The 59,092-nt window shown below is 49.1% G+C and overlaps 1 protein-coding gene and 1 long non-coding RNA gene across 11 annotated transcripts; one reads left to right on the forward strand and one right to left on the reverse strand.

The window, feature by feature from the left end:
- Nucleotides 1-522: 522 nt before the first annotated feature.
- LOC104142302 (uncharacterized) lies at nucleotides 523-18,346 on the reverse strand. 8 transcript variants are annotated; one of them, XR_011136118.1, is made up of 6 exons: nucleotides 17,574-18,107; nucleotides 16,510-16,699; nucleotides 13,570-15,835; nucleotides 10,744-10,845; nucleotides 6,682-6,819; nucleotides 523-1,999 (listed from the first exon to the last, which is right to left on the reverse strand). It is a non-coding gene; the product is annotated as an uncharacterized lncRNA (long non-coding RNA). The 8 variants fall into 8 exon arrangements; XR_011136121.1 differs by lacking the exon at nucleotides 10,744-10,845 and having other exon boundaries at nucleotides 13,570-13,899; nucleotides 15,702-15,835; nucleotides 17,574-18,104; XR_011136120.1 differs by lacking the exon at nucleotides 10,744-10,845 and adding an exon at nucleotides 18,274-18,346 and having other exon boundaries at nucleotides 524-1,999; nucleotides 17,574-17,711.
- Nucleotides 18,347-18,604: 258 nt separating this feature from the next.
- On the forward strand, nucleotides 18,605-40,073 carry CTTNBP2NL (CTTNBP2 N-terminal like). 3 transcript variants are annotated; one of them, XM_068918232.1, is made up of 5 exons: nucleotides 18,605-18,671; nucleotides 23,414-23,521; nucleotides 33,700-33,930; nucleotides 35,050-35,157; nucleotides 35,978-40,073. In XM_068918232.1, the coding sequence occupies exons 2-5, from the start codon at nucleotides 23,423-23,425 to the stop codon at nucleotides 37,457-37,459; spliced, it is 1,920 nt and encodes a 639-aa protein (XP_068774333.1). In that variant the 5' UTR covers nucleotides 18,605-18,671; nucleotides 23,414-23,422; the 3' UTR covers nucleotides 37,460-40,073. The 3 variants fall into 3 exon arrangements, with proteins under 3 accessions (XP_068774333.1, XP_009670454.1, XP_009670452.2); XM_009672159.2 differs by lacking the exon at nucleotides 18,605-18,671 and adding an exon at nucleotides 19,157-19,250; XM_009672157.2 differs by lacking the exon at nucleotides 18,605-18,671 and adding an exon at nucleotides 20,566-21,378.
- Nucleotides 40,074-59,092: the final 19,019 nt, after the last annotated feature.

Below are 59,092 nucleotides of genomic sequence, written 5' to 3' on the forward strand. Positions count from 1 at the left end.
TGCTAGAGAAAGGGTTTCCTGGGTAATAAAAGCTCAGCTGTATTTTCTCAGCAGATGCAATAAAATGAAAACCTGACTAAGTTCTGGAGCAGCCTCCAAGATGCAATCCATCTCCCGCAAAGAGACTCAAATTTTCTGTTGCACAATAGAATTTGATACTGTAGTTTGCTTCCATATGAACCAGTGTTTTCATGAGCTATAGGATAGTTTTCAAGTCTGACTCTTTTCTCATTGATTTAATGCTATTGTGACTTCACTGAAGTGTAGGATAATTTATGCTTTTGGGGAGAAGAACATTCACTGAATGAGAGTTTTAAACTGTATATCCACCAGATTGAAACAGTCACCCCATGTATGTCTCACGAGTTTCTCCTCCGTACCTGTAATGCATTAGCTTGTTCCCTTGTGTTGTTCATATTTAAACAAGGACTTGCCCTCGCCTTCCATCTCCTCCTCAGCTGACATCTTGCTGGAGCTGTCTCTGCCTCTCTGTAAAATGAAAATAATGTTCACTAGTCACCATATTAGTTTTTTTTAAGATCTAAAATTGAAGAGTGAGAAATGTTCTTGAATGCCCAGCCCTGTTGCTTCCTTCTGCCTTTGGATTATTAAATATGTTGGGGAGAAAATATCAGCCTTGAGTTTTACCATTACCCAGATCTTGTTTGGTTTTGTTTGTTTTCAGAAATATTCTTTTTTTTCCCCTCACTACCATGGTGAAAATAGCAAGTGCCTGAGAGAGGAAAACTAAATATGCTCTGGGTGTTTGACTCTGTTGTTTATTTTGCTATTTACTTTCTTTGCAGAGTATGCATGTGGAAGGACTCTTGATTTCCCTCCTGTTCATGTCTGACAGTTCTTTGCAATGATTGTACCCGTCCTTGTCACGCTCGCAGGGTCTCATTTCCGAGCTGGAAATGGTTGAACGCAAACAGCCTGTCCTGCTGATGTAGCCCCATGATTGAGGAGCAGCTCCTGCAAGGAACAGCCGTGGGCACGACCAGCAATTTGCTAACATCTGCAATGCGTACTCTGTCAACACCAGAGTGGAGCCCTGGCATAATGCCGATGTGCAAATGCAAAATGGGCGACTTTTCCTGCCCCACGCAGCCCGCCCTCAATGTTATTGGCGTCGTTCATTGATGCTGTTGAGGGCTGAGGTTCGGCCGGCAGGTGGGAGCTTGCAGGCTGGCATGGTTCACTGATGTCCTCTTTGCAAAGCGGGAGCAATCACAGGGTGATGCTGCAAGAAAGGGCTGGTGGCTTGGTCCTCCCCAGAATGTCAGAGGTTTCTGCAAGTCGATAATCGGAGGCACGTTTGCATCTTGGCCTGGCTGGAAAACAGGGGGTGGAGGGGGAGAAATGTCAGACAAGCAGCTCTGATCTCACCTGCCTGCGTTGGTGTCTCACTAATCCCTAATTGTCTCTTGGCCACGCCGCCAGCCCACGCTAGTGGGTCCAGCGCTGTCAGAGCAGGACACTCAGAGCTGGCAGAAGTCTCAGTGATAAAGGGTGGGGGAGAAAACCCTCCTGTGCAAATCTGCCTCTGGTTTTCTGTCTTGGTGAAGTGCTGAGCTGCTTTCTGCATGTTATCAATAAGCAGTTCAGGCTGTGGTTCTTGTTACTCCCTCTGACCTGCCTCATTGCCCTAGGCCTTTGACATGTTCCTTTCACATCTTCCTCCTCTTCTTCCATTCTCCTTTCACCAGCTCAGATGCATCAAAGCCTTCGGTGGCAGGGCTGTGCTCCTCTTTGCTGAGGCTGTATTAGTCCTGGCTGATGTCTGTCATGTTCCCCGAAAAGATGGGCGTCTCTTTTGAAGCTCTGGGGAGAGGAGGGACCTGGGCCTGTTAAGTGGCTCATAGCTGCCATACATTTGTTTTAACGTCTCAGGCCCAGTCTTAGCAAATTCGTTAGTTGGTCTTGTGGTGCCAATAGCGATTCTCCACGCATTCCCCTCGTTTTAAGGATGACGCGGTGAAACATCAAAAAAATTCTCCTAGGGAAAAGTTTGGAAATACCAAAGAAGCTTTAGTATCTATCTTTTATATACAAATGTTTATATTTTAATAGCGCCCTTCAGTCAGGATGCAAATTGGATTAGCAGCAATCTGTCGTTTGCCCTGATGGCAGTGGCCTGCTGTGAGCAGCCCTGGCGTTGGCCATGGTGCTCAGAGGCCAGGAGCTTGCACTGGGGAGTCTCTGCATGCCCCGCAAGGTGCAGGCAGACACGGGGCATCGTGCAGAAGGGACAAGACTGTAAAAACACTTTAAAACACTTCAAAACACTTCAAAAAAATTAAACGAAGCAATGTCTGCTTCACTGCCAACAGACTAGCTTTTTCTGCACTGCCTGGCAATTCTGCATCTCAACAGCAGTTAATAGATGAAAAGAAATGACCTTGTGACATACTCATCCTTGATCTAAGGAGACACTAGTGAATTAACCTAGAATTTCTGGTCATAGCATTATTTTCCCCATTTCTTGGGGGGGAAGAAGTTTACCTGAATGTCAAGGTTGGCCACCAGAGTCTCTTGGAGGAGTGCGTGCTGCTGAGCGCTGGCGCCGTGTCATCTTTCTGCCCCATTGATCCCCATTAGGAAAGCCCTCAGAGCAGCGCTGCCCGCTGAGAGAAACCCTTCTAAGCACATTAACATAACAGCAGAGCTGGCACACAAATAACTGACAAAAGCCAAGAAATTCAGAGTCAGAGCGAGCTGCTTGAGGATTTTGCTGTTGCTGGCAGACTTAAAGCACGGAGAGCTCAGAAGCACAGACCCTAGGTATAAGGCAATGGCCAAGTGGCTCCTATCAGCAGAGGCCACTCTGTGTACACCAGTGATCTGGATAATGTGACACTGGGCTCTGTGAGTCAGCGTGGTGGAACGGCTCTGGAAAGCTTGGATTCCCAGCTTCTCCGTGGTTCATGGCAGGAGTTTCTTGCTCTGAAGTACTGAAAAACTTGTTAACTCTTAAAGTGGGCACTGACATCCAATATTGCTAGCATAGTATTCACTAATGGGCCAAACATCCTTTCCTAGCTCACTTCCAAAGTTAGAGGTGAGGAAGATCCTCTCACCTTGAGAGCTTTGCAGCTTGCCGTTCACAGTACCCAGCCAGTCTAGAAGAGGATGAGAAAACCCCTGGGCTTAGGAGAATGGGCAGAGCTGGATTTTGCCTGTTCCCAGTGCTAATCCCCGGCAGTTTCCTAAGGACTGTTGCGGGGGTAGGAGGCATTTTGCAACATGGCTGCAGAAGCATTTGCTATTGCATAGATGAACCAAGATGAAGTGCAGAGAGAGTCCATTCTGCTCTCCCACAGTGAGTTTGGCAGGCGGCAAGGAGCCTGGGATCGTTTCCTCCTCGTTTGGAGAGGCTTCCCGGTTCATCGAGAAGTGCAGCTTCTTTTGCAAGATAACGGTTTCCTGGAGCAGCCAGTGCTTCTGACTTTTCTGCGGGTATTATCTGAAAATAAAGTGGCTTTCTACTGACTTGCTTGGTACCATGTGACACAGCGTAATGCCTTATTTTTGCATCCTTGATAACTGACTGCATACTCCATGTTATGTTAGCAAGAAGATGTATTGTTTGCAGAGTATGTCCCCAGAGGCAGCGCTTTGTTTTGCTGATCCCACCCCTGCTACATTTCACTAAGTGAGCTGCACGCTTCAGCAGGACAGTTTTCTGCAAACTTTTCTGCTCTGTGATCCCCATTCAGCACTTGCAAAATGGTCAGCAAAGCACTTCACCCGAGGTGGACGTTTGCTCCTGAGAGCTCCTTCCGCTTGGATCTCGTCAGAGCCGGCCACTGCAGCACGCAGGAGGCCAGAGACGTAGGAAGCATAACGGGGAGGAGGCAGGCGTCCAGGATCGCAATGAGCCAGCAGCATCCTTGCTGAGCGTGGAAAAGTTACAGTACAGAGCTGCATTTCTCTTAGACTAGTCTTAAGATTCAGAAATCTGTAAATCCAGATTCCAGTTCCAAACATGGACTGTGAATTTTGCTTCTCTATAGCGAGGTTCAAAACAGAAAAATCTTGCAGAAAACTTGCAAATGTTGTTTCTTTTGCAGGAGCTAGGATAGCAGCTCTCTTTCCATAGCTGGTTTAACACCTGGCTGAGTTTTGGAGTTAATTACTTCCTTTTGAATGTTTGTATATTTATTTTAGTGCTGTTAGGTGTACTATGCTGTAGTACAATTAATCAAGTGTCAGTATGGTTACAGTCCTGGTATAGGCATCTTTTATTAGCTGGTATTTAAACAGAGATAGCTTTGCTCATTATAATGGGTTCAGCCAAGCCTCCCAATCCTCTGAGCCATGCAGTGAGGCTGGGAGAGCTAAACCTGCATCTGAATTTTGCAGAGGGAGGGGTGGGTTTCTTTCCCTATTTTAAATGCAGGAAGAGACACTCCATGGCTTGAGAGAGTAATGTAAAATAATAAATTAGTTTCCATGCAGGAGAAATAAAACCAACTGGCTTGCAGGAGCAGCGCTGCAGGAGCTTTTCACGTGCAGGAAGCCCCAGCTTCGTCTGCACTGGCGCTGCTGCCATGGCTCGCCCTGGCTGGGAACAAAACCAAAATCAGGCCAGACGCTCTGCAGATGACAAGCAAAGCGGGGTCCTGCACCCCAGGGAACGCTCATCTGCAAAGCATGATTGGTGAGACGCCCTGAAAGGTTATCTTGGCCATTAATTGTGGAAAAACACCTTTTGAGTAGAATATTTATAAGGAGAAACATTAATGACTGTGCATGCTGGCTAGACGGTACCCTCTGTGCACAGCGATGCCCAGGCCCCTGGGAGATCTCCTGGGCCCTTGGCACATGCTGTGGGTGTTTTCTCATCATAGCCTCTCAATTAAAGAGGAGGAAAAATCATTGTAATTGCAATGTCCAGTTGTCAGATATGGTCAGCCTGGAAATCAATCCAATAAAAATGGAAAACAGAGAGTTAGGGGGAAGGAGGCTGGCAGAAAGAGCAAAAAGATTTTTGCTTGGAGACTTTAATTAAAATGCCACAAGAGGTTTTTCAGGACATACAGCAGCTCTTCCTAGTTTGGTGAAGAGATAAAAGCATTTCAGTAAATGCTGACACACTCGGGAAACGTTTCACTGTTCCCAGGACAGCTGGAAGATGCTGTTTACAGAATCATCCGTAGGGGATGCGGAGGGGGCTGATGGCTGAGATTTGCATTCAATATTTTAATACAGCTTTCTGAGAGCAGCAAAACCGCAGCACCTCTGTGACCCGGAGCCTCTGGCCCCGTGGAAGGAAAATGTGACGGTTGCAGGACACAGCCTGGTGAGGTCGGTGTACTTCACAGTGGGGAAAAATGAGGGGAAGCAGGGAAAAAAAATTGTTGGCAGCATGGCCTTTCTGTCACGTCTGGAGCCCCTGATAGTGTCTCGGGGGAAGACAGACACCTGATACCTGTCCAGACAGCAGGCGCTCGGTGACGGGGCCAAGTCCCAGCATGCACCCATGGCACAGTCAGGGCTGAACCTGGGTCTGCTGGGTCTCAGATGGAGCCCATTAGGCTAAAAGAGCTAACAGTAAAGATAAAAATAAGTCCCAATAAGCCCCTACAGCCTGATAAGGCTGATACTAAAGATAAAAATAAACCCTCCGGAGGGAGTGGTGTTTTACAAGCACTGGCCTCAGGGCTAAGCTGGCTGGGAGAGTCCGGGGGCGAAGTGGGAAGGGGGCTGTCGCGGGCAGCCGGAGGCACCTGAGCCACGAGCACCCAAGCAGCGTGCACCGGAGCCGGATGCACCCGCGTGCCCATCCTCCAAACCCCTCCAGGGATGCAGTTTACCCTGCTTCAGCCGTAGCAGCCCCACGCTGGCAAGGAGATACCACAAGTGGAGATGGGCAGTAATGTTTTATTGCTATATTTTGAAAGGTTGGCTATAAGGTTTTAAGGTTTTTTTCTGGATTTAGTTTGCAAACAGCATATATTGCTTCACCTGCAGCTTCTGTCTCTGCAAATGACACTTTCTGAGGGTGATTTCATCTAGAAGCTGGTTTCCTAAGTGCATTATGTTCAAAACATATTATTCACAAAATCAGTACAGAGTTGCCTTTTGTGGACAGGATTCCAGATACTCTCATTTAAGGTTAGCTGGAGCCTGTTTTGGATTATTGTATTCTTAAGTGGGCAAGATCTTAGCTGGTTGAAAAAACCAAAGAGATTACTTAAGTCCGTTGTTTAAAAGAAGCCAACCAAGGGTGTGCTCTGGAAAAAGCAATTGGTGAACATCAGAAACCTTAATGCTACCAAGTCTGTTTACTCATTAAGTGCAGCTACGTTCCTCTCCAAGATTACACAGTCTGAGAGCTCTGGTGCTCAACTGGAGAAGCTGTTGATATATCAAATTACAATAGCATTTCTGGGTCCCTTTAGAAACATCACTGGAAAACGTGAACACGGTTTCTTGGCAGTGCTTAAGCAAATACACTCATGCCCACTTGAGCTGGAAATCTGCTCCCTCCTGCCCCTGCCCTGCTGTGCATGTTTGGTACGAGCAGGCTAAGGCACGAAATGCTGTGAGGGGAGGGCAGCTGGGGCTTTTTCAGATATAAAAATAAGGTCAAATAGTTCCAAAACCCCCTTAATACAAAGCAGGTTTACAGTGATGTAAAAGTTACAACAAAAGAATTAATGGTCTTGTACCTACTTGAGGTGTTTCATCCCCGACACATGGTGAAGGCAGATAGTTGGGATGTAGTAGAAATACAGCATGTGAGTAACTCCAGGAATAAGTGCCATGGGGAAATATATTGTTTAGAACATGTCTAGGCAAAGGAAAAATAATCTGCAAAAGAGAAGAGACCATGATGACTGTCTGAAGTAACTAATGTTAGTAATATTCCAAGGCTCCAGTAAGCAACGCAAATGATATTTGAACACACTGCAGAAAGGTAAAAGAAACTTTTTTTTTTCCAGATTACTAGGTAAAGTAATGAAATAGAGGTTTGAATAACCTGTAAATATATCATCTGTCCTGCAGGTACTTTCTTGAGCTGAGAAAATGCTCTGTTCTGGGTAACAGCTTGACAACTGCTGTATAAAAGCAAATGGAACCCACTTGGTTTTGCATCATTCAGAGAGAAATAACAAAACAGAAGATATGAAATATATATACTACCTGCCACTCTTCAAACTACATCTCTTAAAAGTATGTTTTTCATCTAGGTGCAGAAATCACCTAACAAAGCATGCCTAATTTTGGAACTGGTTATTTTTCTTATCTCTTATGAACTAGGTTAGCTGTCAGTAGAGCAGCTATTTCACAGTGTCAAGGTAGGAGACTGCTGCTTTTTATCTTCTTTAATGCTAACAGCAGGGATCTTTCCTTCGTTTAAGCCTGGTCCGGATTTAAGGCCTTGCAATGAAGCTCTCCTTCGAAAAAAGCGAGGCACCACCTGATTTTAGTGGTTGGCCGGCCGTCTGTGTGAGGTGCGGTTGTGCTCAGTGAGCCAGCTCTGCGGCTTTCAAAGCAAGTGCTGGAAGATGTGTGCTCAAGTCTAGCATGGAAAAAATGCAGTTTGCCCAATATAAGAATCTTTCTGCATGGTCCAAAGCATTCTCAAAGCACGAAGGACGTGAGCCCTTTAAGCACTATGCGTATGGTTTGTTCTCACTGAAATGCAAGGGAACGTCATTATCAGAGCAGATGGGGGGTCTTCTTCCAGCCGTCTGAGGCAGAAGAAACCTGAATGCTATAAAACTGAGGCAAAAGGAGGGTGACCACCCAGACCGAGCTGTCATCTGTAATGTGATGCCGTTGCCTGCTATGGTCTTAGGCATCCTGCTGTCTTCCTCTTTCCTTCACCTCTCTGGGAGAGGTGCCTCAAGCTGTCCCGCACCACCACACGTGAGGGCTGAGCTAGGTGTGCTTTGGGGGCTGCTGCCCATCTGAGTTCAAACTCTTGAAAAAGTGTGAAAACCAACAACGGCGTTGGATGTCCTCCTTGCAACGGAGGAAAATATGGTATCAGGCAGTGCTCTTGCACGCTGCACGGGCTTTGCTGTCCTTAAACATACGCCTTGTACCATTGGTCTGAAAAGTGTTATTTCTGGAGAAATGGCTCAGAAATTGCTATGTCGGACACAATTGTGCTGTTATCTTTCCACAGAAAGAAGTTTATCTTCTGTGACCAAAACAGATCTATTCAGCAAAATGTGTGGAGTTTAAGCAGTAATAACAGAGTGGTGGAAAAACATGTAATTTGCCTTCATCTAATCAAGAAACCAGGACAGAGTTAAAGCCATATATTTTTTTTTCCAGTGCCAGTTGGAAAAATTGGAGCTTATTCTGTATTGTTTTGCCCTGAAAATAGGATGCAGAACCCTTCTGCAAGTGTTTTACCATTAGCAGTTAGCTTATGCGTCTAACTGTACTCTGTATAAGCTATGGGTTTGTGTGCAAGCTGAGACTTGCGTCCTGAATCCTGTATGCCCCACCAGTCACCCTTTCTCAGGGAAAAAGCTCTGATAGAATTGGAAAAGAGGCAGAGAAGGGCAAAAATACAAATGAGATTTATGGAAAGACTTCTGCATGAAGAGGTCCTAACTAAACTAGGACTCTTCAATTTGCAAAGGAGATGCTGGGCAAGGGAGAAATTTGTAAGAAGCTTCAATCTTTCGGGAATTTTTTTTTTCTTATTGCCACTTCTCACAGAATTGAAACAAGAGAGTTTCAAATGGAAAGATCAGGTAGCTAGTTTTTTAAGTGGTTTTTTTTTTTTTCCCCCAAGATGCTTCCCATATTGTGATCCCTCCAAGGCTTTACATACGATACCCAGAACTACCTGCAGGACCCCAACACGGGAAGCTGTGGGCACGTGCCCAGAGAAGGGTCTGCTCCAAACCTGCCTCCTTTCCTGACGCACCAGCTGCTCGCGTTGGACAGAGATGACCCTGGACTCCTCTGCCTCACTCACCGACACGGTAGGGCAGCTTTCATAGCATAACCTCTCAGGGACTGCTAAGAGCTCTGGGGCCACTCTGATGAACTAGTTGTCATCTGCAAGCCGTGGCCATAAAGGACCACAGACTGTAGGTGCCAATGTGGCGCAGGGTTGTGCCATTTCTTTGTATGGTAAAAGAGGCTTTCTGGTCACTAGGGCTCTGACCTGTTCATCTTGAACAGCCAAAATCTTTGGATTTGTGCCAGATTAGGACCAGAATAGCTTCCACGTAACAGCAAGAGCTTGCGTGGGGGCCACTTGTTCAGCCTGGGGACTTTCATTTACGAGTCCTGTCTGATATCAAACCCATGAAAATTAGAGCTGCTGAGAGACGGATAATGTGAAGTACTCCAGCTTCAAAAGATGAGGTTATATCTTCCTTCCAAGGCCCTGGAAAAAGTAGCCGTAGGACACAGCTCCTGGAGCTGCTTTAATATAGAGGCACTGCTCCCTCTGGCTTCTTTGCGTGTGTCTTAACAAAGGCAGAAGCCATCCCTGAGTGCACTGCTCTCAATAAATGGATCTGTTCTTTTAATAAGTTAAGACCTCTGCCATGGTGTATTAACCTATTCATTCTTTTTAAAATACACAATCTAGAGTTCTCATGAAGAAATCACTTAGCACGCTTACTCTATTCCAAAGCAGAAAAAAACTTGTCCAAGTTCAAAGCAGAAGAAGGTGCTTGCAATAGAAATAAATGAATACTGAAGCAAACGAGCTTTGTGCAGCCTCAGTCAAATAAAACATGAATATTGTCTTTCCCTTTCTTCCTTGTGGTAATACATGAGGAAAGCAATTTAATTGTAGCAGCACTCGAGGTGGGTCAAGGGGGACTGGATGCAGCAAAAAGGTCTGATTAGAATACTTCGTTCAGCATCATAATTACAGTGTAGCTGTGTTTCCAGGCTCCACAACTTCATGGTTCATGTGAACAGAGAGATCAAAATCTGATGCGTTCTGCAAAAACTATGCCTGGTTTCTGTCTGCTAAACTTTAGCTAGTGCAGCATTGCTTATTTGATTTATGGGGCTCCAGAAAATTATGCTCTAGTATGTCGATCTCTGTACCCCTAGCTAATTTAAATATGAAGTATTTTAATTAGAATAGGAAGAAGATTTCTGGAAGTTTGGACCAGCCAAGAAGCTAGTGCTCATAAGCTTGTTTTGCATTTTGGAATGATTTAATAAATGCCTTATGCATCAACTTAGGGTTAATTGGAGAGCCTTTGCAGAATTACTTCTTCCCAATTCAGTCAGTGTGCAGAACAGTTGGATTTCTTTTGCAAGGAAAACCTGCTTTTAGAGTGTATGTCATGTTACCTTCAGCAAAGTTACACACAAGATAAATTACTGTCACTGCTGGCAAACAAAGTTTTGTCTTTAGCCTCTCGTAGAGGGGATCTATAACTAAGTACCATTTCCACCAGCCAGTTCTGGAAAAAAAAAATCTGATTTTTCTAGTGGGGTCCCCTGACAAAATGATCAGTGCTAGTCCTAGGACTTTCAGTAGCATTTTGGTAACTTCTGCAAGAGTCTACGCTGATAGAAGAACTCCACATTTGCATTTGCCTTGCAGATGTCTGTGACAGCAAGGAGGGATTCGCACAGGGGGCTGTGAAAGGACGGGGCTGCTGGTGGCCCGGAACTGCTGGGAGTTTGCAAGCGAGGACTAGTTGACTGCTGCTGCCCGTGAAGCCACATGAGCAATCACATAACTCTTGGTCTTCCTCCTCCTTTGCAGTTAGAGGGATGATTAGAAAACGTTACCCAGCTAGTCCACTGCATGGTCAGTTCAGAGACTGATTTGTCCTTCCCGTTCCTTGTGTGGGTTTTCAGGCTTCTCCTCTTCTCTCTATTCTGCTCTCCCAGCTGCAGAGGCAAAGAAATCAATCAGCGTCCCCCAGCCCTGGCAAGCAATCATCCATCAGCGAGAGCAATTTCCAGATGCACGAAGCACAGGGCAATTCAAAGAAAGTGAGACCATGGACTGCGTTGTTAGGTCAGGGTCATTTCCAAGTATATATCTGCTTTCTACTACCTTTATGACCCGGTCTGGTAAAAACAGTATTACGTGCTTTGTAGAAAGAGCCCAACATGGTAAATGAAGTGGCAAACAAACTCCTGCTTCTTATCAAAGCACTCAATCACCGCCTGAGAATTCCTCCACTAAACTAGCAGCTCGCAGAGTGCTTTTTCCTGGTAAATTGCTAAAGAAGTTCACGAGGACAAAGTGACATTTCTTCTTGCTGCCTGTAATTAATATTATGACGGTCCTTGCCTGGGCCAGTCTGGCTGCCTTTGTCCAGCAAATCCAGACAGCTCTCGACAGAAGCAGCTCAATGCCGTGTGCTTACACGCAAAGACCGCGCGGTCTGGTTCCAGAGACAGGCCCTCCATTTCCCGGCCTGTTCCTTGAGGCTGCCTTTCTGCTCTGCAGCAAATGACATTAAGCCTCCTTGATAGGCCAATGCATCTCCTCCGACAGTGGCTCCCGGTCATGGATGTCAGCCACCGGCCTCATGTTGTTAGCGGAAAAATGTATGTTAATGGCAGGATGCTGGGGGCCAGCGGAGGTTGGGGGTTCTTGTCTGCATCACAGTGCTGCTTATTTAAACATTAATTCCAAGTCAAGGCAGAGACGAATTCTGCAGTCTGTAATTTTTCTTGGAAATTTGAGCACCGATACAGATGCATGCATCTCCTCCTGTCCCTCTCCTGTCTCTCTGCACATGCAGAGCTCGCATGGGTCCCTGCAGCGCACGCAGAGGTGGCACAGTCCCTGCAGCACATGTGGGGGTGGCACAGGTCCCTGCAGGAGATTAAGTGACGTTGGCCCTCATTTAGGCATCAGAAGGACTCACCAATCCCACCTTAAATAGTTAATGCTGTGGACTTGAACAGGAACCTTTTGGCTGTGGTATTTTTTTTTCTTCTCTTTCTGTTTTACATTATGCTCTCTCTAAGCAGAGGTCAATTTTCAGCCTATCTGTGGCTGTATGTAATGGGTGAATAAATGCTTATGGAGAAAAAGAAATAGGTTGTATAGCCTGGGATGGTTCCTGAGCTGGTACAGACTGGCACTGGATCTGTGATAGCGCCGTGCAAGGACTTCATCTGTTATCTTTATGTAAAATAGCATGTGCAGCGCGAAGCGGATGACGCATAAGCCATTGCTGGAGACACAATGACCAGTTTGTTTGGCTGCAGAGTTAAATGAATGCATGCAGTGTTCAGAGGGATAGTTATATATAAAGAATATATTCCATGATATGTATGTATCCAGATCCAGACGGAAACTTTATTTCTTCTCAATTTACTGAATGTATCTTCAGCAGGTACTTCCATTTACCAGAAATATCAACACAATTTCTTTTATTTTTTCATAGAAAAAAATTAGTTATTATATAAAAGTTACATAAAGGATGTATCAAAAGCAGTCATTTGGTAACAACAAAGAATCAGTTTCCCAAATAAGAAATCTCCCTCTTCTGTCATTAAAAAAAGACATTTCTATATTACCTTTGGAAAAATGATGGCTGTGAAATCTTACATAATATAACATAAGCCTTTCTGAAGTGCTGAGAAAGCCAATTCCAACTTAGCTAGAGTGCCAAAGAATAAAAGAGGAATACTTAGCAATAGAAGTTGCAAATTGCCTGATTGGAAAAAAGGGGTTTTCCAAACATCCTTGGACTGCAGCTATTTCTTAGCTGCTCTAATACACTCATTCTAGCCACTTTGTCTTTCATTCAGAGGCCGGACACTCAGGAGATGCAAGCAAGGAGAGCCTGGCTTTGCAGGCAGGGAGACCTTGGTCGTGAGTCACATTGCTGCATGTTGAGTGCTTTGTCCTGCAAGGTCACAGCAGAGCTGGGGAGCAGATGCGGGGCTGAGACGTAGTGCTGCTTCTCGGTGGCCATCTGCATCCCCTGAGACAACTCTGCCGCTGCGCTGCTGTCGGACGTGCCGGCGGCCCAGGGACCGAGAGGCTCCTGTAAATGCCGTGCCGCCTCGAGGCAGCCAAGGCCGTTTTGTGCAAGGCTGGCAATGTGGCTACCGCAATGCTCACAAGAGAGGGTATTTACCAAAGAGATGATGCTGAGAGGATTTTTCCTTATTTGCGTGCTCACTTTAGAAGGCTCTGTTTGCTTATGTACTGTATATTTCCATATGACGCTTCATTCTTATTTCCCTTAGGTGTAATTGGACTTTTCTCAATAAGTAACCGAATGAAAAAGAGGTTTATTGCATCTCTTCAGTATTCACTTGTTTAAGGTTTGGAGTATTGTTTGCTTTTAAAATCAAGGATGCATTTTTAACAGCAAAGCAAGGCCATAACTTCTGCTTTAAAAAGACCTATGAGTTTTATGAAGCTATTTTATACTGCTCCAGAGTTTCAGGAGAAAAGAGAAAAACATGCAGTCACAAAGAGAAATATACGTTTATAGCGGCAAAATTCCTAGAATGAGGCTATAAATCTTCTGCTAATATGGGGAGCCTTCAGAAACACATACCCACATGCCAGCACAAACAACACACAGCCATAGAGATGGATGCCATACAATATTCAAAGAGAAAAAATGTATAACTCACAGGAGGCAGTGCTGGATCTTTTCCCAGATGGATTCTTGTTTCGACAGTGCCACAGACATGACAGATATGCTTCTTTCTAATTGTTTATATTTGAGTTTTATCCCTCTTGTTTGTGAGATTGTCAATAGAAATTGCCTGTCTTCTAGCCATTTTATTCTCTCCTCTTTGGCATTTGAAGTTTTTTTGGTTGCTGACTTTCTCCAGTGTTGCTAACTTTCTCCCTCTGCCCAGGGTGACTGAAGGTTTTGGATGGGCCTCTTTGAACCCTCTTCTCCACTTTCAGGCCCTGTAAAACTTCCTTAACAGACACTTTAGAAGCACTGTGAATACCTAGGAAAAAGAGTAAAGACTTAATTATGAAACCAGCACATTTAAAGGAAAGTTAATGCACAGTTAAATGATCCTCCTGCTAAATGAGCTAAGAGTCAACACAACAAGCAAGTACAGTGCTTGAACTCTCAATTACTGCTGCACAAAAAGGGCCCAACTCACTGGATCTCCTGCAAAAAATGGCCTTGGAAAACAGGAAATAGCAGCCTTGCCAATATATTGGAAATAGCAGCCTTGTCTGCTGGAGCGGTCAGATAGAAGCAGAATTAAGGTTGAAGTGAAACTTGTGCAAATATCAAGGAATGACATGCTTTTAAAAATTTTTTGTTTCTCTCTAGCAGCTTTCAGGGAGCATTCTTGCAGTGCCCAAAAACTGGCACTGATTCACTAGCTGCTCGTTCTTGTCTGTGACTTGTGCCACATACTATAAACAGGTAGAGACGAAACAGGACCACCTCCACTGCTTGTGCCCATCCTGACCGGTCGCGTGCAAGCACCATAGTGATTTGTATCTGCCCTCTCCTTGGCCCTTCTCTGCTGTTATCTTACATCAGAAAAGGACACTGCATGCACATGAGGGCAGGTACCTCATTTTTCTGTCCATCTCTGACACACCTGGCAATCTGCTGCCTGCTAAAAATAATAAACAAGAAGAATGTGGCCAAGCATCCGGGAGAGAGATGTCTTCCAGACCTCGAAGTCTCTCTGCAAAGCGGCCTCCTCTTGTACCACTAATTTACTTCCCCTGAAACGCAGGCCAGAGGGCAACTGAATGTATTTTTTTCTCCTTCCCATGAGAACCCCATTCACGAGGAGCCTCGAGCGGCACTCCCTGCCGCCTGGAAACTATTAACCGCACAACCCTCTGCTTGCCCAGCCCAGCACCTGGGAAGCTGCGCTTGCAGAGGCATCTCGACATCCCAGCCAAATTCCTGACTTCAGATAGTCCGCACTGTCTGAGAATCATCTCCATGCAGGTCAGGCTGGGTGCTTACGCACAGGACCACACGTGCACGGGTGTCTAGAAAGGCTCTGCTAAGAAATGTTTTTCCTCCCATCTGTATTAATTTTCTGGGTTTCAAGGGTGCAGTTGTTCAGTTTTCCCTCCCTAAGACCACCTAGGATGTTTAGGGCTCTCATTCCCTTCAGATGTTTGCTCTTCAGCTGTGCCCGGTTCATCAAATCTCCTCACCACGTCCCTGAACAGAGAAGCTTTTGGTGCCAGATGTGCTCTGATGTAACCCATGCATCTGTGACCTTTACATGCTGAATTCATCGCCAGTCAATCAACAGCCACATGCGGAGCTCTTGCTGCACAAAGATCTCCTTTCTCCAATGTTTCCAAGGCTGGGATTGGACAGCAAGAGGAATGCTTGCAGCAGCAGCAGAAAAGAAATAACTGACTAGTAGACATTATCATACAGATAACCTATGCCAATTTGGAAATGCAAAGCCTTTCTTGCCATTTTCAGGTGCAAAAGTAAAAGGTCTCTCTTCCTTTTTTTTTTTTCCTCGTGTGACAGGATCAGGCCTTGTTCTACAGCACGATACATCCCTGGGGAAGTAGCTATGCACAGTCTTTATTTTGCAGCCAGAGGCAAGGTGACTTGCCAGGAGTTACATACAAAATCCAGAAGAAAGGCATTGATATGAGCACAGGGGCTCCATGTTGTAAATTCCATGAGCCCTAAAACTGTCTCTCACAAAGGAATAATAACTAAATGCGACCCAGTTGTGAATCTTTTTTGAAAGGAAGCATGTTGACATATACTTATCTGCAAAAAGTAACATCATGTCATGACCTGTATGTTGAGTGGGAAGGAGCTCGTGACCGGATCGGGAGCTCGGGTCTCCTGTAGTGCAGGTCCACTTCTGCTTCAGATGGGCGTCAAGGTGGTAAGCAAGCCATTTTCCTTCTCCATATGTGTGTCATTAACTGCATGAATTTCAGTGAGAGTTAGACTTTTGAGTATTTTGGAAGAGGGGAGTCTTTTGTTGAGCTCATGCTCGTAATGATTCTATTAAAAAAAAAAACTGCAGTTCCTCTTTCGACATTTTAGTTTTATTTTGTGGCTGCTAATCGGAAAAATGTTCCAGGCTGGTATTTCTGAAAAATCAAAGCTTCCATTCAGCCACTTGGTGGTATTCAGAGACTTCCGAGTATAGCGTCACCCGCTTTTCTGCACCGTGCCTTTGAGAGGGCTGTTTCTGTGTGCGTGGAGAGCGGTGAGTGAAGCGTAGTAGAAGCTCTCTGACACAGGAGGGAGCTGCAGTCCCACAAACAAGAAAGATGTTCTAAAATTCACTCCTTTTTTAAGTTATCGTAATTCAGACAGCCGGATGCTGTTCGGCCTGGCCACAGGGCAAGCAATCAACTAAAATTAGCTGGAGTGATCTGGGACTGCAAATATCCACCAGATACCCACTGCTGTCCTGATTCACACCTACAGGCATTAGCTTCATTTTTTTAAAGTTTTGGAAACATTGGACTTCAGAAGCTATTGACTTCTTATCCCAACCATCTGCACTTTTGCATTGGCTTTAAGTTCATTTCAAAATACATGTTAATTCCAGTGACTTGCAAGTATGAATCACCAGGCTGACACTAACCATTAGATATAATTCTCATAGTCTTTCCCCTTTTTTTCTGAAGCATGGCTTTTTCCAGTGAGATGACTTGCTGTGCCAGTTCATAGCCCAGACCTCCCTGGCAGGCTGCGCGTCCTCACTCACAGGATGTGGTGAGCTGTCAACTTTTCTGTCCAACTTCCTTCATGTACATGACAGAAGGACATCTGCCCTAAAAAACATATTCTAAGGGTAAAGAGAGAGACAACAGGTGAAAAGCACAGAGCCAGGAGAAGCACAGGGTGAGAGAAAGTGGATTGTGATTAGGGAAAACCTAGAGGTTTTAATGTAATAGCTGCCTGGCAATAGGCACGATGATATGCGCGTCCTAGCAAAGTTAGAGAAGGTAACCCATCGGCTTTCTTTACTCCAGGCTCTGAGACTGCTAGAGCAGGGGCATGGCGAAAATTCCAGTATTTATCAAGGTTGGGAAAAAAATCCATAGTACTCAGACAACTCCGTCTAGACAAAATCATATTGTTCTGAACATACTAGACAGGAGACTGTGACAGTTAGAGGTTTTATTGCTAGCCATGTCACTGTATAAAGTCCTGCTACCACGTGACACCTTTTTTTTTTTTTTTGCACGATTCAGAATTTTCTGTTTTAGAAACTGCTAGTTTCTTAGAAAATGCCAGCGTCACACAGCGCAAGCCCTGTGCTGCAGGCATAGCACCCCCCTGAAGTCAAACTCTAAGCGGCAGGAATGGCCGTTAAATACTGTTGTCAGTTCTGGGGCGCCTGCAGAAAGGGGCACACTACCAATCCCGAGCACTTCTCGTAGGAAGTTCAGGGACCGAGCGATTTGGCGCGTTCTCCACCAGAAGGGCCAGCTCTGATTTCGGCTGCCGCGCCGCTGAGCAGCTTCGGCAGCCAAAACCTGCTTCCCTCAACAGCGTCACGCGGCAGTGACCCCGCTCTGGCCAGGCAACCGCGGGCTGCGGCTGTTCAAGCAACAGTTGCTGATACCTGCTGGCTTCTTTCCTCGTTCGATAGGTAAAGAGGTGAAAATACACTGGGCTGCCCAGCGCGCGTCCGCGGATTACCTGGCTCGGCCGACGGTGTCAGGGCACGCGAGGTCGGCGCTGGCGGAGGAGCTGAGAGAGGCAGGCAACGCGCTCCAGCCCACGGTCGCGCCGGGTGGGTCACAAATATATATGAGCACCTTCAGGCAAACCGCCGGCCTAGAAAGTCAGGGAAACTTCATGTTTTATTGAAACTAAGGCTTTATGTCAGCTTCCTCGTAAGCGGCCGTGCCCTCCTTTCCGGACGCTTCCGTGGCGCTGGGAAGAGGTGCTTCCCTCGGGATTTCAGAGGCAGCGGAGGTGACCGGAGAGGAACAGAGACACCCGCCTCCCTTCCTGCCCCCGCGCTAAGCTCCTCCGTGGCCGGGCGCCCGCTCGGCCCGCGTCGCGCTGAGGGGCGACCGGACTCGTCGGGGCTGCACAGCCGACCTGCGGCGCTTCTCGCCCGCCCACGGGCGCAGGCTGCGGCCAGCAGGGCCCGGCCCCGGGCACAGGCCCGGCAGCCCCCCCGCGCTGGGAGAGCTCCGTTTTCCCCGGGACAGCGGCTATTCACAGGGCGCGGCGCAGGGGGAACGCGGGCGCTGGGGGTCGGGGGGCCGGGGGGACACGGCCCGCGGGGGGACACGGCCCGCGGGGGGACACGGACCGCGGGGGGGGGGGGGGCAGGGCCGCCGAGGGTCCCGCCCGCCGCCCCGCGGAGCCCAAGGCCCGGCTCGCAGACCAGGCCCGGGCCGGCTCCATGGAAACGGGCCGGGGGCGGCACCGGGCCGCACCCGCGGCCCCACCCGGCCCCGCCCGCGCCGGAAGTGACGCGCCAATCACGGCGCCGCGCTCCCTCCGCCGCCGCCGCGAACAAAAGGGATTTGCAGCCCCCGCCCCGCTCCCGCCTCGCCCCGCCCCCGCCGCCTGATTGGCTGCCCAACCCGCCGCCGCCACCGCCCGCCGGCCCACGCCCTGGCCCCGCCCACCCCCGCGGCGGATTGGGCGACGGGCGAGGCCGGCGGCGGCGCTGATTGGCGGCTGCGCCGTCCTTCAAAAGGCGGGCGCCAAGGGGCGGGCCCGGCTGGATGGGCGCGGAGCGGCGCGGAGCGGCGGCGGCGGCGGAGGAGCCAGAGCCAGGTCGGTGGCGGCGGCGGGGCCGCTCGGGGGCGGGGGGGCGGCAGCGGCTTGGCCCGGCGGGGCCGCGTCCGTGTCCGCCTCCTCGGCGCGGCCGGGCCGGGCCGGCGCCGCCCCCTCGGGCGGGCCGCGGCAGGTGCGCGGGGCCCGGCGGGGCCGGGCCAGGCCGGGCCGAGGGTTGCGGAGCCGCCGGCCGGCCGGTTTGGGGTGAAACTCGAGGCTTTCGGCGCTGTCGCGCCGCCTCGGGGTGAGCGTCGGCCGCCGCCGCTTTCGGGGGCGCCCCCGGCCCCTCCCTGCTCCGGGCTCGTTTCTGCCCTGGGCCCGGCGGGCGGGCAGCGTCCCGCCCCCGGGGTTCGGGCTTTGGCAAGGCTTTGGGTGCGGGCTTTAGACACCCGCCCCGTCTAAAGCAGCGCTTGGATAAATACTTGAACGCGGCGGGTTTGGGGGAGTTTCCTTTCTTCGTGCTCGTCGTTGTGAGACGCAGAGATGGGGGGGGGGGGGTTCAAACGCTGCTCGTCTGAACCTAAAACCTCTACGGTTTTGATACGGTGCCAGGCAGTGTTGTGAACGCACGGTTGCAAGGTGTGTTTTAGCTCTTTATTGTATAAATGCGTTGGGTGTAGTTATTTTAGCAGCTTGTTTGAGCATTGCACACAACGCCTGCAGCAGATCTCTGAAGTTCTGCGCTGGGAGGTTTTCAGGTTGGGCTCTCGGAGGAACGCGGTCGCCTGAAGGTATCTGCTGGACGACATCGGCTGCCCTGCAGGGAGACAACGTATGGAGCTGGTTCAGGGTTATAGAGACAGAAGCGTTGTTGAAGCTGCACAGTGGTAGGCAGGGCACGTGAAGGGAAAGGAGATACCCTCCTTCAGAGGCAAAATAGCCAGTTATGCTCTACACAATGAGGCAAGGAAGTGGAAGAGATTTGGGCCAAGCGCCTGCAGATATCTTGAAGCTTCGATGCGACGAGCGCTCCTGTTTGTGCCTCCTGAGCTGAGCGTTTAGGCTCCTCTGTTTAGCGCTCGCCATGTAGTAACCCAAACCTTCGCCGAAGTCCGTGGGTCGAGCGCTCTCGTTGTGCTGGCAGAGCTGGTTAACTTGGTTTGTGTGTTTGCGTGCGTGAGTCCCAGCAGCATGCCATCTCTGATGGTTTCATAATCATCACAGCACGATTCAGGGCACTGAGGAAGCGTCGTAGTCCAGAAGCTTATCACTTTTTTTTTTCCTGTTCTTGAAGTGGCGCATGCCAAAGATAGCTTACCCTGGTGTGTTTGCTTGTATGGTTGTACTATGCTTAAACTACTCTTGATATTTATTAAATACTTGGAAATAACTTTATAAAGTTTCATCCTTTTCATGGGTGAATATGGGTCTGTTGAGGAGAAAAACTCTTTTAACAGTTAGTAGCGCAGATAAAAGGAAGTTTACCTTTAGGCAAGCAGTAAGTAATTATCTTTGTTTATGCTCTAAACGCTTGTTTGTTGTCCAAAAATGGTGGTATATCTCAGACTCAGGGAAAATATTTATACCATCAGACTAAATAATGACGGCCTTGTGGTTTGTGATCTGTGCATGATTGGACCAGTTAGGATATTTCACTGAATGTGAACTGGTAGTATGCCTTGGATGTTTCCAAGTCTTGTTTACAAGCTGTGAAACTGTATCTCTTGTTTAGAGGTTCTTAAATAATGGGCTGTTTTCCCCAGCTGACAAGTGCAGATCTGCTTGGCAGAGTGGGACTGTTTGCAAGGGGAAGAACTGGCTGGATGAACGTGGTTGGAGTGATATTAAAGAGAAATGGGAAGGGAGAAGGAGTAGGGGCACCTGATGGGAAAGAAATCTTGGAACCTGTGATGTTTAAAGGCATGGAAGGGATTTGGGTTTGGGTAGGGAAGGAGGAACTTATAGGTATGTGGTTATTGGCTCTCTGATTTGGAGTTGCTTGTTGTTCTTGCAGAAATTATAATCTAGAATGAACAGAGCTGCCTTTTTCCTACATTTGTCAGTTCTCTAGTATGGAGTGGCTGTAGAAGTGAGTGCTTGATGGTTACAGATCCGCTATAATGGGTACAGCTTTCCTGTAGCAGGAGGTTGCACGCAATGTGACTGAGGCTTTACCACTTACTACTAGTGTTTTAAGGTGGGGCTTATTTGTTATGAAGCTGATTTGGGCTCATACACCTAGAAATGTGTCTGAAATGGCTTATTCCTTTAGCACCAAGGAGGCAGAAGTCACAATGTAGTTTAGAATATAAAATCGAAATGGTTACTGCCTAAACTAATTGCTTTAAAATATTGAACTGCTGTAGGTAGCTGTCCCTGCTTTAAGAGTGTGCCTTTTGGTAGCTAATGGGGTGATGTAGCTGCAGGGTTCCATGTTGTCTTCATTTGAAGAAGTGCAGACTTTGTTCGTCTTCAAAATTTACTTGTACAAGTGTATACTTAGCTTATATACTTTAAGAAGTCAAAGAAAAATTCTCATTTTATTTCTAGCTTATAACACTGCAAAACTAGTAACTTAATGATTATCTGGCAAAAAAAAAAGAATTTTGCTACTTCCCAGAAATACTGATTCAGTCTTAGCTTCTGTGAATGTAGTCTGAGCAAGACCTGAACTAGTGTTTGAAATTAAGCCATGCATCTCCCAGGCAGGTGTTCGGATGGTCCAGATATTTTAAATATGTCCAGGAAAGTAATGCAGCTCTTGACTGTAAGTACCAACTTAAGCATGCTAAATGTTAAAAGCTAAAAATAGGCCTGCTCTTTTCTCACTCTGTATGTTTGTTTATGTGTGTATGTATATATATATATATATATACAAGTGCATATATATATAAACAAATATAAAAACACTTGTTTCTTCTATTATGGTGTCTTCCTTTATCTGTAAGATGGATAAGCTGTAAATCACTCCTGTGCTGTAGAAAATGAGATCTTAGCTAGCAGGCTTTTCGGGGGGTGACAGACCTGTTGACAGAAATATCCACAGACGAGGGAGGCTGTGTTCTGGGTCCTCAGCACCTGTCTGTAAGGCTGTTCCCGTGGATTTAAAACTGTGGCTGTTACTGCTGAACAGTGACCAACGCTGCAGTGTCCCACTGAAAAGCGATTTGAATCGGTACAGTGAGTTTAAGTTAGACTCTTGTGTTAGTTCTTGACCAGGCTTTTTTTTAAATCTTGGCAAATGCTTATGGATTTACCAAGCAGTTTATAGTCACGCATTTTCCTCTCAAACGTAAGTTAATGGCTCTGCAGGAGAGAGCATACACGTGGCGCTGGCACATCTGTGTTGTCCTGTTATACTGGTTTTCAAGCGACTACAGTATCTCAAACAATCATGATTGTTTTCTGTTAAGTTCCATTTAATGGTCCGTGCCAATGATGAGGCTATCCAGAAAAATCAGTAAGAAACACTGCTGCTTCATGGAGCCTCCGGTAAAAACCTGCATGGAGCAGGGGCACGACTGCGCGATGGGGGACTTCTCCAGTTAGCGTGGGGGTGCAAAATGGACTTCAAATTTCTCTTGCTGTGCGAAGGCTACTTATTTTTTTCTGCAAGCAGAACTTTCTGTTCCCAGCAACTGGAAAACTGCTTTGGCATAAACAAGACAGAACATGCATTTGTGCCTAATTCTCCAGAGGCACAGTTATGCAAATCGGTTGTAAAGTGGTAGTGACTTCAGAAAATTTGGAATTCAGTTGAATGTTTTAGCTGGATACGTTTCTTTAGTAAAAGTTAATTTAACCATTTATCTTCTGTTGGTAAAGTGGAGTTTAGTATTACTGAATGGCTTGTTCATCCTGTAGTATTTTAATTGACATTAATAGCAGCAAAAGATGGATGTGAATTGGACTAAGGAAAGGCATATTTGATTATTGTCTTGTGAGGCACAAGACTCTCATAATGGGGTATATTTGCATTGGAGGCTTGGACTTCCTAAAAATCGATGAAATGATTGCCTTTGTTAATAAAATAAAAAAATAATGTAATACAGAGGCTTATCACTAGGTCATATTAAGTGTATCAGTGAAATAAGACAAATTAACAAGCTTTCTGTATGCAAATGTCAAATGAAGGTTCTTCATTCTGAGGTGGACAGTAAAATTATATTTCACAAATGATGGTGATATTGAATCAGATTGAAAGAATAGTAATTAAACGTGTGGGGTTTTGGCATTGATTTTTTTTTTTGTAAAATGGTTTGGGCCTGTTCCATAAGTAATGCATAATGACGTTCCTAAAAAGCATTTTGTAGTGCTGAAATGTTAACTTAACCATTACATTTGTGGAAGATGGCCCAGTTTAGACTGCATTAATCATTGTTCTTCAGTAGTGGTTTTAAAACTTGAACATGTATGCCTGAACTGAGCACGTGAATAAGTTCAGTGTGGTGTTTGCAGCTGCGTGATCCAGATGTGTAATCCAAATTAGTATGGCTTTTAAATATCCATATTTTTTCCTCTCCTGTTAACTTTGGCTACTTCTCGGTGAATATTGTACTGTCATTTTAGCCCTTACTTTCTGGTTGCACCATTCATGACCCCTTGGGAAAAGGTGGAGAATGAATCTTCTGCAGTTTGTCTTGGAGGTTAAAGAGAAAATGTTTGCATGGTGTGTTCTGCCCTTCCCTTCAGGACAAGCTGCAGTGTGAAGCTGAAGTTAAAACAGAGATTATATGTTGTAACTTAGTATATGGATTCCAATACACAGATAAATACTCAGTAAACGATTTTCTATTTTTCAGATTTTCAGGATGAATCTGGAAAAACTCAGCAAACCAGAACTACTGACGCTGTTTAGCATTCTTGAGGGAGAATTAGAAGCAAGAGATCTTGTCATAGAAGCCTTAAAGGTATGTCATACCACGATAGAAACAAAAATGGCAACAGTATTACTACAGGTTCTGCAAAATACTTGCATCCGAGATAAAGTTCAGAAGGAAAGATTCATTACTACGTCAGAATTCCATCTTAATATCAGTAGTGTTACGTAATGAATGCTGTATGTCACTTTACGTCTTTGAATTCTTTATTGAAAGCTGGTTTCAAGAAAGAGCATTTCAGTGTTTAGGTACAGCTTTATGCATGTGCCTTCATCCTTTCTGATAAAGAACTGAGGACTTATGTTACCATGAGAAGTGAAAAGGGTCTATCAGACTGACTTTGGTTGTGTTCTTTAGTAACAAGGCTTTTTTAAAGCAGAACGTTCTCTCACCAGGGGGGATGAGATTAGTCTTTTGCTGAGAACGTCACACTAAAAAAAGCATCCATGGCTTTATATCGTACTAAGCCAATATAAGCTGGCACTGCTGCTGAGGGAAGCAGACCTGTGTGCCCTGCTACTTACAGTAATGCTTGTGCCAAGGAAAGGGAAAAAATAAATAACCTTGCAGTGAACTAGACTTGGAACTGATACCAGCTAAAACTAACCCAGCAAAGAAGTTGGTTTCAACCTATGTCAGGCCCCAGTGCAGCTGACATCATGGCTGTGTGAGTGCTTGTGATGGAACGTGACAGGGGATGGTGTGGGAGCAAGCGGGACCGCTTCTTGCAGGATAGCTCGTGCTCTGTGGCCCGCACGGCGGTGGTGTATGCGAGGCACAACACAGCACTGAATCTGCGCCAGTCAGGTGTGGTTAGTGTTGCTCTGCTGCAGGCTTCCAGGGGGCTCCGTGCTTTGAACTTGGGAGAAACTGGAGTGGTACAAAGGGTGGAAGAGGTGGGTTTTTTGAAGAAACTAGTTGTGACAGTGTTCAATATTGAAGGCTTCTTCAAGAGGACCTGTGACTGCTCGTGATGCTTTCAGGTATTTCAAAAGAAGACTGACAGTTTGCAGGCCTGAGAGCTGTGGTGGCTTAGTCTTGCTTCAGGTGTGTCTGTGGCTTTATCCCAAATGAGAACTGAAGGGGTGGGGAACCTCCTGAATCAGTTGGGACACCTGCATGTTTATTGTGATCTCTTCTTTTTTTCCTTTTCAGAGATCTATTTTATTGCAATATTGTTACCTTGGAAGTGGTGTGCTAAAAGACTTGGCTCCTTCCTCTTTTAGACTAGACTTAGAACAGGCTTGTCAATTTCTCGTCTCTCTTGGGATCGCTCTTGTTCTGACAACACGTTCTGATGACATAGGAATACAAGTTTAGTTTTAATATTGCAATCTGAAATATATAAATTGGAAAAGAATGCAGCTCCATTCCAGAGGCTTTTTAATGTGTACCTTTGAAGAATACAGTGCTATTATCTTTTCAGTTGAAATTTAACCTATAGTTCCCTCTGGCATGAAGAATGTAATACAGCTAAAATGCACTTTGTACATAACTTGTCAATTACACATAACTGAGAAGAAATTAAATGAAACTGTAACCTGTGCTTGGTAATTCTCTGGGATAAAATACAAAGCTAATCAAAGATTGGTGCTTTTTTATACTCCTCTAAAGGATACACTGTCTCATTTTAAGAATACCAGGAAAACTGGAGTTAGTTGGAAAATGGCAGTAAAAGCTTCAAATTAGAATTGGTTCTGGCTGCACACAGCCTTGCTTCCAGATCACTGCTCCATAGGAAAATGAGACTTTCTCCTCCAGTTGGCTTGAATCTGTAGCAAATGGTGAAATACTGTAGATCTTCCAGCTGTGTTCTGTTACTCATGCCTAAAAGCTAGGTTTAGTAATGTTGCAGCCAGCTTTGTGCTGGCAGTGTGCGGTGTTGCCCTTTTGAACATTGCATGTGTTAAAGAAAAACCCCATGTAACTACTTAATCTAGTGGCTGGACAGAGTTTCAGTGAGTTGCAGAAAATTCTTAGCCTTGCTTTGTCTTTTTATTTAGGATCTGCAAGTAGAGAAATTCTGGCCTCATTGTGCTTTTCCTTTTGTTTACTAATAGTAACTGTGGTAACCATTTTTAAATGCTTCACTCACTGAAATATTTTTAGTGTGTGATGTAGTTAAAGGAAAACCCACCTCAAACTGATCCGTTTACTCCTGTTTTGATAAATACAAAAATGCTGCCATGAAAGAAAAGTCCTCCAAGACTGAATTAAAGAGTGAACCTGAGAGGAGTTAGACTTGTATACATTGGCTAAATCAAACTGTAACCTCTGCTGAGCACTGAGGGCTGATAAAAGCAAGTGTGCATTTCGTACACAGCTGAATACCTCACTTGTAGTCTTGCAGCTGTCCTTGTTTTTTCTTGATTGTTCAGAGTAGTTTGTTCTACCTCTGCAATCAGATTTCTTTTGAGGTCTGATATTAAGTGTGTATGTATGCTGGAAAGAGGCAGTGGGCACGTTGGAGTTCTTTAGAATATGGTATAACCTTTAAAATAGTGTCAGTATTTTTCTACAGAAGTTGCATTAGGCAAATATGTCCATGGTTAAAAATCAGAGGTTGAGTTACCTAGCGTCTGGTTATTCAATAAAGTAGGAAAAGTCCATTTCCCCTTGTGGGCTGATTTGGCTTCTAATTAAGATTTAAGCACCTCTGAAACCTCTGGATTTTTGAGGCAAATCCTGTGCTATATTGTTACAGCAAGGAGCAAGCACCAGCACAGGAAAAACTATGCCTTAATTTTAGTAACTTCAGTGCAGTCTGCAATCATTGATATTCCTGCCCGCTTAAACCTGCGTGCATGGGTTCTCTCTGCTGGTTGACAAATCCTAAAATAGTTCCCTTCTCCCTCATGATATCAGGCCACTTGTTTGCTGGCACTGGCCCTGTTTCTCCCTGAGTCGAAAGCAGGGCTGTGACACTGGCTTTTCAGGGACCGCTTGCTTAGTTTGCGCCTTCACTGTCCTCTTCACCTCCCCTGCCCAAATCTTTGTGCTTTCTGATGAGGGTTTTCTCTCTGCGCTCTTTCTCAAGGAAGGATCCCACCGCTCCTGTACAGCGACAAAAGGGGTGATTCACTGCGTTGATTTATGTAGCTCAGTTTCGGATTATAAGGAGTAATGTGCTAGGTCACCTCAGATCGATGCTTCTACCTTATTATGACTTGTCCAGGCTGCCTGCCTGCCTTGGCTGTTCATCCTGTGGCATGTTTTCTCTCTCATACTGTTTTTAATTGAGCAATAGGTGTTTGGCATAGGCACTTTCTCTTCCTACGCACTTGCTGTGCAGCTGGTCCTGACGGGTTAAGTCCATTTCAAATTGCAATGTTCCTGCAACTCAAACTGGAGATACTAGTTTGAAAGGACTAAGTGAACAAATTAACTGTGTTAAAAATACTCTTTCCCAGTGCTTCAGGTTTTTCTTCATTTTAACCTTGATACCTTTTGGGAGGGGGAAAAAAATTTTTGCTTGAAAATAGCTTTCTGTGTGCTACACAAATCTCAATGTTGTTCTCAGTGCATACCTTAAATATCATTTCTTATTGTGCTCCTTTTCCTGTAGTTATAATCACATTTAAATCATCCAAAATCAGATGCTGTCAGCCTTATGTAAGTAACACTAAGGGCTAGACTGTCAGCCCTTACTGCCATGTAGACAGGCTTGCATGTGTGTACTACAAATTAGCCCTCTAAATTGGCACACCATGACTGAAAGCAACTCGGTATTTAAAAAGTCTCTATTGGTATATTAGAGCACTTTGTTCCCTTCCCCCTATCTTTTTATCAGAATTCCCCATACACTAGAAATAGTTCTGTTTACTTTTGGAAAACAGGAAACAACTTTCTGGCTTATTTCTTTAGCATTAAAGTTTTAGGCAACTTACACTGCAGCAGAAACTGTCTATTTTGCATTGATGACTGAGAGCTGGTATTCATTGCCTTACTACTTAATTCAGTAAGGCACTCTGTAAAGCAGCATTAATGCATTGCAAAATTAAATGTTCATTTGTCATAGGCTTGGAGATTAATTTACGGTGCAGTTCCAAAAACAAAAAACTACCACTTGTTTAAATAAAAAACTTCAGTAATATAAAACCTTACTATGAATACTAGTAAATCTTTCACAGATAGGGGGTTTTTGTATAGCTTATAAAGCAGCTTAGGTCTCGCAGGGCTCCAGTGTGCATTCCCCTTCTGGAATGCAGTCTCTTACTGCTTTTCTTCTTGGGGAGAACTTATTTGCTTTTGCTTTTGTTCGCTGATATTTTTAGATTCTTCGGTCCCTCCCAATACCTAGATAGGCTCTGAACAAGGAAGAGAAATGCAGGAACAGCTCCAGGTTTGCATTGCCACCCGTGTGCCTTTGGGTGCCCTGCTGAGGGGTGACCCGAGGGCGGTCTGCGTGCCGTGCCGCTCCCGGGCCAGGCTCTGCTCGCACGCAGCGCCCCGAGCTCGCTGGGACCCATGCAAAAGCTTCCCGAGAAAAATTGCTGTTTTGTGCTGTGTGGTGTTTAAGAGCATTTCTTGCCCTTAACACCTGTTACCAACTTTGAAATGTGGGCAAATTTGGGTGGCTCTTGTTTACCTGGCTTGATCGTTTGAGGCATTTGTAAGAAATATGGTATTTGCTTTAATTTCTGCTGTACGGATCTTCGCTAGTGGTTGCTTCAGATCTGGAGCTGAGTCTAATGCAAGACTTAATCCCACTTCAGCTTTTGGACATCTACTTTCATGCGAAGCAGGTGGTCCCACCCCCATTTCCCTCCTCTGTCGGGGATTTCTGTGGCCTCAGCTTGTCTTTATTTCCAATATCTGTCTCTAGGGGAAGAAGCTAATAAGGAAGTTCAAGGCAGCTAGAATCTATTTAAAGATTGTACCATTCTCTGCAGTCTAAAGGAGGAACTTCTGTACAAGTTACTGCTGGAGAACTGCATGCCCAAGTAACTGCACTTAAGAGTGTCTGTTGTGCCCAGTGTGAAAACTAACCTCGAAATTTGCAGGCAAGGGTAATATTCTACTTTGTGTCCAAAAAGTACTTAAAATGGGTGCTGGAAATTCTCACTATTTGATGTTCCGTTTAAACAAGTTGTAAAGATTATTGAAGGCAGAGAGAAAATACTGTCTCATAAACAAGTTTTCAATAAAAGGAAATCTTTTTTTAAAAAAAAGAGTAGATTATGGGAAATGCTCAGCGGAAAGCAGTCTAGAATTCCCCAGAGAAAGCAGTAGCTTTTTCCTAAGAGTGAAGCCTTTGCTTTGCATGTCTGCACAGGAAACATCTCTTTTCAGTAGCTTCAGATACTGCTTCTGCCCCATAAAATCAGAATTATCCTTTTTCAAAACATGCTAGCAGAGGTCAATTACCCTAATTTGAACTAAAAAACAGCCAGTTGAGGGCGTTACCCCCACTGTGTATGCCTAATTCTTCTGATCGTTGGTTTTAAAGTAGTTATTAACATGCCTTGCTGCTTCCTTTTCTATTATTTTTTGTTTAAGAGCAGCCTGAATTTAAATATTATCTCCCTTCCTGTTGGGGGAAGGGAATATAATAGTCCTAAAAATTCTCTTCTGTCACCAAGCTGCGTCTGTTGGGAAAGCTGAGGAGCAGCAGGACTGCAGTTCAGCCGGGAGAAGCTCGAGCTGTCGGAGGTGCGCGCCCGGTCTCTGCCCTCCCCGGTTGTGCTGAGAGGTGCCCCGCTGACTAGCAGAAGCCATGGGAGCTGTCACCCGTGCATGTGTACAATGCCCTGCGGAGGCCACTGCCCTGGGATTTAATTTCAGAAGAACAAGGCCGACTCCTTCAGCGAAGGACTTGGCTGTTCAGCGAAGCCGGTAGCACGCAGGTGCGGTAGGCAGCAGGCTGGAGGTCTGGGTCCGCGTTTCCAAGCGCGCGGTGGCCCAAACGCCAAAGCAGTGGGTTTGTTTTTGTAAACGAGATGATCTGTTGAGGACTTCTCGTAGTCTAGACGACTTTAATGAAATGTTTATGCTCTGCTGGCTACTGAAGCAGAATAGCTGGACTTCAGAAAGCTATTAATGTTATGATAGTCTCATCTGTTTGTCATGCTAGTTCAGGAAAATACTTAATTGCTCAAAGTAGCAAGGAAGAACTTCTTGTTCTTTCCCAGACAGGAAATAAACCACCCCCAACTAAATTCAACACGACCTAGAGCCTAATGCTGACGAGAAGCAGAGGCAAAACATGTTTTTGTTCCCACTCACAAAAATCAGAGGATATATGTAATGTGAGTGACCTTAATTGATAAGGTTTACATTCAAATTCCTTAAGCTTTTTACTAGAAAGAAGTGGCCCAGAAGTAAACATTTTGGATGTCCTCATGCTTGCTTACACTGTTAGAAGCACTAATACCAGTCTGAAGAGTTTCTGTCCTTCGGTGGTTGTAGAGAGTAACCGCTGCAGAGCTGGGCTCTCTTTAAAAGAGAGAAACAGCTCATCTGTCAAAGCAGTTAGGCCAGCTGGATGGATTTTCAAATTTGCATGTAAAGACTTTCCAGTGCTCAAGTCACTTGCAAGTTCCCTACACATCTGTAGCAAGGTTTAGTCATTTTTATAATGCTTCAGAATAAATGAAGATTCCCTTCCTCTCCATTTATTAAAACAAATTAAGCCTGTGGTTTTTCCTGTGAGTCATTAAACCATGTGGATGGCTCATTATCCAAGGTGGCCCTCCCATTTCCAGGGCTGATCTTTTCCTTCCTCTTCCTTTTTTTTATGTGAAGCTTGAACAATATCTTAAGCTCTGATCTAACATAGTTGGGATCAAATAATATCCACTTTTCTTTGGACAGTAGAGGAACAGGGAGCAGGATCTGGAATCACTGCTTTTGTGAGATGTTCCTTTTTGTTTGCTGCAAGTGTTAAAATACAGCTGCAAACTAGCATTATAGGACAAATGTCCCTAATTTCTTTTCATACCTCTTTCAAAAAATCAGTGTGTGGTGTTTTTGTGTTAAAATTCTCCTGTTGAGAGTAGAGATTGCCTTTGATTATGTTTTTTCATGTTAATTACGTGGTTGCAGCTTAGAACATAGGTAGGGCCAGAAATTTTCCATCAGCTACTGAGTAAAGCAATGCTTTATTGGTGGTGATATCATTCCTCTGACCTGTAAGGATCAGTTATTTTTTAACAACCCTTCAGTAAAGCCGAACTGCATGAAGCAGTTCGATACTAAAGAGAAAACTGGAGTAACAGATTTTTCAGAGCTGCACATAGTGAGGTGTTCCAGTTGCATTTATATCCCTGAACTTCACAAATTATCTGTAAAGTAACTTTTTAAGTTAACTTTCTTTGCCAGAGTAGTTTGCTTTTCTGTTTCAGGGAATCTGTATGAACTGGTGTGTGGGCTGGTGTTCAGAGAGTCACTAGCCCTCTTGTGTACTAGAGGGGAATGTTTACATTTTCAGTGCAGTTTGCTGGAACTTCAAAAAATAATCATTCTGATAAATACTGACATTTAAGTTGTCTTTTCATTTTAGTCAGGCTCCTTCCCATCTAAAAGATGTCCTTTGGAGAGGCCTTAATGGTGGGTAACACTCAATAGTTTGCCGTTCTTAGCCGAAAGGCTTTCTGAAAAAGTGCAGTTAGGCTGGCGTTGTTTCGCTCTGTGCAGAGCAGACAGCTTGTTTTTCCTGCCCTCCGACTGCTGAATGCCATTTAGCAGGATCAACGGAGCCTGTGCTTTGTGGAACTTGTGCTAAGAACTCTGTATTAATTCTCAGGAAGCTACTGTATTTAATTTGGTATAGCTTACTTTCTGCTTGTGTTCATGAGGATGCCCAGATGTGTGCACAGCACACATACAAAGCTAAGACACATGATAACATACAGAGAGCGTTTGTTTGGGCCAGTCTCAAAGCAAAAACATCCTGCATGCTCCCAGGCAAAGCACAGCTAATACCCTCAAAACGTGTCTCTGTAGATCCCACAGTACTTTGCTAGGGTATGGTTGAAATTAAACCATTCTAAAGGTAATAGCATGTTAGGGAAAGAGAATTTGGTTAAAGATACTGGGGCTAGCTCCTGCCTTTCACAGAGAAAAACATTGTAGGTAACTCATACAGAGGAGAGAGATATTTTTCTAATGCCTTGCTAAAAATGTGCCTATGCAGAAGAAAGAAAATTGTCGGCGTGAGTTCTCTTGTAAGGACTAATTACTGTGACTATAGTGAAATCAAGAAGAGTCAAATTTAAATCCTGGATTTCAAAGGTATCCTTTCCTGGCATAGACAGTGCCATCAGCAGGCACCACCAGAATTGTGTTTTTAATAACCCACGCTGGCATGCTCCATCTGGATGTGGAAGCACACTGGCTCAGATTTTTCAGAAGTGCTTAGTGTTTAGAGTATAATTGTTTCAGTTGAAAGTAATGATTAAATGTCTTGGAGCTAAGTTAGATCAGTTCTGAGGGCTCTTGAAAATTTCAGGTCTTTTTTATTCTTCTGTTGAACGTATATTTGTTTTCATATGGGTTCTTATCATGGTGATAAAATGTAAATAATTTAATGTCTGTTACAAAGTTTTGTTTTGCATATCTTCTTTAGAACTTCACAGTAGTCTTTCTAAGAGATGAAAAGCAATAGGATAAGATTACAGTATCCTAACAAACAGATTTCCAACTAGAATGGCTGGTCCTAAATGTTTTAGGACTTGCAGCACAGTATGTGTGGGTTTCAGTAACTTTTGCATGTAATTGGAGGAAGGGTAATCATTCCTATCTTGTTTCTTGAGAGGCTTCACTGTGTTTAGTCTGGCTGAGAATATTAAAGATTTTGTTAACAAGTTACAGATTTATAGGCTATTGTGAGAGTGAAATGCTTTAATTGCTCAACATGAAATTCTTTGAAGGTGACATGGCCAAGAAAGCCACACAGCTGCTCTTCCACTGAAACATCAGTAAATTAAGTCTTTCGGTGAGCAAGAACTGCTATTTACCTTCTTTTTGCAAAGTTGTGGAACATGACTCATGGACTAGATAACAGGTAGCTGTGGTGTGAAGAGGTTCATCAGCTGACTATATTGTGGAGATGCTTGAGCCTTGAAACCTGTTGGTATGAGCTTGGCTGAAACATTCTTCAGGACCAGACAGCAGCTGTGACAAGTATTTATGGTTTTGGATAGGTAGCTTTTTTTCCTGTGCTTAAACGAGAGCTCTGAGAAGCATGCTTGGTTTGGTGGGGTTTTTTTGTCTTGTTTTTTTAGCAAAACTTTATTGCTCTCTTCTAGTTTGAGGCCACTTGATTAAAAGACTTTTTTCATTTGGAGAGCTATGGAGAAGTTAAGGCATGTGCTTATAAACCCACGCACGCTTGTTTCAGACTCTACTATATGAATAGTATCTGTCTACTTGTGTTCTGATTATGGAAATGCAAGTGCTTCTTGCAAAATTTATCAAAACTTGGAGTGTGTTATTCATTTGGAGAGCAGGTGGCTTCTGGGAATGGTTGTGAAGCAGTGCGGATCTTCCAGTTGTACAGGTCTGATTCAGGTCTTCAGCCAACAACATCTGGGTTCACTTCAGTGTTTCTGATACTAGATTTGATTTTTTTCATTAGTGGGGGAACCATCAACTTCTGCCTATTTTTAAATCTATTAATGAGGGCTTTTTATTGGCTTGGAGTCTAGCCGAAATTTTTTTTTAAATGCTAGTATTCTGATAGTCAATTTAGAAAACCCTTCTGAAAACAGAAGGATTATTATGCTCTGACTGTACATTTCACTTTATAGTCTAACTTATTTGAACAGAGTCTATGCCACCATATGCAGCTAGTATGTGAAAAACATGCTGTTTGTCCCCTTGTTGTCGGCCTCATCAGAAACCCCTTGTTGTCGGCCTCATCAGAAACGACAAGGTCGAGATGGGCCTTGGAGGTTGCACTGTTCCTTTTGTGGGCAAAAGCTGTACTACTGTACAGAAGGTAGGCAGACCATTTGACCAGTTACTGTCTGTTTTATGGATTAGTATTGTTCTCCTGTCTGTCAATTGATTACCTTTAATGTTATTTGTGGGTTTTCTTCCTATCTTAATACTCGTAAACAGGTAAGTCTGATTCATATCCTGTTAATATTTCTTTATGTCTAAGTGGAAAAGCTGAGGAAGAGGGATACTTCTCTTAACAGCAAATAACTTTCTTCCGCAAGTTTTCTGTTTTTAGTAGTATTTCAACTATTATTTTTATATCTCAGGCTCAGCATAGAGACACGTTCATTGAAGAACGCTATGGAAAGTACAATATCAGCGATCCACTAATGGCTTTGCAGAGAGATTTTGAGACCCTAAAAGAAGGAAATCACGGTGAAAAGCAACCAGTCTGCTCCAATCCCTTATCTGTTTTGAAAGTGGTGATGAAACATTGCAAGAATATGCAGGAAAGAATGTTATCCCAACTTGCTGCTGCAGAAAGCAGACACAGAAAGGTAGGTTTTGCTTCAACTAAGCTGTGCAGAAGTAACATAGTTCCATTTTGATAAGATGTGAACTTCAACAAAAGCACTTCAATGCCATGAGAGTTTTAGTGCTTAAAAGGGTTTTGCACCTTTGTTTAAGCTTCTTATCACTCAATATGAGTGATATACCTACTGTTTCCTCCTGAGAAAATCTACTGTTTCCTCCTGAGAAAATGTTCTCTACATACTTGAAGGTATTTAAGCACTATTTGGAAGCTTAAATTGTAGGAAGCCTGAGGAGCTGCTAGATTCATGGTGAATGTGTTTTGGGGGAGCCTAGGATTCTGATAATGAGACACTCTTGGGTCTCTTGGGAAGTTCATGTTCTGGCTTTTTTGTTGAGTTAATAGAATCTCAATTATTCATGTAATTCAGTGTTAAATCTGAAGGAGCTCCTTAGCTGTGTCCTTATGGCAAGCAGTTTCATTTCAAGAGCTCATCTTCTGAAGTGGAAGAACAAATTAATGTTCTTTATAAAATAAACTTTGCACTGCAGTCCTCAAATCTCCTGTAAGCCACTAGGGAGGGGGGAGTCTGTATGCAAATTACCATTGAAACGGTAGCCAAGAACTTCCTGTTGTAATTGTTAATGCCCTATCTCGCTGTGATGTGTGCTCTGAAGTAGTGCCATCTGCTCCTGCTTTTTTTATTTATATATACCTGTATATATATATAAAATGGTCCTGCCAGGAAATTCTGGTAAGGGCGCCATATAACCAGCAACAGATACCATGAATCACATAAGGACCTGCTTCCTCATGAGCTTCTCAAGGCTATTCTGCAGTCTGGAGAAAAACATGCAGTTTGGCTACTTAGTACTAAAATGAAGATGCACACAGTGCACTTTTTCTAACCTTTCTCACAAACTGACTCAACTATACAAGATAGCAACCTAGTGCAATTTGTCCAAAAGCTTCTCTTATATGATTTTGGGTTGAACTTGATGTCTGAGGTTACCATGACTACTCGGATGTCTAATTTGGCTTTGGACTCTGAGAAGATGGAGCTCTCCCCCTGTGTGATTTCCCTCCTCCCTTACACATTTGTAAGTGTGCCTTTGCATTAAAGTGACTGAAGTTTGTTTGGAAGGTGATACTGGACCTTGAGGAAGAAAGACAGCGGCATGCCCAGGACACGGCGGAGGGGGATGATGTCACCTACATGCTGGAGAAGGAGAGGGAGCGGCTCACCCAGCAGGTGTGCTTTGGTAGCTGGTAATTACCCAAGCCATGGAAACCCAGGGCTCCTGGCTGCTCAGGCTGAGTGGTGAACTCAGTACTGATATCTCTTTGCACCTTTATGTTGAAAGAGTATTGGAGGCCTCGCTCCTCTAAGGCTTTTCTAGCTTTTAACATTTAGGTATGAAAAAAACCTTAATTTTCCTGATTCTGTAGCTGAGCAGTGCTAAAAGCTATATTAATAGACAATTAAATGCTTTGACAACTTATTTCAGGCTGAAAGCTGAAACATTCTCAGGAGTTGGACTGCACTACAAGTGGTAGGTCTCTCTAGTACTCAGAAGTCAGGATAAGACATGAAAGATCTCCTGTGGGTTTTATTCAAAGACAATAACGTAAGCTACTGTTTTCTGTTATTAAAGTGCTATAGACTTTCATAACATACATAACGCATCAGCATTTTAAAGTCTAAATACTTTTAAAAGGCAGGCTGACAAAGAAGCAAATGAGGTGGAAGTAAGCTTTTCTTCAGATAGACTCTTCAATCAGTGCATGGAAAATTGGGCCTATATTACACTAAAGGCCAACTGAATTTCATACATGCGAACTACTAGCAAGTAATAACCCTTAATACGTGCTGACAGATTGAGTCACTTGTCATACAAGGCTGTCTTACAGATACCTTGGGCAAGAACCTCTTCTGTGTGTTAGGCCTTACTTACTAGGGAATTTCTCCAAGATATGTAGTAACCCCTTTCATTTTGTGGGTGTTATACTTCATTTACTTTCAGGAGGCTTTGTTGGTTCCCTTAGAGTCCTTTTTTGTTCTTATCTTTCAGTTGGAGTTTGAAAAATCCCAAGTGAAAAAGTTTGAAAAAGAACAGAAAAAGCTGTCAAGCCAGCTGGAGGAGGAGAGGGCACGCCACAAGCAACTGTCCTCCATGCTTGTAGTGGAGTGCAAGAAAGCCACTGCCAAAGCAGCTGAAGAGGGACAGAAGACGGCAGAACTGAGCTTGAAATTGGAAAAAGAGAAGAGTAAGGTGAGCAAACTGGAGGAGGAGCTGGCATCCAAGAGGAAGCGGGGTTTACAGATGGAAGCACAAGTAGAAAAGCAGCTCTCAGAGTTTGACATTGAAAGAGAACAGCTGAAAGCCAAGCTGAACAGAGAAGAAAATCGTACAAAAGCCCTGAAAGAAGAGGTGGAATGTTTGAAGAAAGCCCTGAAAGAGCTGGAAGCTTCTTGCCAGAAGCACAGTCCTGCTGAGCCTGTGCAGCCAAAGCCCTCAATGATGTCCAGAGGTGTCACAACCGACAGTGCCACAGTGAAGTCTGTGTCTTGCCAGACAGAGTGTCTGCAGGCGGACAGAGCAGATCCTGCCAGCACAAGCAAAGCTGTGCATACCACATTTCCCAGCCCCACTCCACCTACTCATTCCTATGCAAAATCCAATGGTCATTGTGATACTGACATACAAATGGGAAGTGAGCTACAGCAGACAAATATAGCAGAGAACCAAGTTCAAAAGGAGAAGTTAGCTGGTACAGCCCCAGAAAGTGCAGTTGAGAATGGAAGTTCTCCTGTAAGAACAGAGTCACCAGTCCATCTGATGTCCCAGCTCCCTTCTGGTGGAGTCTCCCTGTCTCCCAGCAGCACAGCTGCATCCTCTCTAACACCTTCTCCCTGTTCCTCACCAGTTCTGACTAAACGCTTAGTGGGAGCTACAGCAAGCAGCCCTGGTTACCAGTCATCCTACCAGGTGGGGATCAATCAACGTTTCCACGCAGCTCGGCACAAGTTTCAATCTCAGGCTGAACAGGACCATCAGTCAAGTGGTCTGCAGAGCCCGCCATCAAGGGATTTGTCTCCTACTCTAGCAGATAACTCTGCTGCCAAGCAGCTAGCCCGCAATACAGTCACTCAGGTCCTTTCCAGATTTACCAGCCAGCAGGGCCCTATTAAACCAGTCTCCCCTAATAGCTCGCCGTTTGGCACAGACTATCGAAATCTGGCAAATGCTGTGAGCCCCAAAAGTGAATCTGGTCATTCTCCAAGTGCAGGCAAGGTTTCCAGTCCACTAAGCCCGTTGTCTCCTGGAATTAAATCGCCAACCATTCCTAGAGCAGAAAGAGGGAATCCGCCACCCATTCCCCCAAAGAAACCTGGCCTTGCTCAGTCACCTGCTGCTCCTACTCCCATAACCAAAACCGCTTCTCAGGCATCTTCTCTAGGTGCCCCCATGGACGTGGCAAGTAGCTGCTCTAACAATACTGTAGTGTCAAACGGTAAAGACATTGAGATACTCCTGCCAACTAGCAGCTAGTCTCCAGAAGATGTGAATGTGACATTCCACGGCTTAGCATCCTACAGCTAAGACACTGTTTTTCCACTCCATGTTATTTATTTCTGTAGTAGCAGAATCTGTCTGTATAAAGCATTTAGTATATTTTTCTTTTTTAAATGGGTAGGAAAATATTTTTGTTTATGAAGAAACCTTAACTACAGCTATACAGTAGCCTCAAGTGTCTCATGGAAGCAGTCAAATCATCAGAGATGACAGGAACCATAATCATGGCCTGGGACCTAACTATCAAACTATAATGGAACTGAAATGCTACTTGTAAATTATGCAGAAAAACTTGTGCAGACTTTTTACTCCAGATGAACATTTTATTAAAAGTGCCTGAACTAAGCCTGCAATATGAATGTGATTCTCTGAAAAAGGCAAGGAGGGGAACCATCTAGCTGCAGAAGTGAATTCTGTGAGTCATGAATGTTTAAACTAACACTGTTTTTAATTCTTTCCACTTGTTAAAATGAGTTAGCAAATATGCTATGAGTAAGTTCTGTAAGGTGACCACCAGACTGACACAGCCAGCCACATTTTGCCCTTTAGGACGTAGGTCCTAGATATTTTAGGAGATGCACGTAAGTTTCTGGCAGTAAAATTTAGCCTTAGTACTGTCCCAGTTACTTTTCTCTCAATGCTCACTATCCAAGTAGTGTTTTGCTTTTCTGTAACACGTGTTCTGTGGAAATGCCTGTGTGCTTTAAATGGCTAAACTCTAGTTTCTGGCGCGTCACCTTTAATCTCAAATTATTCAAGCATTCTACTGTTGTGTGTAGAACTTCTGAGAAAAGGATCTTGCTATTACTTGATAACAATCTTGCTATTACTTGAAAAGAAAAATCATTAGTCCATATGATACAGGTTTTTGCAACAGTAAAATAGGATCTTCTACTATAAAAGAAAGCAATAATTTTGCTCACTTGTATCAATTGTCAGGCTGACCTGGATTTTACTGACTAGCTAACTATACAATCTTGCCGGCTTTCACTGGATGCAAATATGCAACCAAATCATCACTGTCATATGTCATTGGTTACCTATATAGGTAATTTTACACACACACATATTAAATACACAATGCAGACAGAAATCCTGAGTGATTCTTGAGGGCCTCCCTAATAGGAAGAAGATGTGGAAATTTATTAAGACTGGAAAAAAATCAGTTACTTAAGGCAAGGAGTCGCTGAAGTCTGTGTCAGCCATCTGTATGACAACTTATTTTTCTAAATGGGGCCCAACAGAGGGGAGAAACAACAGATTCCAGTGCAGAAATCTGAGGTGAGAAGTGTAGTCCTCGCTGCAGACGCCTTGTGTACGTTGGCTGCCGTTTGGCACAGTGCAGTTCAGTTTTCTGAGTCATTGCAGTGAGAAATACAAGACAAATGCAGCTCAGTCAGCGGCGTAGAGGTGGTTGAGAGCATAACCCTGAGCTGATTATCCTAGGTATTGTGTGTAAACTGATCCTAAACTTAGAAACTAGACTTGCTGCTCGGTGTTGTGCTATGTTTAGCATTTCCTTCTACAGTAGCATAAGGTTTACATAGAGTGTAGCTACCTGCTATCAGAAATGCTTTTTCCTTTGTCCTTTTTTTCAGGATTTATTAGACAAAATGCATCCTACTTTATTGTAGGAAAGATCCCTGCAGCAACTGGGAGGATGCACTACTGTACATGACCTAATAGCTTTGAGTCTTATTTTGTAGGACATCAGAGTTCTTGTGCTGCTTTGAAGTGGCTGCTGTCTGGTGACCCTGCCCTTCTCTCCCATGCTGACATGGCAGGTATTTAGATTACAGCAAGAGAGGTTTTCACAAACCTATCAGTAGCCTTTTACATGGTGGTTTTATGTGCCACTGTTCCTAATCCGTTGGAATGGACTATGTACTAACAGTAGGAAGATTAGTACCACCCTAGAGATAAATGGGTAGTGACTCTTTGGGAAGCACTTTTTTTAATTTTGAAGTGTTGACAAGCAGATTTTTTTTCTCTTGAGAGTAATTCTGAAAATTGAGGGGCAGATGGATTTTTGCCTATGTATCACTTCCAATTCAAAAGTGAGGCTTTTGTATACACTACTTTAACATGTTTCTTTGCTTTTACATTAATCTAAATGGTATTATCCCCTTTCTTTATCAATAGCTCTATAGAGAGATACTATAATGAAGTTTATTAGGAAATGCACTGAATACTGTTTCTTCTAAAATATAATATGGGAAGGGGTATGCAAAAGAATGTATTTTTGCTAGTAGCCTATCTTCTGAGAGAAACTAAGCACAAATATTAAAATGGATCCAACAAACTCAGTAAGACATGTAGAGTTAGTATTTAACTTTTTCTGTAGATTGTGTGGAAGCAACTAAATATTTCTTCTATAATTCACGTCTGTTATAAGCAGAAATTGTTGCAGAGTTTGTCACTGGCTAATGGAGTATAATGAAGTGCAAAATGTATACATTAGTATTAATTCATTAACACTTGTAAATTTGTAAAGCCAAATGTACCAAGCTGAAGTCTTTAATCATTTTTATAGCTGATGGCATTAACCATGTTAAACATTCATATTATCAATAAAGGATTTTATTTTTAAGATGTGCAAATTGCTTAAGAAAACATTTGGAATTTTGCCTTCTGAGCAGTGGGTGTGCATAGAGGCTACCCAGCAGATAACAGTCTAACTATTGATAGCAGTGCTTATGTGTAGAATAATGTAAAAACTGGAGCTTGCTTATATATACTTTGAAGTTTTGGAAGAAGCCAGAATTGAGTCCAATGTACAGTGATAAATCCTTGCTGATTGCAATCTGAGCGGTATTGCTAGTCAGTCTGCCACTACCAGAAACTGATGGCTCTGTGGTATTAGGAGGATCTTTGCTGCAAATAGTGTGCTTCAGGTGACGCAGCACAGCAAAATCCTGCCAACTTTTGCTTTGGGGTGTTTTTCTAAGTAGAACAATTTTCCTAGAGTGCCTTATTACCAGAATGTTGCAGTAGTATCAATTTGTGATGTTAACGCTGGGTTTTTGTGGAGTGTGCAAGTGCCCTGCTGGCTTTTCACACAGGAAACTCAAGTTCTCCTTGTGTGAACTCCCTTGGCAGCTTCGCACTCCTCAGTTGTGGAGGAGCACTGCTAAATTATGTCACAGGGCCTCGCTTGAAATGGTCCAACAGTGTAGTAAAGGCATTCACTACAGAGAAACCCCCCTTTGCCAAGGACACACCAGGCCCACTGCAGTGGAAAAGCTCTTTCCCTGGGAGCTGGCGGCTTACCTGCTCCTGGTGCTGCCCAGCCACTGGGAAGAGTCCAGGCTGCCTTGTCTCCTTGTTACATACCTCAGTAGGGACCTGATTTTCTTATCTTTACATCTGTTCACAGCTGAACAGGTCTTGCCACAACCTGGGAAGAAGCTTTGTTTCTTCGACTTGATGCAATTTCTCAGGAGTGCCTGAGAGCGGTGGTACCCGCTTCAGTGCGGTTAAAAGTAGTAGCCACTGAACAAGTGCTGCTTCCTTCCTGTAACCATATCTTCCACTAATGCGTAGGTGCCCTGCCCAGGCAGGAATTTGAACTGGTATGTGAGCGTCTTGGCCACAGCCCCACGTGCTTTTTATAGCAGCGGAGGTGAGGAGGGGTTTAGGCGGTGTCCTTGCCAGCACCTGGGATGCCTACAAACCCTTTTATACACAGCAAAACGTGCCCGCCTTTCTCTCGCCTTGCGATATGTCATGCTGCACACAATAAGGGTGTTAATCTGCACTCCAGCTGCAGGTGAGGTTTAAGCCTGTTTCTTGTGCTCCTGCTCTGATCCAAACCCAGCCCTGTGTTCCTGCTCGCAGCCATTTTCTGTGCGGCAGCGAGTGAGTCAGTCCCCCGAGCACAAGGCATCCATTCATCCCCGCGCAGCTCCTCGCCGCGAGCGCCGCGTTGTGAGCCTGGCTCTCCGGCGCCGGCGGGAGCCTGTGCCCGTGCTGCGGAGGGAGATGTGCGTTCAATGCTGCTTGCGTGCACAGAGCTAGAGCAAAAGGGGTTTTTGCCGTAACCAGTGAGCACGCTGCTGGGCAGAGCCGCAAGCCTGGTGCGAGGTGCGGAGGGGTCCTGCTGTGCTGTCTGGGTGTCAGAAGCACCATGGTTGGTGTCCTTTGATCCCAGGCTGCCCGAGGGCAGCCGCCTGCTCCGGGGATGTACAAAGGCCTTGCTTCCTTGGTTAAGTCAAGCTTCTAAAGATACTTGGTAAAAACATGGCTCAGTGTTTCTCTTCTGTCAGAGTCCTCCTGAAATCATACGGACTGGCCAGCTCCTAGCCCCACCTGAAGTCACCTAGTCTGAGGCTGGTTATGGTGAAAATGCAGAATTTACTGCATGTAATTTGCAGGCAATTCAAGCTCTCCCTCCACCCTTTCCCCTGCATAGAGGTAAGATTTATAGCAGGAGCGGGAGGGAAAAATGACTCGCATGTGCCATCTCGTGGCGAGAAGGTGCAGGAGGCGGGCGAGCAAGCGGCGGCACCGTGTTCGCGGGAGTCGTGGAATTTCCTTTGGAGGAAAACAGGATGCAGCTTCATCGAACAGGGATGCTTTCCTGTTTCACTTAAAATCACTTAAAATTAGGCCGTGCTTGTCTTCCCTCTTGTAACTACAGATTTGGGTTGTTTTAGTAAGCTCATGGCAACTTAACTCCCCAGCAAATACGGAAGAGAACAGAGTTATTTCAATACTCTCCCTGCTTGAATAAGCTGCGGCTGTGTAACGATTGCTCACAGGTCTAGTGAGCTACGAGGTGTGCGGGAAGCACGTGATGATGCTGGGAACGCTCCTGCAGCAGCTCGGCCTCGCGTGGAAAGCACCCGTGCTCTGAGCAGCAACCCCCGAAACAGTAGGCAAGTCTGAGCTGCCCTCCTCCTCTTACCGTAGTGCTGCAGTGATGTGCCTCAAAGCTCACCTCTGTTTTGGGGAGAAAAGTGTCCGTGCGCTGTGGTCCCGGAGGGTCACGTGGCGAAGCTGGCCTTGGCTTGTGGCTGCAGGGTGGCACAGTCCTGTGCAGCGGGGCAGTCCTGCAAATGCGCCGGGTTCGTGTCAGCTCAAAACGACGTGCCACTGCCCTGTTCTGTGTACGCGCACGCGTTCGTCTCGGCCCTGGCAGTTAATCTGCTTTGAGCACAGCTGAACCTCAGATCATTCAGCAGATGGAAGTGGTGTCACTGCTGTATGTCCCCCACCAGTCAGGACGGACAGGGGCAAGTATGGTGGGGTTGGCTGGTGGACATGTGCTCCCATCTCTGCGTTGATTGGCAGGGGAGCAGGAGAGGGAGGTGCCACCTCCCACCGCTCGCCTACGGAGACAGTTGTCCCGCAGCCCTGGGCCACCCTCCTGGCTCTCGTTAAAAGCCAAGGTACAGTGAGAATTAGGAAGTGCAGTGCCCTTGCCCAAGGCGTGCTCAAAAGCATCCCTGGCTCAGCCGGGGCTGTGGGTGAAGCTGGTCCTACCCAGGATGCGCGCGCCGCAGGGAAGAGCGGCGAGGGGCAGCTGCTGCGGGCCCAGCTCCCCCGCGCACTTTGCCTCCCGTCTGCTGCCCCTCTGCAACGCGCTCGTTCTCGATTGCTGCGGGCCGTGGGGTCGCCCGCCCGCACCCGCCGCCTCCTCTCCCGCAGCCGGGGTTTCCCAGCCCTCTCCCTCCTGCCCGCGCTGTGTCCGCCGAGGCCGAAGCGGCTGCAGGACCCGCGGCGGCCCGGAGGCAGCAGCGCCCGTGCGGGCAGCCCTTCCTCGTCTCGGGCGCAGGGCAGTTCGGGGAGGAGGATGAGGATGGGTATTTCCTGGCCAGCTGGCTCAGAATAATCACAGAAAAGCCAAGAGAAATTGTAGCCAAAGTAGTTTAAGTTAACCAGCCCAGTCTTCCCATCAAACGCCAGGAGCTTTTGTTTGCTAAAATAATTAACAAAGATAATTACCTGGGCTCAAGCTCCTCTGCTACTGCTGGAGCCGAAGTCGGTCGCTTCCACCCAGAGCAACAGCAGCGGCGAGAAACCACCCGCAGGTGTGGGCGCATCCCACATCCCTCGGGAGCAGGGATGGAGCGGCCGCCGCACGCCCGGCGCTGGCCGAGCTCGGCCGAGGACGGGCGCCGGCTGCAGAGCTGCCCGCTGCCTCCGCCGGGCCTGTTGCAAACGTCGCTCGGGGCCTGAGGGCCGAGAGCCGGAGAGAGCCCAAAGATCCCAGGGCTTTCCCTTCATGAGCGTCTTTTTCCAGGGTCCCAGCTCCAGGCCAGGTGCTAGAAGGGGTTTTCCAGGATGGTGCTGCCAAGCGTTCAACACCCCCTGCGCTGCGCTTCGACCGCAGACACGTTTCCAAACCTGCTGCGGCAGCAGCACTTCAGCCCCCGGCTGGGACCGAAGCGCTTAATGCCAAATCCCCTCGACCCCCGGCTTGGAGGGGCCACGTCCATGCGGCATGGCTCGGCTCAGCACAGCATGGTGCAATATGGTATGGCTCGGCACAGTGCAGCACAGCATGGTACGGCATGGCTCGGCACGGTGCAGCATGGTATGGCACGGCACAGCATGGCATGGCGCAGCATGATATGGCACAGCACGGCGTGGTATGGCATGGCATGACTCGGCACAGCATGGCATGGTGCAGCATGGCATGGCACGCCTCGGCACAGCACAGCATGGCATGGCACGGCACGGCTCGGCACAGCACAGCACGGCACGGCCTGGCATAGCACGGCGCGGCACGGCACAGCCAGGGCGCTGCAGGGGCGGCGGGACGGACACGGGGCCCCACGACGCTGCTCGGCCACAGCTGCCTCTCGTCCGCGGCAGCCTCGCGAGCCCGGCGGGGTGATTAATGTTTTGTCACCGAGCAGTAGGGAGGACCGGCCATTAATAAGCTCTGAGCCGAGACGGTGCCGCGGCTCGGCCGGCCGGGCCGGCAAGCGTCGCCCTGCTGCTCGGCGGGGCGCGGGACGGCAGCTCGCCGCGGGCGCCGCGCACCGGGGCCGGGGCTGGCCGGGGGCTCGCCGGCGGGCGCCTGTTTGTTTTTGCAGCCGCGGGCTGTGTCTCGGGCAGGGCTGGGAACGTCTGCTGTCACTCGCGGGCGGGAAGGGGCAGGGATGGAGCCGCTGACAAGTTTGGACTAGCGGGCGAGTTGATTAGCTGAGAGATGAAAATTCGCAGCTCCGCGAGCTGCCGGAGACGTGTCGGGGCGCGGGGAGGGGGCAGCCCGGCGTGCACGCGCCGTGCCCGGCCCGGGGGCCGCCGCAGCTCCCGCACCGCGGCCGGCCGGCGGAGCGGGCCAGCCGGGGCCGCCGTGGAGAGCGGCGGGGTTTTATTTTTTTATTTTTTTTTTCACCCTTGCAGAATAAACGCAACTTTGTCCGTGGCCGTTTCGGGGTAGCAGCGCGAGCAGCATCCCTGAAGGACGGCGGGCGAGAGCCGGGCGGCTGCAGGGCTGCGGGTCGCCCGCGGGTCCCCCTGCCCGGCTCTCGCCCCGCTGCAAGCCGCGGGCCGCCCTGCTAGGCGGTGCCGAAGGAGGCCTGCAGGGGTTGGCGGTGGACCGAGGCGCCCGAGCAGAAGCGGGGCCTGCGGGGTCGGCGGGGCGGGAAGGGAGGAGGGTGGCGGGGCCCGGCGCGGGCCCGGCAGCCGTCTCGCTCGGCGGCGGGCGGGAGCGGGCGTCCCGCTGCCCGCGGCTCTTCGCGGCCCTCGCCGCCCCTTGGCTCCCCTGGCGCCGGCCCAGCCGGGCAGGTCCCCGCCGTCTCCCGCCGGGGCCGGCGAGTCGGGCACGGGCAGCGATAAACGCGTGCAGCTGGGGGCGGGCTGGACCGCGGCTCTGCGCGCTGCATCCTCCCCGAAAGGAGGTAACGGCTGGCTCTGGGAATGCTTTGATCTTATCAGAAAGACAAGGAATACGCTAATGGCTTTAATTAGACGCTGGGGATGAAACGCGCTGGGCCTCCTGGGTGAGCCGCGCTGCCGAATTGACCGCTGCTCGGGGAGAGAAAGTCCTTAATCAGATTTAGGCTTTTTCATGCCCCCAGCAGCGGGCGTCTGTGATACCTACGTGACGTTACGCGTGGTTTGGGGGCTGCAGGCCGCCATGCGCCTGGGCCGTCTGTGGCTTTGAGAGTCCTTTTTCAATCCGCTTTATCATTTGTGTTTGCGTTATACAGGGCGACATGCAACCGGAAAACCCCGGGGAAGTTTGCTTTAAAAAAACGTACTTTTTATGCCTACTTCTTCAAGCTAAGCATCTCTTCGGGAGGAGCAGGCTCTGCTGCTTTCATCTGTCGACGCGTAAAGGACAGGTTAAAAACAGTTTATCAGAAAGCAGCGGGCAGCCTGGTAGCTGAGGCGGCACGCTGAGCGCGCCCCCACCGACGCCTGCCATTCAGTCTTAGGTGCAATGGGAAAGCTGCTTCTCTCTGCAGGAACGTCCCTTTGGGCGCTCGCCCAAAAGCTGTAGGAGAAGTGATGTTCAAGGGGCAGCTGTGAGCTTCCCGAGGCGCGCGGGGCCGCTGGGCACCGTCCGGGCTGCGCCGGCCCTGAGCTCCTGCCGCCCCCTCCCCAGCGCACCGGGGCTCCTGGCCGAGCAGCAGCAACCCCGACGCCGAGGCCGACCACGGCGGCGCTGTTCCCCCCGGGCTGCGTTCGTGCCTTCCCCGTTCTAACCGCGGATTGGGATTATTTTGGAAGGCCGACCCCGTCCCCCTTACGTTAATTTGTTGGGCTTTGACGCGCTCCCGAGGCAAGCCTGAATAACAACAGGGCAAGCACAGCGTCGCTTTATGAGTAGCTTGGCTTTCGTGTAAGCGCGGGAGGGAGCGGCGCTGCTTCGGCACGCCGGGGCCGGAGCGCGGGAAGGCGGCGGCGGCGGCGGCTCGGCCCCCGGGAGCATCCCGGCCCCGCGGGAGCATCCCGGCCCCGCAGCCCCCGTGCCAGCCGCCGCCGAGCCACGTGCCCTTGCCACTTGCACGAGCACTTGCTCTTGCTTTGCTCTTAAAAGCAAAATCCCAGAAATTCCTGTTTTCTTCTTGGAAAACGTCGCCCGGAGGAGGAAGCCATATTGAAGGATGAAAGCTTGAGGTAGAACAGGACTTTGGGGGGGGCAGGGGGAGTATAAACAGGACAGTGGCTGCTCAGTGAATCAGGGGAAGGGAAGGATGGAGCCCGGTGCCGGGCTGCGCGGGCGCGCGGCCTCGCCGCAGAGGGAGGTGGCCGGCGGCGGAGGGTGGCGGATGCTCTGGAGGGGGGTTAAAGTAAAAAGAAAATCTGAAAATAGTCCGGAGGTGTCGGGTGAGCCCCTTTTCCTGGCCATCGGGGGCAGGTGCGCGGTGCAGGGCCACCCGGCGCCGCGTCCGCACCGTCCCCGCGGCCCAGGTGAAAGCAAGTGACCCAGAAAAGCCAAGAGGAGCACACGCGGCGGGAGAGCGCAAACAAAAAGCTAGACAGAAACGCGCTGGAGAAAGCGTTTTCTTGACGCAGCCCTGCCAGCCGCGCTCACCATCGCCCCTCGAACCAGCCTTCTTCGAAGCCAGAGAAAAAAAAAACTGTTTAAATCAAACATAAACCCCGGGCACAGAGGTAAATCAAACCGCTTTGCAGGTGCACAGCATAAAACGCAAAATCCTGCGTTCTGCAGAGCGGCAACAAAGCAGGGAGCAAGGACAGGAGCGGCCAAGAGCGGGTCTGCCACCGGCGCCGTGCAGGCGCTGCAGCACGGCCGGCCCCGGCCCCGACCCCCCGCAGCCGAGCGCGTCCCCGCGCTCCCGCGCCTGATTTCCGGGAGATCGTGGCACTGCTGGTCCCGGAGGCCAAGTGCCACCGGCATCGACAGGCAACGGGGTTTCCAGCTCCCGGACAGTCACAGCCGTGCAAAGGCACCCTTGCTTTTTTTTTTTTTTTTTTTAACATGACAAAACTTTCCCAAATATCCTGGGAGACCTTTCTGCAGCCCGGTGCTCCCCCCGCTCCCCGCCACCGCCTTCGGGGCGGTCGCGTGCTTCCTGCCAGCGCAGCATCCCAAGGCCGCCAGCATCCCGCCGAAGCAGGACAGGCAAAGGAGGCTTCGCCTCTCTTACTGATTTACTTATTTGTTTGTTAATTTTGAACGGAGGCGGCGGAGGGGGGCCTCGCACGCCCTCCAGCGCGCACCCTGCTCTGGCTTTGCTCACGGGCGCAGCGCCGGGGTTTACGGGCTCGGATTGCCGGCCGCTCCGCTCTCCGGGCTGGGAAGATGTATTTCCTCTCGTGCCATTTCTCCTCCTGGCAGGCAGGCTCCCAGGTGGGTCTGGTAAATGTCAAAGTGGGAAATAAAGTTGTTCGCTGCAAAGAAAAAAAAAAAAAAAAGAAAGAAAGAAGGAAAAGGGGGAAAAAAGAGCAGAGAGGCAAAGAGCGGGTTGGGAGCGGTGGCGGCGCGGGGTGAGCCCCGGTGCAGGCGCCGGGCGCGGGCCAGGCACGCGGCAAGGCCTCCACCACGCGCCCCAGGTTTCTTTGTTGGTCTCTCCCCAAACCGCCCTGCCTACGAGGCCGGGGTCTGCCGGCACGAGTCCCCTCGCGCCCGAGCCGAGCGGCGACGCGGGAAACGCGCGGCGCTCCCGCAGGTCCTGCTGCTCCCTTAGCGTCCGCCCCGGCCCAGCGCTGCGGGTTTGTTCCCCCCCCCAGAGTAAAAGTTAAAAGCACAGCACGAGCTGAAGGGCGGGCGACGCAGCGCGCACGCGCCGGCCCTGGCCTCCCGCCTCGCGTCCCACGAGCGTGCGCGCCAGCTCCTCTTGGCTGGTCTCTGCGGCCCTCATATTGCTAAAACAGATGACTGTATTTATCTGAAGTGACTAACGGGTGATGCATTCCCGGCTCCGCCATCATCTGCTTCTCGTAACGTCAGTCATGATTAGCGCTAGCAAACACACAGCAGCGCTTGCGGGCGGCTTGGCACGGCGGCCCGGGGCGGCGGCGGCGGCACCCGCTCTCCGTCAAGTGGCCTGCAGAAAACTCACTGTTTTGCATAATGTAAAACAACCCGAATTACCGCTCCGTCAGGACGGGCAGGTCAGCGATGCGGGTCGGCCCGGGCTGGCTCCCCCTCCCTCCCCCTGCCCCGGAGGAAATGGTTTTGCCAAAGAAGACTCGATGTTGACAAAACAATGTTCCTTTCACCAAAACAAGCTTGATCTTCATGGAAAATATTAAGGGTTTTGGGTTTTTTTGTTGTTGTTGTTGTTGTTGTTGACCGCAAGCTGGGAGGAAACGGCCGGGGCAGCCTGGGCTCGCCCCTGGCTGCGCCCCTCGGGCTCAGCGACGTTTCCACCTGCCGGGGCCGACGAGCCCCGGGGCGCTGCGGGACGGGGCCGGGGCGGAGCGGGGCCGGGCCGGCACCAGCACCGCCGGGCCAAAAAAATAACCCCCCCCCCTTCCCTTCCCCCCCGGCAGATGCCTCGTGAAGGCAGTCGGCGCATCCTGGAAGGCGCCGGGGTCTGCCGAGCAGCGCCGGAGCCGCGGCTGCAGCGCAACCGGCCGCGGAGTCGGAAACGAAGCGCTGGGAGGTGCCGGCTGGAGACATTTTTCCGCTCCCGAGGACCCGGGGCGGAGAGGGCGGCCGGGGGGGAGCAGCGGCCTCTAGGAACAACAAAAGGGAAGGGGCGGGAGCCGGGGGGAGATTTTTTTTTTTTTTGATTCATTGTCAAAATTACCCAAATTTCATTGCCAAAACGTCTACATTTTTATGTGCTTAAACACAGTGAGTTATGGAAATCTTAAAACAATGGCATGATCTCTTTCGTTGCGCTCGATTTGTTCAAAGTAACCACTCCTCTTAACTGAGTGGAATCTCTTTTTCCATTTTATTGACTTGCAAAAGCGGCTCTGCTATCAGCACCGTCCATGTGCGTGTCATAAATAGCAGGGTGGGACACAGGGCTTGGGATTTTTTTTTCTCGCTCTCTCTTTTTTTTTTAACCCATCTCTGCCCCTTTTTTCAACAACCATTTTTATGGCGTCAGGCTGATTTGGCAAACTCTCTATTAGAACCTGCTTGAACATGAGGGGCTCCAAATTCCTTGAATCGAGGCCAAACATACAGATTTCTGGTTCCCTCGCTCTTCGCCTTTGCTCTGTGGGAGTCCCTTATCTGTCCGTCACGTACTGCTCTTATAAATCTCCCGCAGCTCTACGTGATAGCGTTCGAGGGTGTGTCGTACACGCTCCAGCTGCCAGGTAGGGACTGCAGAGGGGAAGAGGGCCGGTAACCCAGTGTTTTGCAATCTTGGGCATGCAGAATGGAGTTTTGGGAAGTTTTTTTTTGCGTTTATAACAGACCTGTTGGGAGCCCGTTGACGGCACACAGCGGATGTTGCGCAGGCAGCAGCGCGGGAAGCTCGGCTGCAGGGGAAAGTCCTCTGCCGGGAGGCTGCGCCCGCGCAGGGAGCCGTGACCGAACGTGCGGCGAGGGCCAGCAGCAAGAGCAGCGTGTAAAGAGCGATTTCCCTGGTTGCCCACCTAATCCCCCCCCCCCGACAGCCTCCTGCTCGGGTCCTCTGACTGCGCAGAGCCACGGCCGTACAGGCGCTGGTTTTGATTTACAGGCTGCCATACGACCGCGCTACGAGCAGGGAAAGCGCTGATGTGGAGGAAAACGAGGACCAGAGCGAGGCGAGATCGGGGCTTTGCCACGAGATTGCAGCGCGGCACCGACTCGGCCGGTCGCGTTTGCAGGGCGTCCGGCCACGTCAGGGCTCCTCCGCGCGCGGCCCACGGCTGGGGACAGCTGCTTCCGTAAAAATATGCCCTGATGCCTGAACAAGAATCCTCCAAAACCCCTTTATTCCCATCGGAGGGGAGCAAAAGCAGTAGCGGATGAAGCGGGGCGCCAAGACGGGCCATCCCGCAGCAGTGATGACTTCAGCGGCGGCAGCACGGCGTCCCACTCCGGACCGAACCGGGCAGGACATCTGCCCCAGGACCGAGGGGTCCGACCGACCTCCCCACCGGCTCGACCCGCCGTTGCTGCCCCAAAACGGGCCCGTTTCCAGGGAGGACGGGGCCGGACCGGATGTTCGCAGAGCCGCTCGCAAGAGCAACGCGTTGCAATGCAAAGAAATTACCCAACTCTCCACCGCGGCGTCTGCCGAGGACCGTCCTGTCCGTTTTAGGCAACGACCTTTGAGGTCAGCTGGCAGCGAGACACTGAGTTGTCTCTTGTTCTCCCCATAGCAATTTATTGCCTAAAACTGAGTGCTAAAAGCTGGATCTCAGCAGTGACTCGACAGAAACTGCATTTCCTGGAAAAGCAGCTTGGATTTGAACTGCTGACAGTTAGAAGTTGTTGACCGCCTGGATAAAACTTATCCGTGCACATTTCGCATCCCGAGGGATGAATCCGCCGCTCAGGCCTGGCTGTTTGTGTGGGCTCGCGCGAGCCCGGCGCGCCGCGGCGGCCACGGCAATCGCCCGTTGGCTTGTTTCGAGTCAAAGCCAAACAAACGAGCAGCGAAAGGCGGCGCAGAGCGTAAGCAAACAAACCGGCAGGGACTTACTGAGGCCCTGCTGTGGGACACGGCACGACTTCTCGGAGGCAGCTGAGTTAACCGCTGCGGTCGTAGGGGCGGGAACGCCTCCGGCTCGTTCGCGCCGTCGCGGGTCCCCAGCTTCCCAGCGTTCGGGGATGAGGTGACGTTTTGCAGTCATCTGACTGCTGGCCATTACTGCTGGAAATCAGGCTGGGGGTGCAAGGGTGCCAAGCTCGACCTTTCTCCTTGAGGAAAAAAACTCCTGCAGAAGGCGACAAGACCAGTGCTAACGGGAGGGACAGCCATCACCCACAGACTTTAATAGCACATCTTCGGTCCGGGGTCCTTTAAAGCCCACCTTGAAAACGCCATAGAGGAGCACTGAGATACGCAGGGTGGCTGCAGGATTCTGCAGAAAGGTTTGTAAGATCTACAGGACTGAGTCCACAAGAGCTAAGATAGCAGTTTCCTGCTCAGCATCATTTTTTTTCTACTGGTGAGCTACAGCAAGAGCGCCTGCTGGTCCTGCTGCTTCTCGCTGCCTCTGCACCACCAGGCTATACATGCATTGTAATTTCCTGCAATAGGATCGTAAATTGTCTTGTGAGCAGCGTTTGGCTGCAATGACACTGATGTCTCCACCGTTCACAGAAGGTTCTTTCACCTTGACTTGCATTTTTGGAAAACAAAAGTCTGGTTTTAGAGGACTTTGTGGCCTTTTTCATCCAAGTTCCCAAGTCCAGTCCTCTCTTATCCCCAGGAAAGCCCTTCCCAACTCCGAGCGTAAGAGACCAACCCAGATTTTCTCATCATCTGAGCTGTTTTGTGTTGCCCCAGGTACTGTAATAATGCTCCATAGTAAGCAAGTCTGCCAGGACATTTGCTGTGAGAGTCAGGAAACAAGATAGGGGAAGTTTATAAACATGCCACAGATGGTTTATGGAAGGAGGTTATGAAATACAATTAAATGTTTTATAAAGTGTCCTGATTTCACTACTCGGTCAGTGTATGATTTTCATCATAAATCAGAAAATAAGCTGGAGTTAGTGAACTGAAAGGAAACAGGGAAGGCCAGGAGGGCAACAAAAACGAAGAGAGGAGAAGTGGGTATCAGCTGTTTTCTCCTCAGCCTTTGGTTTCATCCTGGGCTTTTACTCTTCAGCTGCAGCCCTTGACGCAGTCGTGACATCCGTGCTTTGATAAATGCCCCGCAGGTGACTGGTCCCAAATCACAATAAATCACCTCCTCGGGCTCGGCAGCCCCCGGACACCGTGGCAGTGGTGCTACCCTTGGAAGAAACCTTCTGCAGAACATGTCCTTCCAACTGGTGTCTGTCTTCTGCACTCTCCCTCCTCCTGGCTGGAGGTTGTTTGTTGTTCATCCGCTCCGATGAGCAGATTGCCCAGAGAGGACCGAGGGGAAGACGAGCAGGAGGGGGCCGCAGGGCCGGGCGGGTGCATGCCCCCGTTGACACGTCTCCCAGAAGGCCCCTCGGCCCCCGATATTGCTGCGTTTCGGCGTGACGCCGGGCAGTGCGGCGGAGGGACGCTCCGGAGCCGCGGGGAGGCCCCAGCCCCAGGGCTCCCACCGCTCGCGCAGGCGGCGTGCCCTCGGCACGCGCTCGCGCACGGGCTCGCCGCGGACTTGACGCAGGTGTGACAAATGATTCGGCCCAGCCACGAACGCCGGGGGAGCAGCCGGGCAGAGGGGAAAATGTTGGCCAGAGAAGAGAAGCGAACATCAAGGGATAAAAATGAAACCACATTGAAGCGCGTGATTTATGGGTTGACTGAAGAGTGCAGCATGCTTCCTCGCAGTCGGTGCTTGCGAGGGACCCGGCGCAGCGGCGCTGGCCAAGAGCTAATTGCAAAAATCTGACCTGCATCCTGCCAGCTCCAAAGGGCCAGAGAGAAAGAGAGGGACGGAGGCGGCGTGCAAACAGGGCAAAGGCAGGAGCCGCGCTCGACCGCGACCTGCTGCAAGCGACCACGGAGTCTCTCATCTGCTGGCTGGGAAATCACAGCCCAGAAGAGCAGGGAGGAGGAGGGTGCAGGGGACTTGTCCAGGCGATCGAGGGCCATTGTAGGCAAAGAGAAAACATTGCCTTGAAGCACCCGTACCCACAAGGACCGGAGCAGAGCCCACCTTTGTGTCATTCGTGTCCCCGCTCATAGCATCCCGCGCTCCTTGGACAAGGGTGAGAGGAGAGGAGACACGGCGCAAAACTGCAGCAAAGTGCAACTGCCCCCCAGCACCGCTGCAGAGTATTTGTCTTCTCCCTTGCATGCTTTCTCTCCCCAGAAAACAACCACAGCGCGACCAGGGGAGGGGGAGAGGAGGCACAGCGAGAGCCGCGAGGGCGCCTGGCTCCCAGCGCAGATCTAGGAGGAGGCATCAGGCTCCTTGTCCAGGAGAAGGGAGCCCTCTCCCCGCCCGCTGCGGTGGCCAGAGCTGCTCCTGCCTCCGGCTGCGGCTCGTGTCTCTGCCAGCGACGCACGGCGCTGGAGAGGGCACGCGGGAAGGCTTGAAAGGAGCTTGAGATTTTTTAAGTGCTCTTATTATGTCCTGTCCATTAGAGAGAGGAGAAAAAAAAAAAGAGAGAGAAAAAGAAGCCCACACACAAAACTTGGGGGAAAAAAAAAGTTAATAAGAACCCAAAACCCCCAAGTGCAGTGGAGGCATCATGTGTCTGACATTTGGCTTCTTACCCGTAAGATGCTGGACTAACAGCTCGCGAGCCAAAGGTTAAGCTTCCCAGTTCCTCTTTTTGATCTGCATCATTCACATTTTTCCATGTTGTTGGACACAATCAAAAAAAAGAAAAGAAAAGAAAAATCCCTTTGAATTAGCAGGCAGGGAGAGGCTCTAATTGCTCTGCCAGCTCCTCCCCGTGTCGGCGGGCTGCGGGCCAGGGGCCGGCCCGCGTCGGCTCGGCCGAGTTCAAGAGGTAAGGGGAGAGGCGCAGGCAGGGCCGAGCATCCTGCCTCCGCGCCTGGCGTCCCAGCGCCACCACGGACACCTGCCGCTTCCGCCTGCAGCGGGCCTTGCCCCCAGCCCACGCCAGCCCACCCCTCTCTCCTTCGCATCCCAGTCACTCCCATCACTGCAGGACTGGCCCTCGGACCCCCTCGCCCCGCTTCTGCAAAGCAGCCGTTGGGCTCCGCTCTGGCAGGTCGCCGGGCCGAGCAGCGCGGCCCCCGGCCCGGCGGGAGGGCGCAGGCGAGGGCGGCGGGGCAGGACGGCCGGGGCAGGGATGCTCGCGAGCCGCCCGCCGCGCCGCGTGCATGGGCCGGCTTGGCAGACGCGTCGCTATCCATCACCGGCGAACGCAAGGGAGCTGGCTGACAGCGGGCGCCGCCGCTGCCAAAACCCAACATGCGGCCGGCAGATGTCCCCGAGCCCTCTCGGAGGAGCCGCGCCGCACCAAAGGTTTCCCGCAATTTGGATCAGATGCTGCGCTCGCCATTTGAAAGCCATCATCGGCGGCGGGGGCTCCTTCGGAGAGAGAAGCATAAATTCAGCTCTGTATCCAGACGGTTATTATCTTCTCTGGTTCAAATTAAGTGACTGGGGTCATTTTTCATATGGTGCAATTTGTCTTTTACCTGAGGGCATGGTGGAAAGGAAAGGGAAAAAAAGGTGAGTCTAGCACGAAATCGGGGGAGGAACGGCGTCTTTAGCAGACAATTAGCGGCACTGACACGGGGTTCACCCTGCAGGGCTGAGATGAGGATTAAAGGCACTCCTCGCCAGCGGGTCCTCCAGCCGGCTGAGGCAGCAGCCAGCCCCGCAGAGGCCCAAAGCCCTCGTCCCGCTGAACCGTTCTTATTTCGGGTAACCAAATTATGCAGCTCAGCAACGAGAAGCTCATGGAAGCAGCTGGTTCTGAGCGCCGGACCGGAGACAAAGGGCTGCGCTTTGGCGCAGATGCTTTTCTTGAAAAAGCACTCAAAGGCGTTTGGTATGTTGTCACCTACTGCATTAACAGCAAATGAAATGTTGGAAGCTTGAGGTTTCCTAACGTTGGCAACATGAGGTGCGGAGGGGTCAGGGCAGGACTGCCCCAAGGGAAGCCCCGACTGTTCATTTACCTTTTCCCTTTCTGACACTTATATTAATTCATCTCGTGGGCACTGAACACTGCGAAGACCCGAGGTTACTGCATGCCTTATTCTCCACTTGCTCAGTGCAAGATGCCCCTCAACACACACCCCCTGGAGATTGCCCTTCCCTCCATGACCCACTCGAACAACAGGTTTTCCACCACTTCTCTTAGGCACTGCCTAAGGCAAGGCCACGGCAGGTGGTATTGCTAGGGCACTGAGGCTAATCCTTGCTCCACCGCCAGCTTCCCCTGTGACCACAGCCCGTCCCTTGGCCTCTCCGCGTCCAGGCACCCCCACAAGTGGTGTCTTGCTGCCATGCAAGGTGCGAGGTGCCAAGGGCAAGGTGCGAGGAGCAACGTGTAGTGTGCATGGTGCAAGGTGTAGCGTGCAAGGTGCGAGGAGCAAGGTGCAACGTGCAAGGAGCAAGGTGCAAGGCACAATGCGCGCGGCCGATTCCCTCCCTGCCCGCAGGCAGCCGCGCTGCTCCTGGGGCCGGGCTGCGGCGCGGCCGGCGGGGAACACCCCTCCGCCCCGGCGGGAGCGGCAGACACGTGCCCAGGGAGGAGCAGATGCTCCTGCCGAAGTCATCCTTGCTCTGCTCCCCGGCAGGAACGGCGGGCGCCAAGCCCTGCCCGGAGGTGCTGCCCCCCGCGCAGAGCAGGGCACCTCCCCGCGGCGGCACTCGTGGTTCCCGCGGCCGTGAGGCCCCTCCGCAGGATCGTGTCGCTACCTTTGCAGATGTTTTTTCCAACCAAGCAGGCACGCTTTCCACTTTGGGCCTCCACCCTGCTGGTAATGCTTCCTCTGTGCTGCACAGATATTATGCAACGGACAGCGTGCAGCAATAACAACCAGAGCGTTTGTCTCGCTGCGATTAACCCAGCCACGCGGCGCGGCCAAGGCTTCTCCGCGTCCCGCAAGTGCTTTCAGCGGCCATCGCCCACCCACGCAGGCATCCCGGGCTCTCCTTCCTCCCTCCCCTCCCCGAGCTTTGTTTTCCCTTCTTGCAATACCAACCCACCCCAGATCAGACTCAGCTTTGCCAGGTGACTCCTCGCTTGGCTCAGCACAGCCACGCTCAGAGATTTACGGATGCTCCCAAGCAAAAAAACAAAACAAAACAAAACAAAACACCTCAAATTGAAAACAAAGGAAGAAAATGCTACACACAAACCAGAAAAGCCTCAACCATAACAACCCAGTCTGGGGATGGTCCCGGGCAGCCAGGGAGAGCGCCAGCATCACTTGACTTCAGCTCCAGCCCTGACATTCCTGAGCCGAGACACCCGCAGATGGAAGCGAATGAAGCCTGGAAGTGCACTTTATTGATTTGCTTTTAATGCAAAAATTCCTCGGGGCCAGGTTCCCTGCTCCAACCTGCGGAGCACGGAGCCTGGAGGAAACGGCAGGAAGCTCATAAAACTCCAACCAGAGCCTCTAAAGCAGCGTTTGCTCCGCAGCCCCGGAGGGTGCGGCTCATCTGGAGCCAGTGCGAAGCCCAGGAAACCTTCCCATCGCTTCTTTGCAACTTAAATAAAGACTCTGCCTCCTTAAAGCAATGCAAGGCCAGCAAAGCGGCGGCATCCGAGCGCGGCGAGGGAGCGTGCTTGGCTGCCAGGGTTTGCTGCGGGCAGAGCCAGGCGCTGACTTTGGAGGAGGGCATGTCCTCCACCCCAAAACCACCTGGCCAGGGAGCTGGCAGGTACCTGCTGCTCACAGCAATCCCACCCGCCCCAAAAGCCAATTATTTGCCCTTCCTGAGAGTCGGGCCGGGAAGGGGCAGCAGCCGCAGGGCCCGGAGGAAGCCCACGTAGGAGCGCCTCTCCACCTGCTTTCTCCGGAGACGAAGAGCCGGGGATGAAGCCAAGGAGATTTATTCTCCAGACAGGTTCCACATACACCACTATTTTTCTTCATTACTCTTGACATCGCCCGTCACACCGGGCAAACTTCGGGAGGGGGCAACTGAAAACCAGTGTCATTTTGGGGTAGGGGGGATATGTGAGCTGTTTTTGGATGTTTTATGAGCCGTGACCATGCCACAGCTATTCTGCGTAATTTTGTCACCAGGTGACGTCTCATCTCCTTCTTTAAAAGCAGGTGCCCTATTGCTACGGCCGCGCGGGGACGACCTCCACAAGCCGCTCCGCGCGGTGGGACAGTAGACCTGCTCCAGGGATGAAGGCTTTCTCCGGCAGAAAACTCCGGGTAGCCCACTTGTTTTGCACTCCCATAGAAATTCCCGACCTCGGGAGTGCCTGCGAGTGCCCCGGCCCCCGGACGAGCGAGCCGGCACGGAGCACCAGGGCTGCCCTCGCGCGCCGACGGAGAGGTTAAACCGGCCCCGATGTCCCCATATTGGAAAAAAGACAGAGAGGTTTTTCTCAGCAGAAATTCAGCCCTTAATCCAGCCCATGATCGCTTGTGCTTTGATCAGAACCTAAGCAGTGTTGTCCCCAAGCAGCTTCTTTCCAATATAGTCGGTGATTCAGTGCAAAATACTCTTCTTTTTTTGTTGAAAGCAGATGCATTTCGTGCTTACGCTGAAGGAACATGTAAGCTTTCTTTTGGGAAAAAAAAGAAAAAACCCACACAAGTTGGAGGGAAAATGATGTTAAAGCAGCCCCGTTTGCAGCACGCACAGAGAAGGCTGCAGCTCCGCCAGGTCTGACTCTCCACACCCAGCTGCGCGCTTTGGGTCATTCTCTTTTTTTCCAGCGCTCCTATTAATTCTTCTCCCAAGGATGGGGCTGGGAAGGATTCAGCCTTCAGCGCAACACAAATCCTGCCCTTTCGGTAAAGTGTAATAAACTTCTTCCCTGACACGTAGGAAAATGTTTTAAGGCAAGACTTTATAGAGGCCATCAATCACTGCGGAGGTGATGGAATTGCTACAGAATTATAAGCAAGTCTGAAGTGTCTACAGAGGACTCTAAACACTGTCTTCTATTTATTCTCCGTGTCCTTTGTAAATGTAAACTTCAGTGGAGTCTAGAGGCCCTTCCGTCTCCCCGGCTTGTCAATCCAGCACCTTTCACCACCACTAAAATCACAATTAAAAAAAAGGGGGATTACAAAAACAAACACAGAGCTCGCGCTCTCGAGTGATGGCGACGGACTGTTGCGCTGGCCGTCACCTGCCGCCTCCGCGCCGGCGCAGCGGCGGGACGCTGCCGGCATCCGCCGGCGTGCCCGGAGCGCGGGGCAGCCCGGCCACCCGCGGCCTCCGCCCCGCAGCCATCCGTCACCCGGAGCGGAGAGGGCGGCGGGGAAGGAAAGAGCCGAACCGGATCCTGGACAAACCTGTCTCGGGGCAGCGGGGACCCGGCCAAGCGCGGTGTGCTCCCGGGGTCCGTCTCGGGGCACGGGCACGTCCTTATCTCCGGCAGACACCGGAGTGCCGGCAAGGAACAGGTCACGGCACACCGCTGAATAAACACAGATTATGGCTTTGAAAGGCTCCGAGAAGATCAAGCAGAGGACAGTGCACTGACAGCGGGATGAACCGGGGTGTGGGAGAGGCGTCCCAGCTGGACCACTGCGGGAAGGCCTGCACGGGAGAGGGACCCTGGGAGGGGAGGAGAGGGAAAGAAGAGAAGAGAAGAGAGAGAAGAGAAGAGAAGAGAAGAGAAGAGAAGAGAGAGGAGAGGAGAGGAGAGGAGAGGAGAGGAGAGGAGAGGAGAGGAGAGGAGAGGAGAGGAGAGGAGAGGAGGGGAGAGGAAAAGGAGAGGAGAGGAGAGGAGAGGAGAGGAGAGGAGAGGAGAGGAGAGGAGGGAGAGGAGAGGAGAGGAGAGGAGAGGAGAGGAGAGGAGAGGAGAGGAGAGGAGAGGAGAGGAGAGGGGAGAGGAGAGGAGAGGAGAGGAGAGGAGAGGAGAGGAGAGGAGAGGAGAGGAGAGGAGAGGAGAGGAGAGGAGAGGAGAGGGAGAGAGAGGAGAGGAGAAGGGAAGGGAAGGGAAGGGAAGAGAGGAGAGGAGAGGAGAGGAGAGGAGAGGAGAGGAGAGGAGAG

The sequence above is a fragment of the Struthio camelus genome, chromosome 24, assembly GCF_040807025.1.
Source record: "Struthio camelus isolate bStrCam1 chromosome 24, bStrCam1.hap1, whole genome shotgun sequence".
NCBI classification, from domain to species: Eukaryota; Metazoa; Chordata; class Aves; order Struthioniformes; family Struthionidae; genus Struthio; species Struthio camelus.

Bases quoted from the DNA above. Each gene is read 5' to 3' on its own strand.
- CTTNBP2NL (XM_009672157.2), top strand. From the start codon at position 21,304: ATGCATCTCCCAGGCAGGTGTTCGGATGGTCCAGATATTTTAAATATG. The intron at 23,522-33,699 runs GTATGTCATACC...TTTATATCTCAG, and splicing joins TTGTCATAGAAGCCTTAAAG to GCTCAGCATAGAGACACGTT. The intron at 33,931-35,049 runs GTAGGTTTTGCT...TTTGTTTGGAAG, and splicing joins CAGAAAGCAGACACAGAAAG to GTGATACTGGACCTTGAGGA.